Below are 72,089 nucleotides of genomic sequence, written 5' to 3'. Positions count from 1 at the left end.
AGTGTAAAAGATAAGTGTGGAAAAATTGATAGAACACATTTGTTATCCACTTTTATTTTTCAATTAGGAAACTTTTATTAACATTTTATCATCTCAAAGTGCACTCATTACATTAGATTTGAAAAATTGCCTAAGTTTCTAGGTTCAATACATTAGAGGTATTTTAGTCTAAAAAATAAACTTTTGAGAAAATGTACAAGAAAATTTCACAAAGTACATTTTATGTCCATTTGAGGAGTGATGAAATTATATTTTTAAATTTTATTTTAATTTAGGAGTAATTAAATAAAAATTCAACACTTTTTAAAGTGCCTTAGTTTGACCTAGCTTTCAGGTTGTCTTTATGTAAAAATTTTTATATAATTTTGTGTAGCCTAGAATTTGATTAATTTAATAAATTCTACCTTCTAATTATGAATTTAATTCTAGACATTAGTTAGATTTTATTATATCACATGCTATTTAATTGAATTATGTGATTTATGTGACATAGGTGGCATGTGACTTGTACATCAATTGGACAATTGAGGTCAACACTCTTAAGGTTAATGGCTAAGCATTTTCATGTGAATTATGATTATTTTAAGAAATTCAATCAGCTTAAATGAAGTGGATGACATATGAAAAATTAGGTACATATTGGAATCATCTACAAACCAATAGAAGGATGCCACCTTGTAAGTGTGACAAGGCTCCCATTTTCATTTTAATTTATGTTCCTATTTTTTAATTAAGCTTCAGCTAATTCCAAAATAGAATTGAGCATGCCATTTACCCCTTCAAATTAGATCAATCATTATCTCATTCATCTTCTACATTTTCTCTCTTTTTTTCTTAGTGTTCTTCATTTTCTCCTCCTTCTCTCTACACTCCAGCATGTCTAGCCTAAATTCTTCTGCCATTTCTCCATCAAATCCACTCAAATCTTTCACCATTCTCTTCCTCTATCATGGCGAAACTCACCCCAAGCTTCTAGAGGAAGAATTGAAGCTCAATTCATCAAGACTATGGAGCATACCTCTCAGCACGTGGTGTTCATGGAGGAAACAAAATTTTCTTGATGTTTTCTAGCTAGATTCTTCATGGAATCCTAAGGTAGGGTTGATGGAAGAGGAGTCTTGGAGTCTTCACTTGGCTAAGCTTAACTATTTCTTCATCCTATTTCAATTTCATTAGAATATTATGACGATTGTTGATTGTGGTTCAATTTGACTTTAGTTCCATAGTTTTTTGTAATTTGTAATGTTGAAACAAGATTGTTTAGTTGAATTTCATGATCTTATTTCTACTAGAATGTTTGGCCTCCTCATAAATTTCCATCGTAATGTGTGATTCAATTTGAGAATGTCTTGTATTAGCCTAGCATGTAATTATGTGGTGAATACTTGATGAGTTACTTGAGTTTTCATAGTTTTGAGCTTAGGTATAGCTTTGAGCAGTGGCAATTAGAAATGAATTTTAACTAAGCACTTAGTTAATTTTAGAGCTAAGCTAAGGTTACCTAAGGGGCTTGTAATAGTACTCAGGGAATTGAATTAGTGAAGTTAGGATACTTGTGATAGTTGTCTTAAGTAAATATATTTTTCAGCTAAGGAAGGAGAGTTAAGTGAGCTGCCATAATTAATTAAAGGGCAAATAATTTTTTATTAGCAACACCTTAGGGTTCCTACTTAAATTGGGAAGCCACTTCATTTATAGTTAGGTTTAGTTTGCCAGTTTAATTCACTAGATAATTAAGTTAGCAATAATTAATCAACTTTAAAATTTGGGTGATTTATTTCACTAGATAACTTTAAATTAGACTTAAAATCATTCCTCGGGAGATGAACTAGGTTTAGCCCTATATTATATTTGGGTTAGCTTTAGTTTAATTTTGAAGGCAAGTGACAATCCCTATCAAAATTTTGGTGCCATTGCTGGGGAGTGGTTTAAAGTTGTTTAATGCCTAATTTAAATTTTTTGTATTTCTGGAAAATTTTGTGAAAAATCATAAAAATTTATGTTTTGTGTTTTGTTTAGTGTTTTTTTTTAAGTTTTTTGTGTTTTTTATTTTGTTTTAAAAAGAAGAAAAAAAATTTAGTGCAATTTTCGGTTGTTTGGTATAGAGCTGAAAGTACTCTATTTTTAGTATCTTTGTCTGAAATTGAAAAATCGACTAAGAACGAGTTTGAGGGAATTTGAATTTGAAATTTGTTTCATTTTAAAGATCTATATTTTAGCTTCATTTTAAAATTGTTTTGTCAATTTGGGACGTGGGATGTATCCTGTTAAAATTTTACAAGCTAACAATGGTCCAAGGAGCCTTTATAGAGGATTCTCAAAACCCTGTTACAATTTTAAGTTAGCATATCTTCCTCTTTGTGTGTTAAAATTGATTGATTCTAGTCTCATTGTTCTTATTATTTATTTAAATTTGTTTCGTATGTTTTTAATTTTCTTCAATTTTCTATTTTCTTGAGTTTGTTAGAAGCTCTAAAGGTCTTCTAGATAAAATCCTGTTTCTCCAAAACTGTAGACTAACTTGTTAAAAATTTTGGGAATGATTGGAATGGAGTTTTGATCTAAAATTTTTATATACTTTTCCTGTATATCTCTTGTGTCTCCAATAAAAGTTTCATTGGAATTTTTTATGTGGATTGGCTGCTAGAAAATCCATAATTTCACTATCTCTAGAGAGCTTGGTGTGCAAATTCCAAAATTAGCAAAGCTTGTTATTTTTTAGTGTTGTTTTTACTTGTGTTTGATTATTTTCTTGTTATTGAGTCTATTAGCAAAGGAGCAATATTTCAACTACCCTTTTAATATGAAAGTGATAACATAGGCCGAGCTAAGAAGATTCTTTTTGGATAAATTCTTTCCAAATTCCAAGGTCACTAACTTAAGGAAGCAAATTTATGGGGTCTAATAAGGAGAAAATAAGAGTCTCTATGAGTATTGAACTAGATTCCAAGGTCTATTGGCTAAATGCCCACGCCATCAAATTTCTAGTAAGAATTGGGTATAATATTTCTATGAGGGCTTGATTCCAAGAGACAAGGTTAACATTGATGCCGTTAGTGGTAGATGCTTGATTGACCTCACTTCCTTAAAGGCTTAGGAACTAATTGACAAGATGGCCTTAAGTGGTGTTCAACACTTAACAAGAGAGAAGACAAATGTGAATAAGCTGGTTCCTCAATGCTTAATAATTTACATGTGGACTTACTAGCCATCAAGATTGGGAGAATGTTGGCTCCACAAATATCTCAAGTGAGCAATGTAAGTACTTCTCAAGAACTTGTCCCTTATTCTTGTACTTTTTGTGACTCACCTATACATATAGAAAGCAATTGTCCTATTAAGTTTGAGCAAGTGAATGCTCTCTATAATGGAGAGACCCTTGCAACCCTTTATGGAGAGACTAACCTAATTTGTCCTATTCAAACCTAAATGTGGCCTTGCAAGACAATCAACAAAGAGGATCCTATCAAAATACCTTTGGCTATGACCCTCCACCTCATTTGTCTCAAGGTAGCTCTTGTCAAAGCTACAATCTAAGTGTTAATTCTCTTACACCTTCTTCTAATTCTTATTGTGATAGGAGGCTTATTCCTATTAAGAGTTCTTTGAACTCTAACTCTTCTAATAATGTGAATGTGTTGTGCAAACAATTGGTTGAAATGAATTCCTTATATAAGAACATGTATGATGGCTTAGGGAACAAGGGAGAGAGTATGAGTAACAAGTGTGAGATCATGAACTTTAAAATTGATGCCCTTACTTCTCAAATGAATATGCTTGCTAACCAATTACACGCAATCAATGCTCAAGCCTCTACATTACCATCCAATACTATTGCTAGTCTTAAAATTATTCTTAATGTTGTCACATTGAGGAGTAGCAAGGAGTCAGGAGACAGAGTGCAAGAAGATAAAAGATAAGGGAAGGCTAAGAATCTCTCTTTGAATTCTTCAATTGATATTAATGTTTCTAGTTCTTCTTTTGCCCCTAATGATGCATCTTTTTATAGGGATGATGATAAAGAGAATGTTAAGGAGATCATATGTGAGCAACCACCATCTAAGGTGAAAAAGAGGACTATGGCCAAGTTGCTTAGTAAGGAAAAAGAAGGAGAGGCCGAGCAAAGTGAAATAAGAAAGGAAGGTTTAAGGAAGGAAGAAAGAAAGCAAAGTCAAGAGATTGTGAAGAAGCTTCATTTTCCACAAGCACAAGTGGCCCCTAAGCAAGTAAAGGGATAATTTGATTAAGAGGTATATGATTTCTTCCATATGATTCATGTTAATGTACCCTTGATGAACGTAGTTAAGAACTTTCTTAAGTATGCTAAATTTTTGAAAGATTGTTGTACAAACAAAAGAAAATTTAGGCCTAATGCAAGGGTACAAGTACCCTCATCTGTAAGTGCTATTATGAAGCCTCAACTACCTGTAAAGTATGAGTACCTTGGTTCTTTCACAATTCTATGCAAGATTGGCAACACACATTTTTCTCATGCATTGATAGATTTAGATGCAGCCGTTAATGTTATGCCACTTTCAATTTATCATGCCTTGAGTCTTAATTGCATGCATAAGACACCTATGATTTGCTAATTAGCAGATAGAAGTGTTAGAAGACCACATGGAATAGTAGAAGACTTGTTGGTTTGCGTTAAAGGTTATTTCCTGTGGATTTTTATGTTCTTGATATGTCAAAAGAAGGGATTGGGGATGATATTTTAATTTTAAGAATGCCATTTATGAGGACTATTCATACATTCATTGACATGGAAAAGGGTATTTTAATTTTAAAATATAGAGAGGATCATGTTGTTTTTAATATATATGAAGTAATTAAACATCCTTTTAAGGATTATTCTTTGTTGGGTGTGAGTTCAATTGAGATATTGCTTCATAATGCTTGTAAGTCTCACATGCTTGATTCTTTCTCACATGTTGATAATGATTTATTTCTTCTCACTACTACATGCATTGATAGATGTGATTGTCCTATTTGTTTAAAGATTAATGCATGCTTGAATGATGCAACTACTTCTTATCATAATTTGTTAGAAATACCTCTTATGCTTGATCTTGAAATTCTTGAGAAGGGTATATCTTCTTGTGTTATAGGTACTAATGCCATTGAGGCTAAATGTCTGAGTTTTTCTCTACTCAAGCTTGATGTTCTTAGGATTCCTAAGCTATTAGAGAAAAAGTCCACACTTACACATGTTGAGATCGTGGCTCATGTCCAAGCACTTGAAGACAAGTTGCAAGAAAAAGGGGAGGCCATGAAGAAGAAAGAAGAAGCACTTAATGAAATTGAGCTTGAAAAAGAAGAGAAGCAATTAAAAACAAGTAAGGAGCCTAAAAGACAAAAGGATGCCATGGGACATTCCACTAAATTGGACTTGAAGAAGTACTTTTCCTATTGTTTAAAGCCACCTACCTTGGAGTTAAAGTCTCTACCATCCAATCTTAAGTATGCATATCTCATTGAGAATGAGAAGTTTTCGATAATAATTTCTAACTCTATCTTTTGAGGAAGAAAATGCATTGCTTGATGTGTTGAGAAAGAACATACATGCCATTAGTTGAACTTTGGCTGACATTCCTGGTATTGACCTTATTGTGTGCATACATAAAATTTTTCTTGAGGACAATGTTAAGCCCATTAGGCAACCACAAAAGAGACTTAACCCATTGATCCTAGATGTGGTAAAGAAAGAGGTTGTCAAAATACTTAGTGCTAGGATTATTTATCCTATAGCTAACAGTGAGTGGGTGTCTTCAACCTAAGTTATGCCTAAGAAAGGGGAGATTACTGTAATAGAAAATGAAAAAGGAGAGCTTGTCTTGACTAGAGTTCAAAATGCTTGAAGAGTCTATATAGACTATAGGAAGCTCAATGATATGGCTAGGAAGGACCATTTTTCTTTGCCTTTTATTGATCAAATGCTTGAGAGATTGGCTTTTGAGTCCCATTATTTCTTCCTAGATAGGTTCAGTGAGTATTTCTAGATTTCCATAGCTTATAGTGTAACACTTTCCTGAGTACTATTCAAAAATCACATAATTCAAACAAACTAAGTGTGGTTAAGGAGTTGATCCTCTAACCACTTAAGAAATAAATCATTTAAAACCTTAAAAAAATTATAGGTTTTACCTATAGCACATGGAAGAAAGGTAGATGAAAGTGGAATAAAAAGATGCTGTCATGACAGCATTCAATTGTTGTCAAGACAGCCCTCCCGGGCCAAATTCTGGGAGGTGCCATTCTACCATTCGACCTTCGATCGAAATGATTTTAAAGCTCACATGTCACATTTAAAGGGTACTATAAGTGTACTAAATTTTAAAAAGATCCAACGATCAAATTAAAAATTAGACATGTTAAAAGTTTGGTCATTTTTGCTATCATGACAACGTGCACCATTTCATCATCCGACCTCCGATCGGAGCGATTCTAAAGCCCACATGTCACTTTTAAATAGTACTATTAGCATACCAAATTTTGAAAATATCTAATAGATGGATTGAATTTCGTGCATGTTGCAACATCATCACTATTGCTGTCATAACAACTCCTCCAGACCAAATCCAGAGTACACTGTTTCTTTGTCCGATATCTGATCGACGTAATTCCAAAGCCCACACGAATCTTATAAAAAGTTTTACTTGTGACCTAAATTTTAGAGAAATCTAATAGTCAGATTAAGATTCAGACACCCGGATGCAAAAGTGCAGTTTTTTAGTAAAAACCATTTTCAAAATTATCCAAATCTCATCCTAATGGTCACAAACCTATAGGAACACTTTGGACATGTCAAATAGGACTAAAAACACTTGGTAGAATATTTAAATGATAAAAAAAACCCTTTATACCAAAATTTGACCACCCGGATGCCATTTCTCAAAATGGACCCTAAACCCCTAAAATGCACAAATCACACAAGAGTGGCCAAAATCTATTCTAAATATCATATACACAGATGAATACACACGCTAAATATTTTCACTTGGCTCATAGATCTCTGTGGGGCCTACACACCCACTCTCTCTATCCAAGGTGTATGTTTGCTTATAGCATACCATTTGCAATGCAACTACTTTGCATTTGCTTATGGAATCACATATAGACCAAAATAAATATTTGCTTGTAGTGGAAACTTGGTCTACTAAATAAATCCATCAAAACCACATACCATAGCCAAGTTTCCCAGCCACAAGTCTACAAGCAAACAAAAATTCATACACAAGCCATACAATCTACACATACTCACACACATATACATAATCACATCCTACTGGCACCCTAATCCTAAATAAATTGCAATAGATTTGTGCAAAAGAAAGGGGTTGCAGTTCTTTACAATTCACAAACAACCCCTAGCTATGCTCTTTTTTTCGTCCTCCACTGGTTCCTTCGCCTGGACCTGGAAATATTGAAAAAAAAGGGGTGAGACAACCACAGTCTCAATAATAGATAAATCTACATTGATTATTACAAAGTAAGCCATAATCGAATAAATGAATAATAAATTCAACATAGTATATAATTTAGCCATTTAAAATATATGAATGCATGACATAGGCTGGTAAGGCCTTTCATGACTAAAAGAATGCCCCTTGGCATTCTTTAACTCACAAATAAACCTTATACCCACTTGTACCTCCACAGGCACAAAACATAATCTAAGGCATGATCTAATCTACCGAACTGCCTATGCCCCTTCAACGTGAATCTTGAGCAATCAAAGCTAGCTCCCTCCTAGAGCTAGCCCGACTTACTCTTCATGTGAGGGCAACCTTGGCCTAGGCACTCAACCTCATACTTTATATGTCGGATTCCCTCTCCCACTGAGAGGTGTCGAACACTCAACACACTAACCACTTTAGTGCACTGAGCCCACAATACGTAAAGCAACACTGAGTACTGCCAGTGTGCTACAGAATATCAAAAGTCCACACCTTCTAATTAATGAACTCCCACCGAGATCATGCCTTTTATTCGTATCTACATTTCTCGAGTATTGACCACTTCAACACTCTAAGGTAGTATAACATTTATAAACCTCCCTTAAATGGTTCCTTAGCCTATCTAAGGTACCTTACTTAATTACACTTCCTTAAGGGCAACTTTTATTCTTTATGATTACAATACATGCAAACAAATCTCATTTCCATAAAAACATTATTGTTAAACAATTAGAAAAAAAACATATTTTCACTATAATCAAAGTAGTACCCCATAACCCCTTATAAAGTATGTTTAATCTTTTAAAACATGTAATGCATGGTAGCTAATAATATTTATTCAAAAATAACTAAAACAAAGTAATAAGAAATATAAATTCCCCTGTTACCTCAACCCTTTGGTACCAAAAGGGTTCCTCTTGTACAAAATAGGACTTGGCTTGTCCCTTAACTTCTCAATAAGTTTCACCAACAATTCCTACAACATATAAGTTATCCATATCACTTATCATGACAAATAGCATTAATGAAGACAATAACTCATACCACACAATTTGGCTCAATGAGTCATAATCTATCCTAATGGTCTATATATTAAACCAACCATTCACATAGTATCATTAACTACCAAAACCATTTATTAGCTATCATTAGGCTAATTTCTAATTTATATAATTTTTTATCGATTAAAAACCTTCACTTAGTGTCACCAACTTTCACCATTAGCCCTTATAATGAAAACCAAACCTTAATTTAAATCTTATTAGGCTTAAAAATTAAAATTTTAACTAAATCAATAGGCTTAAACCATTGAAGAGAAAAACCCAATCTCTCAAGGTTTAATTTGTGTCCAAAACACCTCTTTTCATCCAATTATCTACTCAAAACAACATATCACTATATAGAAACTCAAAACATCCTCCCTAGGATCCAAAGAAACAAAAGATTACAAGAATAAAGCCTTTGGAATCAAAATTCAAAAATTTTCTATTTCAAAAATCGAAGAAAATCAAGAGGGAAGGAAGAGAATTGAAGTAGGGAGTTTATCTATTATGTAGCTAAGCTCACAATGATCGTAAAGCCTCCTCAATCCAAGCCTAACTCCCCCTCTTTCTTGTCTCTTCTTCTTCTCACTCTCTCTTGCGTTTGTTTCTTTCCTTGTTTTTTTGTTCTACATTTCTGCGTGTTGTTTCTCTTTAAAATTGATGTTAAAACATTTTAGGGTAAATTACAAGAAAGGGCCCAATATTTCTTATTATAACACAAAAGCTCGAGTTAACTTTGGTAATTTTTTCCATCATTAAGAATAAAATAAAACCCAACTTTTGCTTAGTAAAATTCAAACTCTGGACCTCTATCAAATTATTCTAAATTTTAATTTAATTATAGATATTTTTATTTTTTAATAAATCTGAGTCTTAAAATTTCAGGATGTTACACATAGTGACCAAGATAATGCCACCTTTACATGCCCCTTTAGTACTTTTACCTATAGGAAGATGCCTTTTGGTCTTTGCAATGCCCCTGATAATTTTCAAAGATGCATGATGTCCATACTTTGTGATTTTATTAAAAATTGTATGAAATTTTTTATGGATTGTTTTACTATGTATGAGGAGTCATTTGATTCATGCTTACATTCTTTAGATAAAGTGCTTGGTAGGTGCATTGAAAACAAGCTTGTGCTTAACTTTGAGAAATGCCATTTCATAATAGATAACGGCATTTTTTTAGGCCATTTGATTTCTTCTAAGTGCATAAAAGTGGATAAGTCCAAAGTAGATGTGATTGCTTCTTTGCCACATATTGTTTGTTTGAAAGATTCGAGATCATTTTTGAGACATGCGGGCTTTTATAAGAGATCTATCAAGTGTTTTAGTGAAATTTCTTTGCCTATGTCTAAACTCATATAAAAAGATGTTGATATTGTTTTTTATGATGCTTGCAAAAACAGTTTTGACACTTTGAAAAGCATACTCATATCCCCTTCCATTCTTAAGCCCCAAATTAGTCTTTGCTTTTTGAGTTGCCACATAATGCTTGTAATTTTGCTGTGGGAGTTATATTTGGTCAAAGAGAGGGCAAGTTGTCATATAATTGCTTATGCATCTAGGATTTTAGATTCAGCTCAAGTTAATTACACTATGACTGAGAAAGAGTTGTTTGCTATTATTTTTACACTTGATAAGTTTAGATCATATCTTCTTAACTCTAAAATTGTTGTATACACTGATGATACTATTGTGAGGTGCTTGTTTAAGAAGACAGATTCTAAGCCTCGCTTGATTCGATAGGTGATATTAATGCAAGAATTTAATGTGGAGATAAGGGATAACAATGGTTTTACCAACCAAGTAGTGGATCATTTGTCTAAGTTACCTCATTTGGAAGCTACTATAGTAAACTCTAACCCTACTATTCCTTGTGATTCATTTCCTGATGAGACATTATGTTCCATATTATCTAAGCCTCCATGGTATGCTTCTTTTGCTAACTATATTGAGTGTGGTGTCTTGCCTCCTTATGCTTCACAATTGGTTATTAAAAAATTAAAAAGAAAGTGTAGGTTTTATATTCAGGAACTACCTTTGATGTGGAAGATTTATAGTGATAAAGTGATTAAGAGGGGTGTTGATGATGTTGATATGCCTTCTATTCTTGATTTTTTGTCACTCTCATGCATATGGTAGTCATTTTAGCTCAAATAAGATAGCTAGGAAGGTTTTAGATTGTGCATTGTATTGGCTTAGCTTGTTTAAAGACTCTAATGAATTTTATAGATCATGTTTGAAATGTTAAAATGTTGGTAGTTGGGATAAGAGGCATGAAATGCCTCAACAACCCATTTTATTTTATGGGAATTTTTATGTTTAGGGTATTAACTTCATAGGTCCTTTTCCACCTCCTTTGATTTTGAGTACATATTGCTTGGTGTTGATTATGTTTCAAAGTGGATTAAAGCCATTCCTACTAGAACTTGGGACGCTAAGATTGTTTTGAAGTTTCTCAAATATAATATTTTTTATAGGTATGGAGTTCCTAAGACCTTCGTAAGTAACCAAAGGTCCCAGTTTTGCAACAAGATGATGAAGATTCTCTTGGCTAAATATAGGGTGTATCACAAGATCTCTATACCATATCATCCCTAAACCAATGGCCAAGCCGAAGTATCAAATAGATAAGTCAAGAAGATCTTAATAAAGGTAGTGAACACAAATAAGAAGGATTGGTCTTTACACTTGGAGGATGCTTTGTGGGCTTACCGGACTACTTATAAACTCTCATTGACATGTCTCCTTTATGATTGGTGTATGGAAAGGCTTGCCACCTTCCTGTGGAGATAGAGCACAAGGCTTATTTGGCTATCAAGAAACTTAACTTAGATTTTCATATTTCAGTAAGGAGAGATTCCTTCAAATGCAAGAACTAGAGGAGCTTAGGTTGGATGCTTATAAGTCATCTAAGATTTACAAGGAGAAAATAAAGTTTCTTCATGACAAAATGAGCTTGAGAAAGAATTCCAAAGTTAGAGACTTATGTAAATGCCCCAAGAGGGGAGTGAATTGGGCTAATTGAAAATTTAAATGAGATGCGATAATAATAAGTGAGATGAAAGAATGAAATCACCAATCATAAGGTTGGAAGAATAGAGCTTGACACAAATAATTTATCCTAGTTTAACTCCTACCACATGAGTCTACATTTAGTGTCTAAGGATCTCCTGATATTTCCAACTATATTACTAAGATTAATCTAGGCTCTTGGTTGCCACAGTACATAAACAAACTTTTCAATAAGTCTAAAACCCTCCCCCTTATAAAGGTAATAATAAATCCCCTTAAGCTCCCCGAGCTTAAGTTTCTCTAGTTTGAAGATGTAAAATAGGGACGAATAGAGTAAGTTCAGGAATGGACCTACTACTGCTTTTTAACTCTCTTCTAGAGTAGGTGTATAATAAATGAAGCTCTCTATTAATAAATGATACACAAAAGATAGGTAAACTTTAGTACTCAAAATAAATGCAGAATATACTTATTGTTCTCGTTGTTTTTTCTTCTTCTTTAGGTTTCATAAATGAGTTTATTTATAGTTGAGAATCATAAATGATCTGTTAGACTCATAAATTTTTTTATTGGAGGTTGCTTGTGATCTGGCTTTGAGTTTCCTTAGATATCCGAGCTTCTTTGAAATTCTCTGATGGACTAGCCAATAGAATAGTGCTTTATGGTAGAGACTTCCTTTTTGGTATATTAATGGCTAAAAACATTAAATGCTTTTGACAAAAGTGGTTGAAGCTTATATGTTTTGATATAATAGAAAGCAAGCCTAATGATCAAAACCAATATTAGAAACTAGAAGAACTTCAAGGAAATAATTGTATTTAAATGTCATTTAGTAAGGATACAGAGTGAACACAATAAATTTTAGATGAAAAGAAGGATTATGAGTTTTAATGACCATCGAAAGAGATATGAAAAGCATAGTACAAAGATTCATAGTAGTATCAATGTTACTATAATCTAGCACTAATTTTACAGTCATGAGCAGATACAGAAAGAAAGTTATAGTACAGGTATTATCCTTATAGTATCGGTGTAATCCAATATGTAAAAGCCAAAGATTCTTAATATTTTTGAAAGAATTAGAATATTTCAAAAAGATTATTTTGTATTAGTATTAAAAGGAAATAACACTGAATTAACATATTAATCAAATCTCTTCATAGGATATAAGAAAGGATGATATCGGTGTTAAGATATCGACACAGTTGTTGCACAAACTTGAGCAAAACTTAGTACAAGTGATGACATAACCAAGGATAAATGAAGAATAAGACCAATGTTGAAAAGATAGTATCAATGCAATGAAAAAGATTCGAGTAAGAGAGACTCAATTGCATTACTTTTAAAAAGGTAACATCGGTGTTAGAATGAATAGGACAAGTGTTATTTGAACCTTGAATCAATAGAATAGTGAAGATATAGAGGTAACATTGGTGTTAAGGCATCCAGTACTATTGTTATCAACACTTAGAAATATTTTTGAACAAGACAACTTCAAGTATAAAGGATTATAGTTAAGTCAAATACTTAACTAACAAAATAGCATACCTTTTGTTAGTATAAGCTCTTAATTAGTTTTAATTTAAGCCAATTATTTTAGTTAAGAAAGCCAAAAACACATAAAACTTCTCTTATTTTGTAATCATCAAAAGCAAGGTTCAACATTTCTCCCCCCTTTTTACGATGACAAAACTCAGTTACAAAGAGTTAATTCTCAAAGAAACTTTAGTCTCTGCTTCTTAAAAGAGATAAACACAAATTAAAAATAGAATAAATGCACATTATATATATATATATATATATATTCAAAAGAAGGTACAAATTATCAAAGAAAATTTAAACATATGAGCAAGAAAACATTCAAACAACCACTTAATTCACTTCTTAAAGATAGTACCAAAGAAATCCATTAACTCATGGAATTTCTTGATAGTGGGAGATGAATGTTTGGGTGTTTCAAAGGGTTTAGATGAGGATTAAGGCTTAAAAGTCTCTAAAGGCTTTGCTCTAAACCTACTGAGTCGAGGCAAGGCACTTCCTAGTCTTCTCACAACAGCTTGACCCTTATGCTTACCACCTCTCGAATCTTCAACCATATACTTGTCTAACCCACTATCTTGAACCTTATTGTCTGCCTTGTTTTCTAACTTTACATTACTTTTCTCCCCCTTTTTATCATCAACAGAAGGCTTAGATGGATCAATAGGAATAGAAAGGTTAGAAGAAGGCATATAATATGAAGAAGTATCACTTTCAGTCTAGACTAATCTATTCTTAAACCTTAGTAGGGGCTTGAACAATGCACCAATTCCAAAATGGTAGTAAATAGTATGGGAGACAATACCAAATCAAGATTTCTCCTAATTAAGTCTTGAAAGGCTTCCGTATAATTGATCCTAGAGAAGAATAGAGTAAAAAGTAAAGATGACTGTGTAGAATCTAATTCTTTTTCATCATCAGATGTCTCAATATACTATCTAGCATTCTTGGCCACAACTAGTGCAAGCTTGTTGCTATTTGAAGCATGTGACTTAACTCCTTTTAAACTATTTTCAAACATAACTCTTAGTTCAGAATCAATAGAGGAAACTAGTCCAACCTATAGATTTCTAATCTTGGAGGGCATTTGTAAGTCACTGTCAATGGCTGCCTTAGTCTCCTTCTTTGAAGTAGAGGTACTAGATGTATGTGCAGACACAAAATCCTTATGTAAAGAGACACCAGCATTCTCATGTAAAGAGATACTGGTAGAAATACCCAACCTAAAGGGAGAATCGTGCTCAGATGAGTCCCTTGGTCTAGCTAGTATACCTCCTAAACTTAGAACTTGGGCTCATAGCAAGCCAATTTCTTCCTTAAATTCCTATATGATTTCTTCAAAGGCTTTCTTTATTCTTTAATTGAAGTCCTTAGCTTATCTCTCAAGACACAAAGTGAAAAGTTTAGCTTAAATCTTGAATATCCTATCCAATTGCTTCACAGCATTTGAATCAAGATATACTCCTTGTGATGGTGGTGGGATAGGTGAGTCATTCTAAGTTGATTGAGAATTTTGTCTACCTTGAGCACTATGAGTTTCTACTGAGTGAGCTTCAATCTAGGCACCACCTCCTCCTTCTTTAATAATTTCCAACTTTTTTAGAGTCACAGAATTGATCTCCTTATGTCCCAGTACTTCATTGTCTTCCAAATACATAATCTTCTAATCTTCCAACATTTTGGAAATTACATTTCTATAGATGAGATATTTCCTATCTCTTTTTCTGCTCAACTAGACTAAGTTCTTGGTCTTTTCAAAGATGATGGAGGCAACATCTAATTTGAATCCTTTAAGTAAGGTAGTCAAAAAACCTCAAGTCTTTAGAGATAATCTTATTTATCCCAACTCTTTTGTAAGTAATCAACCTTGACATAATGTGGTAATTACTCTGTGAAGTGTTGGCAGAGACTTAGGCTTTTATACTATACCAAAACTCTCTTCCCAGGTTGGCACCAATGTTGTGAACATAACTGGCTTCTTATAGGATAGGTCTGATAGCCTCATCAAGCTCTCCTTGGTTGGAAAATTCAAAAGGGTGTTAAGACAATCTTCTATAATGTCAAAAGACTTTCCTCTCACTATTGCTCTTAATACTTCACCATTATGTAGAACTTATACAAAACTATAGAAAGCTCTCACAACTTCAGAACTTACTACATGTTAAGCTCTAACAGTGTCATGTAAGGCTTTATCATTTTAGTAACATCATATCCCTTCTCTTGAGCTTTGTTAGGTTGATAATTCAAGATTTACTAATTTCTTTTTTGGCCATTTTCAAGGCTAGGCTTGGAATATGTCTAGTTTGGAGTGAGTTAAAGCAAAAACTAACAAAATCATTACTCTCATTTGATTCCTTAGTGATAGAAGCTTTCCCTTTCCTCTTCCTCTATTCTTCATGATTTCTAAAATTGTACCCTTGAGTGTCCTCTTAAAGGAGACTAATTCATGTTCAAAGGTTTGTGAAGCCTTAGCTTTCTTCGATGCTCTTTGTCCTTTTAAAGTAGTCTTAAGCTTCTTAAGAGTAGGTTGAGATGGAATTGTACTAGTAGTTTCTACTTGTTCTTTATCAGGAGATTTTGTCTTCATTCTTTCCTTTCTCTTTCTGACCTTTACAACTTTCTTTGCTTTATTCATCACTTCATTGTAGCTGCTAAGACTTGGATTTCATCATTTAGACCCAACTCGCTTAACCGCAATGTCTTTGGCTTGGAAGAAATCAGACACAAAGAGTCCTCAAGCTTTTAGAGCCTCTTTAGTCATTTTTGTTCGTACAAGCTTCATCACGGATTGGTCAGTGTATATCATAGATTTGAATGGAGATAATAGTGTAAATTTGATAGAGGAATAGTTAGGTTTACAAGAGAAATGGTTATGAAAGAGTAGAATAAAGAGGGAGTTTATGTGAGAGAAAAGTAGCATCAATAGTTTTAGGGCACAAGAGTGAACTGAGTGAGAAAGCACATTCACATACACACACAGAGAGAGATATAGCACTAGTGTTACTTACCATAGCACCAATGTTAAACTTAAAAAATTGAAATTCAACAATTACCTCATTTAAAGTTGTAAATCAATTTGATCTTATCCATGCTAAGTCATTTTGAGATGTCATACTCATCTCTTAGCAAAGTTAATGACTTTAAAGTGGCTTTCATAGCATTAGTGTTGAACAACATAACACTGATGTTACTATCAAAGTTAGCTTTCTGCAATATCTCAGAATAACCAGTAATACTAGTGTTGTACTTCTAACATTAGTGTTATATATTTTTATAACATTAATAGAAAATTTCTTTAGATAGAGACCTCCACTTTCAAATAGCCACTCTGATGCCTAAGTTAGAACACATAATTAAATAGATTAAAAATAATGAGTAAGAAGAAAGAATTCCTTACAAATCATTCGGATTTAATAGATCCAACTCTCTTCTTATGAATATGAATTGTTCTGCTCCCAGAGGTCTAGTGAAGATATTAGCAAGTTGTAGTTTAGTAAAGATGAATTCCGCTGTGACATCTTTCTTTTGAATATGATCTCAATGAAGTGATGATAAATGTCAATATGCTTAGTTCGAGAATGATGAACTGGATTTTTAGTCAATCATATTGTACTGGTATTATCACATTTGATTGAAATATTCTTGAGCTTGATTCCAAAGTCTTCAAGTTACTACTTCATCCATAAGATTTGAGAACAACATAATCCAGCAGCTATATATTCTGATTCAGTTGATGACAACGAGATAACATTTTGTTTCTTGCTTGCCTAAGACATAAGTGATCCACAAAAAAGTGGCATGTTCCACTCTTGCTTTTTCTCTCTATCTTGCATCCATCGGAACCAACATCAGAGTATCTAATTAAGAACTTACTTCCTCCTTTAAGATACCATAGGCCTAGTGAATCAATATCTTTTAAATATCTAAAGATCCTTTTCACTATAGTTACATGGGATTCTTTTGGTGTTGATTGAAATCTTACATAGAGACCAGTACTAAAAGATATATCTGGATGACTTGTTATTAAATATAGAAGAGATCTAATCATCCCTCTATATGATTTTCAATCATATTCTATTCTAATAATATCTTCATCCATTTTGATGGTTGAGCTCATTAGAGTATCAATTCCATTAGCTTGATCCATCCTAAACTTTTTGAGTATCTCTCTAAGATATTTAGTTTGACAAACAAATATGCCATCCTTCCTTTTCTTAATTTATAGTTCTAGAAAGAGTGTCAGTTCTCCCATCATAGACATTTCAAATTCTCCTTGCATTAACTCAAAAAATTCCTTACACAAAGATTCATCAGTTACACTAAATATAATATCATCTACATAAATTTCAACAATTAATAATTAACCCCTTTTTTTTTATAAAGAGAGTAGTATCAACTTTACCTCGATTGAATTCTTTTTCTAAAAGAAAGGAACTCAATCGATCATACTAGGCTCTAGGTACTTGTTTGAGTCTATAGAGAACTTTCTTCAATTTGAAGACAGTATCGGATTTCTAATGATCTTTAAAACCAAGTAGCTGTTCAACATATAGTTCTTTAAAGATGTAACCATTGAGAAAAGAACTTTTTACATCCATCTAGTATAGCTTGATATCTTTTACAGATGCATATGCTTGAAGTAGATGAATTGCTTCCAATTTATCAACTGGAGAAAAGGTTTCTTTATAGTCTATACCTTCTTCCTAATTGTATCATTTTGCCACTAGTTGACCTTTTTCTGATAATGATGCCTCCTTTATCAAGTTTTTTCTTGAAGACCCACTTAGTTCTAATTACTGGATGATTTTTGGGCCTTAGTACCAAGTCCTACAGTTGGCTTCTTTCAAACTAATTAAGCTCTTCTTGTATTGCATCTATCCAATGCAAATCAAATTGGGCTTCTTCCACTATTTTTGACTCTATTTATAAAATGAAGGCTGAATGACTAGCAATGTTTTAGAATTTACTTATGATCTATATAAGTTCATTGACATTTCTAATGACTTGATCCAAAGGGTGATTTTTGTTATTTCTCTATGTGGTTGGTTGTTGAACTTCTTTAATTTCATTATCTTTAAGGGGAGTCTCAAATTTCTCTCTTAGATCTTCTATTGAATTTTTTTTCTTTGGTTAAAGATCACACAGGTCTTCAGTGATATCATCAACATCAAAAATCTTCTTCTTTTCCATGAGAAATTCATCAAACATTACATGTATTGATTCTTCCATGATCTTATATATGAGGTTGAATGCTTTACTTGGATATGAGGTTGAATACACAAAAATCTTTACTCCTATTAGAGTATCCAAGAAAAATTTCCATGTCTGATTTGGGATCAAATTTTTCTAGATTCTCCTTGTTATTGTTTTGGATAAACCTTGCTACCAAATATATGGAAATGAGATATGTTTGTCCTTCTTCCCTTATAGAGTTCATATAGTGTCATGATGAGCTTAGCCCTATGTAAGCTCTATTGATGATGTAACGAGCAGTATTCATGACATTAGCTCAAAATATTTATTACATGCCATTGTCACTAAGAATAACTCTAGCTATTTCTATGAGTATTCTGTTCTTCCTTTCTACTATTCCATTTTGTTGAGGAGTTCTTGGTGTAGAAAAGTTGTGTTTGATTTCATTTTCATCGCAATAATTCATGAAGTCACCATTTTCAAATTCTCTTCCATAGTTAGACCTGATTGACACTATATAAATACCCTTCTCATTTTGGACCTTTCTGGCAAATACACTAAAGGCATAAAAAGTTTCATCTTCAGATTTAAGAAAGTAAGTCTAGGTAAATCTAGAGTAGTCATCAATAATAACCAAAGTATAAAGATTTTCAACAAAACTTTTTGTTCTTGCAAGACCTACTAAATACATATGCAAGAGCTAAAGAGGTTTTTTTAATAAAATAAAATCTTTAGACTTAAATGAAGTTTTAGTTTATTTTCCAAATTGACAGGCTTAGCAAACTTTTTCTTTGTCAAAGTTTAAGGGTGGTAAACCAATTACTAAATCATTTTGTAAAAGTTTTTCAATCTGTCTTTTATTCACATGAGCCAATCGTCTATGCCATAAATAGCTTTCTTCAAATTTACTTAGAAAACAGGTTTGAGAAAGAGGTTCATAGTCTAAATCAATAGTATAAAAATTACCATCTTTGTTAGCACGAATAAGTATCTTCCCATCTGCTTTTCGTTGAATAATGCATTCTTTTAAGTCAAAGATGACTTTGTTTCCTCTATCATAGCTTTGAATTACACTTATTAGATTGTGGAAAAGACCTTTCACATATAGTACTCCCTCAATGCTTACTTATTTTCCTCTTCCCATATTTCCAAAACTAGTAATGTGACCTTTTTTATCACCTCCAAAATTAACATGATGATAAAACACATTTGCTACCCACTTTTATTTGTCAATTAGGATCCTTTTATTAATGATTTATCACCTTCAAGTACACACATTACATTATATTTGAAATTTTTCCTAAGTTTCTAGGTTTAGTGCACTAAAGGCATTTTGGGCCAAAAAATAAACTTTTGAGAAAATGTACAAGAAAAATTAAAAAAAAATGAATTTTATGTCCAGTTGATGAGTGATGAAATTATATTTTTAAAATTCATTTTAGTTTGGAAGTAATCAAATAAAAAGTCAACACTTTCGTAGGTGTCTGAGTTTGACTTAGTTTTTAAGTTGTCTTTGTGTGAAAATTTTTATATAATTTTGTGTAACCTAAAACTTGGTTATTTAATAAATTCTCTCTTTTAATTATGAATTTAATTCTGAACATTAATTTAATTTTATTATGTCACGTGCTATTTAATTGAATTATGTGATTTATGTGACATAGGTGACATATAACTTGTGCATCAATTGGACAATTAAGATCAATACTTTTAAGATCAATAGTTAAGCATTCACACGTGATTTATGATATTTTTGGGAGATTAAGTCAGCTAAAATGTGGATGACACATGAAAAATTAGGTACACATTGGAATTATCTACAAACTAATAGGAGGATGTGTCACCTTGCAACTGTGACAAGGCTCCCATTTTCTTTTTATTTTCTTTTCCCATTGTTTAATTGAGTATTCAGCTGAAGGGAGACACTAGATGCACATCCATTCAGCCTCAATTTGAGATCCAACACCCATTCACTCATCTCCTACATTTTCTCTCACTTGGTCATAGTGTTCTTCATTTTCTCTCTTTTGTTCTTTATTTTTCAACGCCCTAACTAACATTTTCAGCCACCAAGCCTCTACAAAACTCACACCATTCTTCTCCTCTCCTCAATTTTATCCTAACCCTCCCAGTTTCACAATAATTAAAGCTTATTTCCATCATTCAAGAGCTATGGAGTTTGGTCTTCACAAGCAATTACTAGGGTTCTTGAATATGATGAAGATTAGCTAATTTCTTTGGTGGAATCCTGAGAGATAAAGATGGAGGATGAGTCTTGAGCTTCAAATTGGCTAAGTTCTTTTATTTCCTATCCTCTTCTCTTTTTACTAGATGGTTATTAGATTTCTTAATCTAGCTAGGGTTTATTCATCTTAACTTGTAAATTCTAATTTGAATTTGATGTCGATCGATGTAAAGAAATAGGATTGTTTCATTTGATTTCTTCCTTGGATAGCCATGACTGAATTTTTCCTCTCTTTATTTAACACATAATCTTGTATTTTTCAATTAGTGAATTACATGTGTTAATATTGCATAATCTTGTGATGTTAATGCTTGAGTTATTCAGTAGCTTGACATAATCTTGTGGTTACTTGATTCCTTGTCTTGGCCATGGTATTTGAGGGAGAGGTTTGAATGAATCACTTGACTAATTTCTTCACCAATTAGTTAATTGAACTAGAAACTTTAATCTAAGACCTAGGAAAGTTAGCTAATTAGGTTAATTGGCTTAAGATAATTTTAAATCCAAATTGTGCTTTAGTGGAGAAAATTGTGATACATAATCTTTACCCCAAATCTAATGTATGAAATCAAGTTTAATTCTTAATTCTAATTTAATTGTGCAATGTGTATATATTATTTATAATTTAAATATTTTTAATAAAAATTATTTAGTTATTAAATTCATTCAATAGGATGTTACATGGAGGTTTTTAAATAATTATTATATTTAGTCCATCATTACAAATTAAAAAATACCAATTACGTTAATTTAAAATTTATTCTTTACAATAATGTAATTTCATAATTTAACTTATATCTTAATATTTATTTAAGTTACTACTTATCATTTCACACCCGTGCATCGCAAGGGACACAAATTAATTACATTAAATTAAGAGACCAAAAGCATAATTTGACCATTGATTCTTAATATTTTTTATGGCAATACATTTACGCACTCTTTCGATCACAACCTTTTCGTTGTCATGCACACAATATACAACAGGCCGCTTCTATTTTTACTGTTCACAAAAATTTTCACAAAACTAAGCCTTTGATTTTCCCCCCTTTTAAAAAGATACGTGATTTTATTATATCAAACACAATGGGAAACAAAATAGGAAAAACATGTGCTTCAAAGCTAATGAAACAAGTGTATCTTATTTTCACCCTTCAATGAGCTCATAAAGCCACAGATTAAATTACAACTAACCATAAAAATATAGCAGAACAAGCAATGCAACATTAATTACAAGCATTACAAGAAAGAAGAATTAATGTTTCAGTAAATCTTTTATGTTTTTATAGAAGGCAACAAAACCAAAAATAATAAAAACAACAATGCCAACAACTGTGCCAATGCTTCTCCAAAGATTTCGAAAGTATACCAACCTTAATGCCGCACAGTTATTGTTAAAGGGGTTGTGGTAGTATTCATCTATTTCCTTTGAGAGAGAGGCATAGCAAGAGGAGTTTATAACAATATTTTTGCAAAGAGTAGTGATCAAGCTTGCCAATTTTTCATCACTTCCCATTTCATGTTCAATCACTTCATCCTCAACCAATACATTCACATCTTGTTCATTGTGAATGAGATAGGCAATCAGGGCAACATAGTTGCAAACATAATGGTGATTTGGATAGTAGCATTGCTCAAAGGCCATGAGATTGCGTATAATAGATTCCGTCGAGCCATCTACAACAAGTTTTGGAATTTGCATCCGAGCCCTAAGACATCTTGAGCAACAAAGAAACCAACTTAGGCAATTTGTAACTGCATTTTTTTTTTCAAACCTAATATCAAGTAAGCACCTCTCTGAAACTGATTCAAAAGTTATCCCTGCCTTTCTTAATCTTGTTGCAGTCTTTATAATAGGAGCAAGATCATCGTCACGACACAAATCTTGAGGAACAAAAAGATGTCTAATCAAATCTGTGAAATGATTTGGTTTTTCCCATCCTTGCTTCAACATATTGCCTTTGTTAATTTCAGTTATAGACTTCTAAGGAAATGGATCATATCTCTTAAAGTAGTTGCGTGAAAGCTCCATAAAACTTGAATGTCCTTTACTTGTATTCCCAGGTATAAGATGGTACAAGTTATCCAAGACAAAATATGGAATCTGGTTTTCAATTAGTAGCAAATCTCGCTCAATGCTCTTTTTAATCCTAGTTCTGGTAAACAAGGGATCATCATGGAATTCATGTCCTTTCTGTTTTCGCAGAAAGAGCTCTATGATAAAGATGGCATCAAACAATATCATCCGCACAAACTCTGCCTTGTCTATAGGGAATGTGTCTGAATAATAACTTCATATTTCATCTTCCTTTAAATAAATCATGGCCAAATAGATCTCTAAGTAATGTTGCACTTGACTCTCTGATGATCGACGTTGAAGGAAATATTTAAGATAGTTGGATTTTTCCTCTTCCATTGGCTTCAATTTTTCTTTATCATGATGGATTGGGCCAATTGAAATCAAAGAAGGAGTATAGGCATCCTCATATCCAGTTCTAAGATCTTCGGGAACTTTGAAGATGGAAGCCTGCTTTGGAGATGGCTCAACATCAACTCTTACGTTGTTGATGTTTTGCATTATGTCATTGGCAATTTTATTGACATCCAATGCCATTGAATCCTTTTGGGAAAAAGAAAAAAGAACCATTGAATGCTTTTGCAATATTGTAATATCTTCATAGTTACATATGTCATTGATTTTCTTGTAAAACACTTGTTATACTGGTTGTTAATTAAGACCAACCAATATGGAAGGCATACTTTTCACATTCGTTATTAAAGAAACAGGTGTAAAAAGATAATTAATTTCATTAGAAAAATAATTTTGAATTACTTTTAATTTCTACACCAATTATAAATGCAGCTGATATAGATAGTAATTGTATATTTTAAAAATAAATTCCAATTACCTTTCTACATAAACACCAGTTTCATATATAACCAGCGTTGAAAATAATAAACAAATTTTTCTTTTTTAAAAAACATATATAAGTCTAACTGATGTAAATTATAAAAATGCTACTAGCCATACTTTCTAACCATTTTTTTTATAACCGATATAAAAAGGAATTTTTTGTATTATGACATCTTTGATATGGAAACAATTCAAAACTTGGATAGATACGCATCAGATTGGTCTAATAGAAGTATGAGTACCAAGGTACCATTAAGTTCATTAATTTCATATTGACTAGTTTTCTATCAGCAAAAATAAGCAAGCAAAACTAACTCATGATAGAAATCAAAGGGGATACCTTTGCTAAACATGATATTCAATGGCTAGTAGAGCAAAAAGCACAACCTTAGAAGCAAAATTATATTAGGATTGAATGCAATGTTTGTGACTTAGTGGGATTTTCAACAATGAATCCCCCATCAGGCAGAACTCTACTTCTGTATGTACGTGAATGTGGTAATAAATGTTAAAACTGAAGAAACGACAAGGATACTAAAGATCTATATTTGCGGAATTGAAAATTGACAAATTATTTGTTTAAACAGGTGTGAATTCAATAAAATTTAGATTTAAAATCTCTCTTTATATAACACTTCAAATTTAAAATCCATGTATTTAAAATATTTAGTTTGAGTTTTTTATCTATACCAATAAGAATGAGTTGTCTTACTTGTATGACTTGTCTACATGTTTAGATACTAGTGAACATGATGATTGGGATTTGAAATAACTAGAGTCGATTTATATTTGAAATTTTAAAGGAATTATAATAAAATTTTGATTGATCCAAATCCATGTAATTTTATGCATCCAAATTAAATAACAGATTTTGTTTAAGTCCAAATCCCCGTACTAATCCAAACATTATAATGTATCGTTGCTTCGGAGAAGATATAAAAATAAAATCGTCAAAAGAATACTCATGCATTGCAAGACGAACATGTAAGTCTCATTTTCTGAGCAAGGATAAAATAATGCATTATTCCTTTTATCTTTTCCACTATCTGGACGAAGATGTAAGTCTCATTTTCTGAGCAAGGATAAAATCATGCATTATTCCTTTCTTCTGTTCCACTATCTGGTTTATCTATACCTCTTTCCATTGGTTTGACTTAAAAATGCAAAGTGCTATTCCTTGTTCTGTCAACTGCATTCACCACGTACCGTTTTAGTTGCTGATGCTTGTTATAATTAAACTACTGCTTCAAATGTCTAAGTTTCTAAAGTTACGGCCCTATAATCTATCCTTACTATGTCATTAAAATAATTAAAATTTATCCTTTTGGACGAAAAAGCCAGCTTTTTCAATAATCAGAAGCTACCCAAAACGCCTATCTCGATTCTTTTAGTAAAAATACAACTTGTCAGCATTTCTGAACAATAAAAACGTCATTGAGATCAACAGCATCAACATCTTCCAAGCATAAAGTCAAGCACATTCAGTATTTGATTAGAGTGAAATAAAGAACATTGAACAGAAACAAGAGAAACTTACGGAGACTGCAAGTTGCTTTGATCCCTGAAATCTGCAAATGTCCAAACAAATGTGCTCGTGTTGGTTCGGTAGATTTCGACTGCACGACCACCTTCATCTCCTCACTTCTCTTCCCCTTCAAGACTATTATAAATTGAGTTCCATCATGAATTTTTTAAATTAATTATTGCAGTTCCCAAGACCCCCGATGACTTTCAAATATTTTATTCCAGACTAGGTTGCATATGAAAAATCGCCAATCCAGATCGGCTGTTTTTGAGACCTGTTGCCAATATATATCTAGGATGAAACAAATGACTTGTCGATTTGAGGGTATCATAAATATTATCTTATTCTCTTCATTGCACAATGATTTGTCTTTCTCAATGTAATTATTAGCTCACAAGTCCTGTTTTGAGTTGTAGGGAAAATTAAAAATTAAAGACCATTATAGTCAATTAATTATATTTGTTTGGCCAAAAAAAAAATTAATTATATTTAGGAATGGTTAATTGTTAAAATTACAAAAAGGGACAAACGGTTTTTCTATATAAATAATTGGACGAAAATGCCCTTGCACGGAAGCTTGGATATAAATATTGAAAACTCAGTTGCAAATCTTGGAAGCTTAATTATAAATTAATTTTAAATTACTGTAAATTTTGAAAGATCAAATGTAAATCCTGAAAGTTTGGCTGTATACATTGAAGTTGAAACATTAGGGAATATGTTGTAGATTATACCACGAAACAAAAAGAAATTGTCATTAATGAAATGGAATAAAGTGGAGTGAAAGAGAATGAAACATTTCATTGTTTGTGAGTTTTATTAGATGAATAAATAATTTTATTTAATCATTATTTAAGAATAATTATAAAATTAATTGATTTAAATTTGATATAATTATGTTTTTAAGTTTAGGGTGAGGGGGAGTGAAAGAGTGAGAGGGGGTGAGAAAGATGAGGTTGATTTTGTAATAATATTATTTATATCATTCCATTCCTAACCTTCCAAATTGGGGGTTCAAAAACAAAAATTGATTTTAGGATGATTAAGGATATATAGCTTGAAAAGTTTCAAGCCACTCAAGCCATTCCACTGCCGCCTCTAAAAAAATATTTTCCCAAATGATGGCATAGAACTTCTAACCATCCCACTCCATTTCATCTCATAAAACTTCTAACCACCTCAAGCTATTCCACACCCTTGTAAAATACAAAATTAATCTACCACTAATGTTTCATAAATTACAACTAATTTGTAACTAGTTTTTCAATATTTACAATCAAGTTTCTAAGATTAACTTGCCTTGTATATGATTTATAAAACTTTAATAATTTTCAACTGATCATTTGTAGATGAGCTATAGGGTGTAAGCCCAGATTTGCAATTGTGCTACTTTGCCAAGTAGCAAGAGCAATTTGGTCCATTTATTTTCTTTAAAAAAATAATTCTACCAAGTTGCATCAATGTTTCCTACCTAAAGATCAATGTTTCAGTCACTTTTAGACCACCCCACCTTCCCCCCTCCTTTTTCTAGGGTTAAGACCTGAAATTTGGGAACAATGTGATTGTCACGCCCTCAAAATAAAGCATGACTAGCACGAAATATAGGAACAAAACTCATATTCCAAAAGCCTTAAGTTAAGAAATCGTAAGTTTTGAATCATAAATATATCTAACAACAAATCAAACTATTTTCAATATGAATAATAAAAACAAAAGATTTTATTTTTTATTTTATTTTATTTTTTAAAATTTAAACAAGACCTTTCTCAAAATAAAACTTCAAAATTTCTACAAAAGTATTTTCTTTTAGTAACAAATAGCATTCAACAAGGAGCTTTGCTCCTTCTAACAAACAAACCAAGCATAATACATATATAAGGGCTTTAACTGTTACGTGGAGCTCCTAGAATAAGATTTACAAAACAAAAATTCATATTTAAATTTTTACATCAAAAGGAGGGTTGCCATTAACTTCTTCACTTCAAGTCAAAGGATGGACCTCTATGATCAACTGGAAGTCTAAAGCCATCCATATTATCTAAGACAAAAATAGTTTTTTAGCGAACAACATCCCAATAATAGAATTTAAATGAATAAAATAAACTCAGGCAATTATGTAAAATAATTGTAAAGAGAATAAATCAATAAAATCTACTAATTTAATCTTGAAAATAATAAGTCACAACTATAAAGTGAGAATGAACTAACATTACTTTGTTCTTTCATGATTAAGGAAAGAAGTAATTTACATTTAAATATAAGTGGTACATTCTATTAACTAAAATCATTGAAATTTCATATAATCATTTAAAATTCAAAATTTTGAGGACTTAACAGAATAGGTAACAAATGTGGACACACAGTTCATGAGGATAAAATAACCAAATGTAACTTATGCCATGAAGATAAATGTGGACATATAGTCCACGAGGGTAAGTAATCAAATGCATCTTGAGTTACAAAACAAATATGGACATAGTCTACGAGGATAATACTGTAACCTCCTTCTATATTCACTCTATACAAAAGATTATAGGAGTTACCATATCACGCATCAATCACAAATCAAAATCTGTATTTAAAAATCTTCAGCCCAAGACTCATTTTACAAAATTATTCAAATCATAACACAATTAAGAAAACTACACAACAGAAGCAATTCTCACATTACTCTAATACATTGTGAACATAACCCACCAGCATTACCATCTTAATTGCATGCACTTTCATTGCAAAGTAAGTTGGGATTAGGTCCATGCGCTGCGGTGTGCAGTACATCACCGCAGCATGCGGCACAGAGCCACATACTTAACCTATTTTGTGTCATGTGTCATGGCATGTGTCACAATGTACCGCGGCACACCTATCCAATTTTCTACTATCAGTTTAATAACAAAAATGATGAACTTTTGACATACGCCATTTTCATATACGGTATTCGATTGGAGTGATTCAAGCATCCACATGAAGTAATCTAGCTAATAAGACAGGTTTGGATACGATCTAATGGTTCGATCAAAATTTAAATATTAGGGTGCAAAAAGTCACTCTTTCTAAAAATTTGCATATCCAAGCGCTCAAATCGATTCCTTTCTCTCATTAAATCACACAAGGCCTTGAATTAAGTCTAAAAGGACCTAACACACTTAATTGATGACAATTTATCTCAATCATACACATATATCAAAATTTGACCCCTCTACGACTAATGCCATTTCTTGGCATAACTTAGCCCACTTGACTATTTCTAGGTACATTCATATGCATTTATGTTCACAATACAATCTTAGCCCTAAATTACTCATTTCATCACAATTTCTCATTTGGGCTTAATATTCACCAGCATAAACAACCAATTCATCACAAACATTCAAATCATAGCCCCTTATTTCAAGTCAATGCATATATACACAATTGGGCTAGATTTCACAGAATCTCTATTCAATTCATGCATACAACACTATGGCAACTTATTTACACATATACACAAGAATTCTTAATTGATTACACAAACTCCAAAGTCACATGGCTTTTACAACTCAAGCTAATCCAAACTCTCTTCCCTTGCCCTACTTACTGCTTGGTCTTGTAAACATGTAACCACGAGAATGAGATAAAAATCTCAGTAATAGAATAACTCACTCCTGTTGAATATCATATGCAACAATATGAAAGTAAAGCATATTAAACCATTCAAATCTCATTAAAATAACATTTATATCACATATCTCATTTCCATTCCTTTTCACATAACACATATCATCCCATCACATCTCTAGCATCATATAACATGATATAGCATGATGACTACCGATTAAACCTCCAAATCACCCCAACATGAAACTATAGGCTCACTTACACTAATGTACAATCTCATTGGTTTTGAACTCACCTACAGTGGTAGAATCATCCTAATACACACAATGGGACGTCGTTGACTCCAACACCATATATTATAAAGACACTAAGGAGTCCCTCATCTCCAACACTGCCCCTTAATAAGAACTAAGGAGATCTTGTCCAACACCACATCTTATAAGGCATTAAGGAGAATTAATTCCAACATCGCACCCTATCAGGTACTAAGGGAACCTTACCATATGGTCTTTATCATCTCCTCCACTTAGGTGAACTCCCACCCCTATGATCATGCTTTTTAAACTATTTAATTTTTTATTTATCATTTTGCTCATTTCTCAAACATAGCATATATATATATATATAATACATTCTATTTGAAATCAAACATTTCAATGCTTTATTTCAACCAAAAACCATTTCACACAACAATCACACAATGATATAAAGCATGTTCAGTTTAAAACCATTTCATGTACTACATAGCATACTAACATACAGTTATAATAAATAGTCAAATAAAGGAAGTTATTTTATTACCTTAATCCTTCTATCACTAGAAAGGTTATCCATGAATTTTAACAATCACAGTAGCTTATCTCAAGCTCCCTTTCTCTACTCACATTTCTAATATGCCAATTTAAACACATTTGGCACATTTTAGTCATTTGGTCCATTTTGACCAAAAACTCATTTTTACTACTTAAGGTTATATTCATCTATAAACTCATTTTAGTCATTTATCCATTTTACATCACTTCAACTAGTCTCATTTCACAAAAATTAGATTTTTACCCTAGCTTCTCTCTTTATAGATCTAAAATTGAGCCTACAGTTTGAAATTCTACTGTTCAGCTTTAAACCGATCATAAAACTCTAATTTAACTTCTAAAAACTTTTTTATTACTATTAGGAAAGAATCAAAACCCTCAAATTCCACCAATTCAATTTTCATATAACTCATTTTCAAAGAAATTTGTGTAGAATGGAAGATAAGAGTTATACGTAGCTTACCTGACAAGTTATTGATCACAAGCACCTTCCACCACTCCAAAATAGCTTGCCCTAGCACACTCTTTTCTTTCTCTCCTCTCCTATCGTGTGTTTTAGATTTTATCTCTCTTAAATTTCTAAAATTCTACGACTTATGAAGGCAATTTTTAGTCCATAAGCCATGGTTCATGTAGCACAAGCCATAATGCTTGGCACAGTGAGATTTATTCTTACCACACATACTTGTTTCGACCCAAAATGCACTTCTCTCGCCTGTATTTGTTCATATAACACACCAATAAGTCAATTCACCAAGTAATCATCTGAAGCTCTAATCACACTAATTACCATTTTCCCTTAATTAACCATTAATCATGGGATTAAAAAGTTCAAGATATTACAAATATTAACCAAACGTAGCTCCAAAGCCATGAAAACAAATGTGAGTATGTGACCACAAATAACAAACATGAGAACAGAGCTCATGAAAATCAAACTAGCTAGTTATTTACCATGGTATACCAAAGGCTAACAGAACTACCATTAACAAATAGTGTTCTATTTATAGTCCTCTGACAAATTACATTTTCAAACATGCAAGGAAATAGTCATTTCTAAAATAAAATTTCCATTTTCAATACTAAAATTGCATAAATTATCCCAAGCATCAATTCAATACTTATCAAAATAAAATTTTATAAATAATGTCCTTTCTTGCATTTATTTAGTAACCAAAATTTTCAAAACTAATCAAAGTAATTTCATCAATCTTAAGAATATAATTCATAAGGAAAATACATGTCCTTGTCATAATTCTAAGAGCTACAGTAATTTAATTAATAAAAGTAATCAATGTTAGAAAATATATTAATAACTATAAATTGTTGCAAGTAATATTTAAAATAAATTTGCAAATATATAAATCGATTAGGACCTTATCTACTTACCTGTAGAGCTTCCAACTGTATAACTTAGTTCCAAACAAATCTTCTAGGAACAATGCTTTGTCCTTAAATTCCTATTATTCAAGTAATACCATTGTCACTTTCTCAAACATGCTTTATTGTCCAAACTCTTTAATCCAAAACAACTTAGATAAATAAAAGAAAGAAAATCACTTTTATCTTTCTCAGCATGGCATCAGACATCCTAAAATATTCCAAATATTCCAAATAGCAATTTGGTTGTTGAATTACCAACTTAAATATTTCCCCCAAAAACCTTTAAATTCTACCTCAACTTTCATTGCAAAGAACAAATGTCTTTCAAGATTATTTAATCAATATAATATAATTATCATATATATTTCGCCACTTTAATACAAAATTCCTCTTTTCAAACATTTTATCAAACACCCTTCATTTTAACAATATTTAGACCATAAGACCAAGTGTTTTTTTTTAATTCCCTTACTAGAAGTTGTCCTAAATCAGTATTTGAAATGATCAAGCTTCCAATTATCAAAGAAAAGTGCCTTACAAAAATTTTCTAAACAACAACAATTAAATTATTACACATATTCAGTCATCATAGGCCAATTCTTCTTAACAGCCATTTCATTGAATATCTCACAAACATCTAGTCTTAACTAATACCAAGCTTCAACTCTTCCATTCATCCCAATAATTGTTCTCAAAATTCTCCAATATCCATATTTGAATTAATCTAGTTTCCCTAATTTCATTCTTATAAAAATTCAAATTAAACTCAAATAAAATTCAAGTTCACACTTCTTAATCTTACTCAAATGACTAATATGTCAACTTGCTTAAACTTCTCTCTCCCCATTCGAACATACAAAGTAGCAAGGCTAGGAAAAAAAAACCACAATCTTCGTCATTAAACACACACACACAAAAATAGAACATACAAGGAAAAAGGAAGAGGGTCAGACACACCTGAAGAAAGTTAAGATGATGAATAAGAGACCTAATGGCAGAGGTAAGGGAAGAACAGTGATGGTGCAGGGGAAGAGAGACAGTCTCAATCTGAACCTCTTACAACAATAAACTAGCTTCCATAGTAAAACATTGAAGAACCCAGAGCAAGCTAGTGATAGAAGAGGGAGAACAATGAGTTAAGGAAAGAAAAGAGGAAATCGACAACATAAAGGCAAGAAGAACTCACAATTCAAGTAATGGACGGAGCTCCCATATTTACCTACAGCAGCGGTGAGCTACAAAGAGGAAGAAGAGGGCAACAGATTTTCTCTTACTCTCCCCCAGTTCAGACATGAGCCAGCTTGAGAAAGGAAGGAGGTTGCCAGTATCAATCGCAAAGGGGGATAAAGAGGAAGACTCTGGCACTCATAGTCACCAACGACAAGATGGAAAGGAAGGTGGAGGGTGAATAAAGAATGAAGAGAAAATTTCTCTCCCTCCCTGTCTTGGATAAGTCGAGAAAATGGAGATGAGGAGCAGATAAAAAAAATTTGTTATTATATTTATTTATTTATGTATTTATTTATTTAGAGGGCATTATAGTAATTTTAACCAAAGCTGAAGAAAAATAAAATCTCTTTGTTTAGACCAAGATGATTCAAACTAAAGATATGATAGTAACTTACAGGCACACATACCACCATTAGAGCACTGTTTTCTCTCTCTCCTATGATATTTATACCAAAATTAATAAAATACAATCCAATATTTTAGGATAAATTTATTTTACATTAATTTTTTAAGTTATTACTTTGATATGATCATGGTATGCAAACTTAGACTAGACCAACTGATAAACCGGCAAACTAATCAAATGGCTAATCCGATTATGGAAGAGAAGCGGGATTCAAGCAACCCAGTGTAACTCAGCTAACCTGGGATTAACTCAAAAAAACTCGGCTAACCCATTAGGTTAACTGGGTCACTAGGTTGCTAAGAAAAATTTAAAAAAAAATAGCCAACCAGAAGGAATCAAGAAAAGAAAGGGAAGAGATCATGACAACATATAAGAAAAAAAATGCTGAAGAGGGAAAGAAGAGGAAACAATTAAGCAAATTTCATATCTTTTTTATCGGCTAAAAGTTGCTTGGGTCCCTAGTAGCTTGTTAGTGTGGAGAAATTTTTTCAGCCTTACTTGTTCGACATAGCACTAGACAAAGACAAAGCAAGAGATCAAAAGGAGCTCAAAATGCCTCTCTTATGAAAGGGGAACATGAAGTTTCTCAAATATGAGAAACGGGTGATAGAAAAAATAAAGATGAGGAAGATTCAAATTCTGATTTTTTTTTTTTTGAAAATACTCCACAAACATGAATAGTAATCAACTACTCCCTCGTATGCACTAACTCATAGCTTTTGCATTTTTACTGGAACCTGTTGCCCACTTTTTGACTTTTCAGTTTCAATTATAATAACAATTAAAAAGTGTCTAAAGTTTTTCAAATATAACATTTAAAATATATTATTATTAATGCCCACTATCTTAATTTGGTGAGCATGGTAATTAAAATTAAAATATTTTTCTGTTTTCAATTTTCAATCATTTTTTAATCTTATAGGTCTCTTTTTTTTATTAGTAGTTCTTTTTTCAAAAAATGAAACTTATCTTTATTTCATCTTGTATATTTTATACATTTCATCATATAAAACGTTATATTTACAAAATAGCATTTTTTATATAATATTTAGAAGATTAGTATTTTTATTTAAATATTTTTTATAGTCAAATAAAAATATTTTTGCATATTTTAATTAAATTTTGTTATTTTAATGATGACCGATCTGAACTTTAGTTGAACCACTAACACTTAAACCACCACTTTAGCCAGTTCAATGATCGGCCCGATTTTCAATGCCTTGGATATTATGAGCTTATAGAGTAGTTCCTATTAATTAATCTTTGATTTAATGGTATTGTTGAGTTGTTTTGAGGTTTTTAAGGTTTTTAATTAGTTTATTTTATTGATGGGAGGATTTGATATGGTTTAGAGAAAACCCAAGCTAAGCCCTGCCTTAAATTTAAATGCATCTCCAAGTCTTCCTAATTTAAATGCATCACATACTTAAATCCTAGTACTTTTAGATTATAACCTAAGACTTCTAATCCTCTTTTCCAACTCTCCTTCAAGTCTAGAGGTGATGCAACTAGGTTGACCAATCTACTACAAGTTTGGTGGGATATAAGGTAGTTCAATAGGCTAAGACACCTGTGTGGCATCTTGAACAAAAGTGATTTCCCTTAAACCTTGTGAAGCATTTGAACTTGTACCTCCAATTCTCATACTTCTCCTCAATTGTTTCGCATTTGGTATTAGATACCTGGTCTCACGATCAACATGATACTTCATGTATTTTTAGGAAGTCCCCTTCTCAATGACAACTTGTGAAAGCAACCATAGCTATAAATGAAAGACAATAATGATTACAACTCTTACATTTTATAATAACAATTGTTATAATTAGTATTAAAAATATTAAAAGTAACTGACATTTAAACAATTCTTCTAGTGTCCTGGTCAACCCTGATGTCATCGCCTTGATTAATCCTATGTTTGTAATAAGGCTTCTTATGTAGAGATTGAGGAGTTTGAGAGGGACTTTCTTGAGTGGCACTAGATTAAACAAGTAGAATTATTTGGGACTACTACATGGGCTAATCCTCTTTTCCATCTCTCCTTCATGTCTAGAGGTGATACAGCTACGTTGACCAATCCATTACAAGCTTGGTGGGATGTAAGGTAGTTCAGTAAGCTAAGACACCTGTGTGGCATCTTGAATAAAGGTGATTTTCCTTGAACCTTGTGAAGCATTTGAACTTGTAACTCCAATTCTCACACTTCTCCTCAATTGTGTCTCATTTAGTATTGGATACCTACTCTCAGGGTCAACATGATGCTTCATGTATTTTTAGGAAGTCCCCTTCTCAATGAAAACTTGTAAAAGCAACCGTGGCTATAAATGAAAGACAATAATGATTACAACTCCTACATTTCATGACAATAATAGTTATAATTAGTATTAAAAATATTAAAAGTAACTGACACTTAAACAATTCTGCTAGTGTCCTGGTCAACCCTGATGTCATCGCCTTGATCACTGTTATATTTACAATAAGGCTTCTTATATAGAGATTGACAAGTTTGAGAGGGACCTTCTTGAGTGGCACTAGATTAAACAAGTGGACTTTATTTAGGACTACTACATGGGATTTTCTTGTTCATGCTCAAGTAAAGTTGGTTCTTTAGTTATTAGGGTTGGTTCTTCATGCTCAACTAAAGTTAGGTTCTTGCACTTCTTACTCTTAGGTATGGCTCATGAAAAGCTTGATGAAAGTCTTTGCAACAAATGCAAACTAAGTCAGGGATCTATACATACATAAATTTAGAATTAGTGACACATACATACATATTTATAATTGTGCTTATTATGACCAGTCTCTTTACACACACTTTATCTCGTTTAGGATCCAAGCTTAATGACCTTCTCAATTGTTACTAGAGACAAGTCACTTGTGCTTGTCTGACTCAAGTTCTGTTGAGTGTTTCCTTCCTTTAACCCTTTCTTCTTTCATCTGCTAGCCTTCCTTATCCTTATCTTGTGGTTCTTTGGTCTCCATAGTAGCTTGATAATACGTGGTGGCTCCATACTATAGAAGTTTGATGTGTTCCAAAATCTCTTACCTTTAATAGGTTCAATTTCCCCTTATAACTAGCCAAGTACAAGATCATATGATACATGGTCAAGATCTATATGGCAGAGTTTACCTTGGCATGATAAAGTACACATATTATATGTTGGCAAGGAATAATTATCAAGTCATATGCCTAGCACGAGAAAACCTTCCTATCTAAAATTATAGTGTGCTTATCTAGACCCTTGATTACCTCATAGCCATTATCTCTATTGAAAAGTACTCAACAACTCATAACCAAGAACATGTTGCTCTTATACAATTATGCACATTTTGGACTATAATTTCCTTTCAACCTCTCTACATTTTTTTTTCAGTCTCTGCCCACTTACTCATCATCTTTACTTGAATCCCATCGAACATTCTTATTGTTGGCAAATATCTAAAGTCATCACTCCATGCATTCAAAGATTCACTAACGTTGTTATCAACAATCTGCATTAAACTCTTTATATTGAAATATGCTTTTAACCATGTTTAAGGGGGTATGACATCATTTCCTCAACTGTTTACTTGCTTAGTCTATGAAGAACCTTTAAATTGTCCTTGAACTGTTCTTCAAAAGTTCTTCAAGAACATGCAAAGAATTTGTTTTTTCCTCAACTCTTCTCGCTTCTATCTCCTCTCCAATTTACATATATATGATGTGTACAAAGTCTTTGTTCAACATTTAGAAGCACTTTATATACAGTAAAGGTCAATTCTGTAAATTAGCAATAGGCATATGCACCATATCAAACAAACCATAAGGAAAAAAAAAAGTAGCATTCATTTATACCTCTTGCATATTAGACATGAGCGTAATGTAAAGTCTTTACTCAATCCAAACTTTATCATTCTAAAACACATAATCATCAAACAATAATCATAGAATATTAAAGTAATAGCTCTCAATTTGTTTTCAAAATGTGGGATCCTAACTTCATATAATATATGTTCAAATAAGATGGCTGACAAAAGTGCAATACAATTCAAAGAGACACAACATTTTTCTCTTAGAAAAAGTGTCATGCACAGCGGCATATAGTATAAAGCCATGACTCTATTCTTCTCTATACCATGTGTTGTGGCATGGCACACAATGCATCATGGTACATATGACAACAAAATTTCTGCCGCATACCATTTTCACATCTGATGTCCGATCAAAGTGATTCAAGTGCCTACATTAAACTTACAATGTAATATATTTAATGAGATAAGTTTGGACTCAATCCAATGGTCTGATCTAAAATTAGACACCTGGGTATATCCTAAGTACTCAATTCTCATTTCTTATCCTATTAAACCATTATAGGCCTTAAACCAAGTCCAAAAAGACTATATACACCTGATTAACACTTCTAATCACATATATCACATCAAATGCCCATTTTGACCTCTCAATACCATATTACACAATTGTGTGGTAGATAGGGAGGCATAATGAAAGATTAAAATTTTAAAGTCCTTATCCTGATATGGACTGAATGAACTCATTTAAGTTAAGGTAGATAGAAGAGTTACCATTTAATTCTTCAAACTTGGTGCATGTTCTCTTTAAGAGATCTTAAGAGCTGACAATGTAGATTTGCTCCTTCTACTGGTATCTAGATGAACAGCTCTCTAACTCGAACAATGTGCTAGCACTCCCAGCATCCCTTCTTCTTCAAATACTAGTTTTTTTTTCTCTAGGGTGTTTCATGGCTTTTAAAGTGTTTTTACTATTAAAAAATTTCTAACTATATTTTCATCAAGCATGTCCCTATCTATATAGTATATAAATTAAGGTGTTTATCTTCACTTAAAGAGCCCACAAAAATTTAATTAAATTTATCTCATAAATTTAATCCATAATATCATATCTAATATATAATATAATATAAATAATAATATATCACATATACATATTATATATATACATGAATATATATATACATATATATATTTCAAATATATATATAACATCATATTTTAAATTTCATATTTCATATAAATATATATATATATATTTATCAAATAAATATCATATATATATATATATATGTATAATTCATTCATTCTATATTACATTCATCAAATCCAGACATATTTCAGATTCAATAAACTTAGATATTATAGCTCGAGTTGGGCTGTTCTTGTGTGCAACTCTGTAGGTTGATATGAAGTTGGCAGTAGGCTAATTACGCTATTAGCTCACAAGTCATAAGTGGCTTCTAGTAAGACATTTTAACTACCCAATTCACATGGGGATTAATGATTCAATATAACCTATCATGCAATTATATCACATCTCTTTTGTCACGCAATATTTCGATCAAGTGTGAGATATGAAATCGTCATTCTTCTTTACCTGATCGTTACTTTCTTGATCTTTGAGTAGACTGATAATAGCAATGGAAAAATCCGTTCCATTGCAGTACGGCTATACATTTTCTTAGTCTTACTCGTTAAGGGGCCCAATAATATCTCTCACTTAATGTAAGAGACAAATTCCATCTAGACCACTCATATTCCTCTACATGAACATCACTAAACTCAATCATAGCCTTTATGATCACATAGTCAAAAGTAACTTTTGACTAGGTCAAGTTCAGCGATCATCATGTAGGAATCTATAATGATCTCAGGTCAAAGGGCTTAGTGATATAGTTACATATGAGATAAGCTCATAATTTGTATCATGCGACTTTCTCATGGCAAGTCGGCCCAACACCTTGTACTCTTTCAAGTTCCTATGACTTTGATTTATACATCTATAATTAATCAAAGTCATACTAGTCTTTTTCATCTATGATCCCTCATAGATGACCGACTAGGGATATTTAGGACAATCACTATAGTTTGTCCAAGGATACAATTATCATAGTGAACATGCAATTGATATAATAAAAAAAGAGAAATTCATTAAATAACAATGTGTATAGTAAGTGATTAGCCCTCGGGCCAATTTCCAACATTGTTGACATATATAGTACAATCATATTTAAACATAGACTTGTTCCACTTTCAACCATCCAATTCTTACATATAGGGCTCCGCTTGACTATATGGTCGAGTATCACAATATATTTGACTCTTTTAAATAGGGTTTTACCTTACTATTTATGTCAAGTTCTCATATATATATACACAAATCATCATATCAATTCACATATATTGACAGATCCCATGGCATGGATGACATGGTGTTAATGATAACGAAGCTTAAGGATGGTAATCATGAGCATGGTGGCATGAAAGGAGCCCAAGGAAAGGAGCAAGGATCCTAACACTTCCAATCTAATGTGTCTAAAGACCCTTTACAACCTATTAGAGGTTTAATGATAAGAGCTTGAACTAAAGCCATAAAGCAAGCCTTGTTTAGTCTTGTGCAAGAAGTCCAAGAGCTTAGAAAGCATTGGGGTAGTCCTTTCAAGCCTAAAGGAGAGCCTTTAAGTGTGTATAATTGTGTTTAAGATCTAAATCCATGAAGAGTCAAGCCTAAGAAACGTAAACCCTAGCCCAATGTAAGCAGGACTATAAGTTGAGCCTCTTGTAAGCAAGGAGGTATGAAACCCTAGTGAAGAAGTCAAGAGTGGTGTGATTTTAAATCATTTATGATCCCTTGATTGTCTCTTAAATTGTTTTCTATTTTAATGGTCCTTTGACTTGACTTCCCTTTTTAAGAAGCAAGACTAGTCTTAGTTTTCTATTTTGAGTCTAGTCAAAGATTAGGATTAATTATATTATTAATTTCTAAGTTTTGTAATCTTATAATTTTATGATCACATCTTCTAAATTATGTAACTGAATATTTTCTTATTATTTTATATTATTTTCTTTCTCCTTTTAGTATTGGGAAATTAGGGTTTTAATTTTAGAAAATAGTCTTCTCTATGAGCCTATCTATATTAGGCATACTCCCTCTTGTAACGAAAGAGAAGTTGAATGAAATTATTCATTTTAGAGTTTACAAATCTTGTGAGCCTTAGTGTTTTATGGTGGCATTTCGTGTGAGAAACAGATATGATCAAGAGCATGATCAACTCTTGTAATATCTTCAAAGGTTGAGGTTCCTAAAGACAGGTGCTCTAGAGGATCTTATCCTTGATCATTATCCCATTATTTATTTCGTATCTTTCTTTATTTTCATCATAAATTTCGTCCCTTTCTTTTTGTTCTTATGTTTTTGTTGTGTTTTAGAGTTTGTCCCTAAACTAGCACGATTTTGCTTCCGCGTTCCCTATCATATATACTAGTGCAACAAGTTACATAATAATATACACTTTCTTAATTAGCATCTAAACCTACCCACGTACCCAGTATTGTAATACCCTCAACGAGATACAAAATCATATATACAAGCAAGTTTTCAACCATAATTTACATACACATTCATATATTCATTTCACCTATACTCATGCATCCTAGTTGGCAACTCAACCATAATAACTTATTATACATTCATTTACATAAATGGTAGTTATACCACTACCAATCAAAGCTACTCTTTTCTCGCTTCCCTTCTCGGCCTCCCTTTCACGTCAATTTCCTACATAACTCACATACCCGCATGTATATTCTTTCACAATACTACTACTCTATCAATTTATAACACAATGCACATAGTTATACAAAATATTTGTAAATAATTTCACAAATGAACAAGTAAAAGGGTTACTTCAATTACCTTTTTACCCTTGCTATCAAAGGGTTACTGATCACAATAAACTCCCAAAGTGTAGATTCTCATGAAAAAATTCTCAAATGCTCAATCTACATAATGCCATGTCCCTCAATCAGTTCTCAACACTTAACATAGGCATTAATTCAGCTAAAACGAATCACTTAAAATACAAAATAATTCAATTAACACCTTTTGAATTCATAAGTCTACTATCTATAGGCATTAGTCATATAGGCTATTTAAATGATCATAACAATCTCCTAATTCATTTATTTATCCAATTTTGCCATTTTAACCTAACTTTCTAGGCTAGTTGAGCCTAAATCCTCAAATGTTAACCACTTAACTCTAGACTAGTCATAAACTTTATTTTCATATTTGGAAGCCCTTTTTAAAACCTTTTTTTAGATTCCAACACTTTAAATCTCCCTTATTCAATTTCTCAATCAATCAAATTCAATAAAAATAGGGTAGAAATGAAGCTTAAGGCTATATGATACTTACCCGACAAGTCACTAGCTGAAGCAAACTCTCGATAGCCAGATAATGCTTGCCCTAGTAGAGATGAACTCCTCCTCCCCTTAGATATGTTTTCCATCACTTTTCTCTTCTAACTTCATGAGCTAATCACATCAATTTTAAGTGAAATATATGTAGTACACCGCAGCGCACGTAGCTTTTGCCACTGTGCGTGGTATCGTGAGGCCAATCTCACTTGTGCTCGCTCATTTCACCCCAACTTGCCATTCTATCCTTCAATCCTATTAACATAACAACCAATCAACACTAAACATCAAATTAACATCTATACCACAATCAATCCACTAATTATTAATTTACCCCTGATTAGCACCTAGTTTTCTTGAATTGAATTTCAGAATGGTACAGGTGACATTATCTCCATCTTCTAAATGCAAAAAATTTTACAGCAATTACAAAAGCCATTTCCAATTAACTCTATTCTCTTTTTGGGTAAGAGCGAATGCTAATAGAAACAAAGAGTCATCAGAATCAACACCTATTATTATCTACAGAATGGCTTTTGCATGCCCCTTCAAGAAGGTCACATCAAGACTAATAAACCTCCTTTAATCACTTTTCTAACTAACCTGCAAGAAAAAAAAGGAATAAATTTTAAGTGTAATGGTACTACAGATAAGAAAATAACTCAAATGGGAAAAAAAATTACACTAAATACCTTAAAAGCAATGAAGCATATATACCTCTTGCTAAACACGTGTTGCCATGCTCCATTGTATCCTTGCTCAACTCCATACTCATGTCAAATCTAGAATTGGATGTCCTCAACTCACATCAATAAGCTTATAAGTTGGCAAATTCATCCTTATAGCTCCTTCCATTTCTTCCAATCAATCTCTTTGCTTTTTACACCTTTGAATACTTACATGTACCTTAAAATCATTCGCTACATCCTTCTTCATGTCACTAATGTTGTATTACAGCCTCTCTTACACCTTAGTTCTGAAGTACCTAGTCAACCATTGCAAATGCCCTACTATTCTTGAAAACTCTAAGACACTTGTGCTCAGAATATAAGGTTTTAACTTTTAGCTCTAGGTTAAGTCCATCCTTGGATATGTATAACACAAAGAGGGAGGTTTTCTCGCACTTAGAATTTACTCTATGAGGTTTACTCTTAATACAAGTAAGTTTAATTCCTGGTTTATATATACCTATTTATTGCACTAAATACCTTTTTCTTATTGGAAAATGTAAAGTTCTAGCTCAAATTGGGCTTTACCATCCCCAATCACATAATCAATAATTACCAACGCAGAAATATCATATTAATAGCCCTTTATTTGTTTTCAAATCGTAAGATCTCAACTATTTAAAATATATATATATATATAATATTTTTTCAAATAGAAGGCTAGCGAAAGCACAAATGCAATTAAACGACTCTATAAGATATGACTTCTCAATCCTGAAAAAGGGCCATACACTGTGGCGTGTACCACATGTGTCGTGGTATGTGTTACAGAGTAACATGCTCAGTTTCTATCTATGCCATGCACCAAGTACGCACATCATGCACCATGGCACATATGAGACTAATTCTGCTATCATATGATAGTTAAAAGATGAAACTTTCACCTCGCTCCATTTCCATGTCCGATGTCTAATTAGAGTGATTCAAATATCACACACAAAGCTTACACCATATACTAGCTAATGAAATAAGTTGGAACTCGATCTAATAGTCCGATCTAAAATTGGACACCTAAGTGCAAAAAGTCACTTTTCTTTTAAAAGTTGCACCTAAGCGCTCAATTCTCATTCCTTGTCCTATTAGACCACGTCAGGCCTTGAACTTAGTCCAAAAGGATCACATACACCTGATTGACACTACTAATCACATATAGCCCATCAATTGCCCATTTTGTCCTTTGAATGCCACATTACACAATTGTGGACTTATATAAGGAATACACATACAACACATATTCACATATATTAGACTTGTTCCACTTTCAACCCTCTAACTCTTATATATAGGGCTTCGCCTTATTATATGGTCAGGAATCACAACATAATCGATTCTTCCAAATAGGGCTTTGCCTCACCATTTATGTCAAGTTCTTATATAACAACACAATTCATAATTAATACATAATCATCACATCAATTCAAATATATACAAGCGAAACAAGTTACATAACAACACAAACTTGCTTGAATATTATCTAGGCCTACCTATGTACCCTTCACTAAGGCACCCTCAGCGAGATGCAATATCATATACATATATACAAGTAAGTTTCACATCACAATTCAATACACATCATCTATGCATCCTAGATGGCGACTCTACTATCATAACTTATTATACATTATTCATTTATATAAATAATAGTCATACCACTATCAAGTGAGGCTACCCTTTCCTCAATTCCTTTCCTGACCTTCTCATGCTCTCATTACCTGTGTTCAAAAGTAATAGAGTGAGACATACATCCTAGTAACTCAAAGATAACCCCAATTACCAATTAGTAAGCAAAATCATAAACAAGCAAAAAAGTAGTATGTGTATCAGTAAAAGCAATATCATATGCATATACAAGAATTCATTCTCATCAATCTCGTTATGCTTATGCTACACATTCCTGATTCCACTTAATAGAGTAATCTCTACACTTAAACTAAGACTTCCATTCATATGAAATAGGGCATACCATGCCACTACTCAGACCAGGTAATCCTCTTCACGTATGAATAGTCTCCTAGGTCCGTCACAGTGGAGTTAAACTCTACACTCTAGATTATCAGGACTTCCTAACCTCATATAAAGTAGGACCATGACCCCTTACCTTAGTTTAGGGTAACCTTATGAATCATTCTATATCCTAGGTATAACATCCTAAATTTCTTAATCCTAAGTTAGAGGTTAATCAAGGGTGAAGTGAAAATTAAAGTAGAATTAGAGATTCAAATGGTTAATTGATATTTTGACTAGTTTATGTGCTGTATGAACAAATATGGGTGCTAGAAGTACGTTTCATGTTGAAGAAAGTGTGTATCATGAGAATAAATCTCATTGTGCCATGCGCCGCGATGCATAGACTAGAAATTTACTTTATAAGTTGTGAATTTTAAAAAATTTTAGAAGAGAGAAATTGAAAAACACACAAGACAGAGAGAGGAGAAGGGCTGAGGAGCTAGGTTAAGTAATTTTGGAATAGTGGAAGGTGATTCAAATCGGTAACTTTTCAGGTAAGCTACGTATAACTCTTACCTTCCATTCTACATAAATTTCTCTGAAAATGAATTATAGGAAAATTGAATCGGTGAAATTTAAGGGGTTTATTTCTTGCCCAATAGTAATAAAAAGGTTCTCATAAGTTAAATTAGAGCTTTGTGACTGGTTTAGAGCTGAATGGTAGAGCTTTGAACCCAAAGGCTCAATTTTAGCCTTTAGAGAGAGAAAGTTAGGGCAAAAATTTAATCTGAGTAAAATAAGACTGGTTGAGGTGATGTAATATAGTCATTGGGTAGTTATGGACTTAAAATGGATAAATGGAAAGAGTTTGCGGATGAATATAGCCTTAAGTGTTAAAATAAGTTTTTAGTCATAATAGACCAATTGACTAAAATGTGCCAAATGTGTTCAGATTGGCATATTGGACTCGTGAATAGAGAAAGAAAGCTTGAGAAAAGCTTGAGTGATAATTGAAATTTACGGGTAACATTTCTAGTGATAGAAAGGTTAAGGTAACCGAATAACTTCTTTTGTTTGACTATTCATTGTAACTGTATGTTAGTATACTATGTAGTATATGAAATGGTTTTGAACTCATTATGTTTTATAGCATTAAGTGATTGTTGTATGTGAAAAGGCTTTTAGTTGAAATGAGCATTGAAATATGCGTTTTAAAATGAAAAGTATGATTTATATATAATGTGCAAGAAAAATGCAATATGGTAAATGGGAATGTTAAGTGGTTCAAGAAAGCATGATTTGAGTGGTGGGAGTTAAGCCGAGAGTAATCAAAGATGATAAAGACCATATGGCAGGGTTTCTTTAGTACCTTGTTAGGGTGCAGTGTTGGAAAAAATTCTCCTTAGTGCCTTGAAAGGAGCTACATTGGACAAGATCTCCTTAATACCTATTAAGGTATGGTGTTGGAGATGAGAGACTCCTTAGTATCTTTAGAATATAGTGTTAGAGTCAACGATGCCCCATTATGTGTATTGGGGGAAATCATAGTCCGTATTGTGCGTTAGAACATCTTTGGCCGGATGATTCTACTACTACAGGTGAGCTCAAGACTAATGAGAGTGTACATTGGTCTGAGATAAGCCTATAGTTTCATGTCAGGGTGATTTGAAGGTTTAGTTGGTTGAGATCATGTTAGTATTTTATGTGATATGATGAAATATCTTAAGATAACACGGAATCCTTTAGTATTGATGAAAAGTTAGAAATGAAATGAGATATATGATGTAAATACTATTTTATAAGGTTTTAATGATATACTATGCTTACTTTCATATTTTTGCATGTGATAGTCAATAGGAGTCAGTTATTTTATTATTGAAATTTTTATCTTACCCCTGTAGTTACATGTTTATAGGACCGGGAAGTGATCAGGCAAAAGGAAGAGAGTCTGGACCAGCTTGAGTTGAGAAGTCGTGTACTCTGAGGTTGTGTAATTAACTGAACTAAAAGATTGTATATAATAGTACATATGAGTTGTCATAGGGTTGTATGCATTTATTGAACTAAGATTTGTGAAATCAAGCTCGATTATGTGTATATGTGTTGTTTAAGACAAAGGGGTTTTGATTTGAGTGTGTTTGTGTTGAATTGATTGTATGTGTTGGTAAATCTTAAGCCAAAAACTAAAGTTATGATGAAATGAGTAATTTGGGGGCTAAGATTGTATAGTGGATATGATTGCATATGTATGAGTTGAGAAATAGCCAAGTGGGCTAAGTTATGCTAAGAAATAACATAGTATGTGAAATTAGTAAATTGTGAAAATTGGCCGTAGAGGGGTCAAATTCCAATATATGAGTATGATTGTGATTAATTTTGATCAATCAGGTGTATTAGATCCTTTTGGACTTGGTTTGAGGCCTAGTATGGTCTAATGAGAGAAAGGGATTGAATTGAGCGCTTGGGTGCGTAAAATTTTTAGAAAAAGGACTTTTTGCACTTGGGTGTCTAAATTTTGATTAGACTATTAGATCATATCTAAACCTATCTTATTAGTTAGTATACAATCTAAGCTTCATGTGGGCGCTTGAATCACTTCGATCGGATTCTGTATGCTAAAATGGTACACACTGAAAGTTCATCATTTTTGCTGTCAAAATGATAACAGAAATCTAGACAGGCGTGCCACGATGCATGGAGACACATGTCACGGCACATGACACAAACAAGGTGAGCGTGTGGCTCTGTGCCACATGCCGCGACGCACTAACCATCTGCCGCGGTGCATGGACCAAAACTTTAGTTTATTTATACTGAATTGCATGCAATTGAGATAGAAATTATGCAGGTTTATGTCCACTATGTATTTGAGGTGTGTATTATTTACTTCCACTATGTTTTCTTTGATTGTATTGTAATTTAATGGATTTTATGAAGTAAGTCTTCGACCGAAACTTTTGAAATGAATTTGATTATTGTAAATGATATGAGTTAATGGTAACATCGAAGTCTTCTTATATTAAGTGGATATATGAGAGGAGGTTACATTTTTTGATTAATGTGCATGATGTGAGTTAATGGTAACATCATAGTCTTCTCTTATATTAAGTGGATATATGAGAGGAGGTTACACTAGGTCTATCATGGCAGAGACAAGCTCTACACTTTATATCATCAAGACTTCTTGGACCTCCTTTCAGTAGGGCTACGTTCCCCCACCATAATCCAGGGTATTCTCGCAAATGTAATGCATGGCAATGCACATGCCACCCCAAATTCATTTCAATCAATACTTACACACCTACATGCATATTCTTTCATAATGCTGCTACTCTACCTATTCACAATACAATACATGTAGTTATATAAAAATACTTTTAAATAATTTCACAAACAAACAAGGAAAAGAGTTACTCCAGTTATCTTTAATCATTGCTACTATGGGTTACCAATCACATTAAGATCTTAGAGGCATAAATTGTCATGAGTAACGTCATAAGTGGTCAATCTACATAACACATTATCCCTCAGTCAATTCTCAACACTTAATATAGGCATTGATTCGGCTAAATTGAATCACTTAACATATGAAATGATTCAATTAGAACCCCTTTGAATCCATTTATCTATTATCTATTATCTATAGTTTTTGGCCCTATAGGTTATTCAAATAACCATAACAACCTCCTAACTCATTTATTCACCCAATTTTTCAATTTTAACCTAACTTTTAGGCTATTTTGAGCCTAAATCCTTAAAGTTTAATCATTCAACTTTATACTAGTCAAAAAATCTTAGTTTTGTATTCAATAGCCCATTTTTAATACTTCTTTTATATTATAACACTTCAAAACTTCATGATTTGATTTCTCAACCAATGAAATTCAATGAAAATAGGGTAGAAATGAAGTATAGGGTTGCGCATTGCTTACCCAGTAAGTTACTAGTTAAAGCAAACTCTTGAGCTCCAGATATTACTTACCCTAATAGATGAGAACCTCTTCTCCTCTCTAGCTATATTTTCCATACTTCTCACTTCTATTTTCGTTAGCTCATCACGTTAACTTTAAGAACTTCTTGCATAATGCGTTGTAGCGCACCCAGCTATCATCGTAATGCATGGCATAGTGAAGTCGATCTCACTTGTGTTCACATACTATGCTCTAGACTGCCTTTCTACCCTTCAATCCTATCAATACAACATCCAAACAACACAGAATACTATCTCAACATCTAAACCACATTCAATTCACTAATTACTAATTTATTTCTGATTAACAACTAATTTTTCTAGATTGAAATTCAAGATGTTACACCCTATCATTGAATTGCATCATGAAGTTGTATATTTGTATGCATATCTATATAAGTTGCCATAAAAATGCATAAACATTTTTATTGCATTTGTATCATTATATAATGGGTGTATCTTAGCCTTGAGATGTGAATATATGGTAAACATGATAGAAGGATTGAGATACTAGTGCAAGTATATGCTTGGTTATTTTGAATTGATGTGATATGTAAAATTTGGCTAAAATAGATTATTTGTTGCAAAGGTACAAAATGGCCCCATTTTAAGGTGAATCAGGGCATTTAGATGGCCTAATTGATGCATGCATGCAAGATTGTAGTTATAACTATTGTAGGCGTATATTGAACCATTGGACGTGATTGAGGCCTTTACTGAGGCTCTTGACATAAATATGTAGTTTGAGATGCTCAGATGTGGTGAAATGATATAAAGTGATCATTTTGCATCTAAGTGTTTCAATTTTCAAATGAAATATCAAATTGAAATGAAATATATATCATTAGTTAGATTATGAAATAAACTATGTGGAAACGCTTGAATCACTCAAATTGAACCTTGTTTGTGAAAATGACACATGTCAAAAGTTCATCCCTAGTATATTGTCATAATCGCATTTGCTGTCATTTAGATACTGTAACGTATGGCACAGAATGACATATGGCATACATGTCATGGCATATGTGTCCTTTTGGATGAAAATGACCATTTTGCCCTTAATTTATCATGTAATATAGTTTTGCATTACTATTCACTTCCATTGTGTATAAATACTTATATTTTGGGGTTTGAACATATTTTCTTAAGGTTTTTGGGATCCCAACAATTTTCAAAGGTATATTTCCTATAATTTGTAACTCTTATTGGATAAGGTAAACTTAGGAGTTTTATATCTCCTAACTACCTAATTGTGTTTATTGGTGGTGCCTAATTGATAATGTCAAAGTGGATATTATACTTTTCTATCTAGATTCCTCTAGTCCAATTTTAACCAACATGAGATCCCCCCCCCCCAAAAAAAATCATTCTTCACTCACTCTCGACCACAATATGCACTTATTCACCTACCGCTAAATCGAATCACTATGTCTTGTATCATCAAGGGAAGATGACTTCTGAAAATAAAATGAGTTAGGCTAGAGGCTTCTAGTTGTTTACCACATGCAATGTCACAACCTAAACAAGGAAGCCAATCCCATGACTTTCAGATTTCCTCTGAAGTTTGAAAACAAAGAACGAAGCAATGTATCATGGAAGATTCAAATAGATTCTTAAAATCAAATTATTCAAATTAGGGTTATTGCTTGGATATTATCACCAAGATTATAACTATTTTTTATACAATATAACTACTTAAATTTTATAAGGGTATCAGTTTAATAGTTTTCATCTATGATCTATTGCAGTTGCAAACAAAATTTTAGTGGGAATTTTCACCAATCAAAATAAATCCTCTTCTACTTTTTTTCAATACACAATAGGTGAGTTGAGCCTTGGAAAATCATTAGGACTAAGACATACCATTTAATTCAAAGAGAATTTATAGAAGTAATGTTTACAAATCGCCTACTAATAAGGTTCTCATATTGATAACAAGATTTGATCACATGGCTTTATAAATATATAAAGTGCAAATACAATTGTTTCTTTCCAAATGCTCTAGCAAGTCATGAATTTTGTACTTATTGAGCATATTATTTTACAAATACCAAGTAGGAACAAAGTATAAGAAAAATAAGTCAGTGGACATAAAGTATCAATTAGGAGTCCGAGTTGTAAAAGAATTTCCCTTGAATCACAGGGTATACAAAGAAAAATCATATTTACTTGGGAAAAAAAAAATCTAATGTAACTTCTAGACATTTTATAATAGGGTAAATAAAATACATGACCTTCCCATTTTATTAAAATTATGAAAACTTCCTCTCTATTTTCAAAACTCATTTTAATCCCATCTTTAATAGTGTTAGGAATATTTCATTAAAGATTCTAAAATACTTAAATTTTCTATTTGCAGTTATGTTAAAAATTTTAAAATTGTTAATTTGGCCCCATGATCTAATTGTCTAGTCCCTCTCACAATTAAAATAAATAAATAAATAAGAATGTCAATATTTAAATAAATAATTTAAAAATTTTGAGCTAAAATTGATAAAATTTAAAGAAATATAAACATAATTATGTCAACTAATTTATTATATTAAATTATTATTTCATAAATTTTAAACTACGTGGTTGAATATTATTTAAGCCTATTTAATTAAAAATTTTAAAATATAAATAAAAAATTTTCAAAATATATGCATTGATTTTTTTTTTTTTGGATAATTTAAACGGTTTTTAGACAGTGTGTGTGTATATATATATTTAAAGAGGGATATTTTGATTAAACATATATAACTTAATAATCAAGTAATGACTAGGCAAATGAAAATAAAAGTTTAAATATAGAAAGGATGTTTGTGCTTTGTAATTTTTCATACTAAAAAAGGTTTGCATGAGTTTTAAAAATATATGAGAGGTATCTATGATTAAGGTTAAAAAAAAAAAAGAGGGGAGACAATATTTTACCCTTTATAAAAAATAACGAGTATTTAATTAAAAACATTGATATTCTTACGTACAGGCTCTTGAACGTATTTTGTAAAATGTTTTTCTACATATTTTTAATTTTTTTGGAGACTCTTTTAAAATCGATTTTCATCTTCAAATTTTTTTCATTTTTTCCTCTTTTTCCCGTTCACACGTTATTTATGTCATTAAAATTTACAATCACATTTCAATAAAATACATACACATTATTTAATCAAAACCCTAAAGTTTCAATAATTAGGGTCATTAATCAGGGCTGAGCCTATCGAGCCAGCCTTTTGAGGCTAGAGCTCGCCCTTTTAAGCTCTTTTTATATTTTTTTAATATTTTTAATATCAAAAAATTAAATACTATGCTAATTCTAAGATTGAAGAAGAAATATATAAAAAACTTAATATCTTTGTCACTAATGAGGTTTTACAAGGAGAAGAATAAAATTTTATTGATTTTGATGATAATAAAAATTATCAAGATTTAACAGATAATGCTAGCAAGGTCTGATTGTTATCATTGTTAATTTTGGAGTGTTGTTTTTTATTAGACTTAAAATTGTTGTTGTGTACATTGACTCAAATTTGCTTTTTTAGATTTAAGGTTATGTGTGATAATTTTTTTCATATTTTAAATATGTGTTTTCAAAAAAGTTTAATTTAAAAAATGAAAAAAAATATAATGCTAACACCCTAAGAGCTAGGGTTGAGTTGACTAAAATGAAACCCTATAATATAATTAGGTTTAACAAAGTTAGTCCATTTATACCCTAACCCTAACCCTAGTCCATGCATCCCACAAGGTAGATAAGTAGTTAGGGAAAAAAAAGTGTCATGACTCCTTAAATTTTGAGAATCATATTAATAACCCGTTTATTAAAAATTAAAAAAAAAGTTATTTTTAAATAATTAGAGATTTTATAAAAAAATTTATTTTATAAAAATTTTATAAAAAATTAATATTATTTTATATTCAATTAAAATAATAAAAAGTGATTTTTCATTAATTCTTTTTTATTTCTACTTTATAAAATAATTTTGTTATTTAATTATTTTAAAAGTTCATCATATTTTCATGTATCTCATCTTTTTAAAATATTCTCTCTTATCTAAGTATTAAATTATTCTTAGAAGTTATTCAAAATAACTTTTTAAAATAACAAAAAATATTTTTTATTCTAATTATTTTTAAAAATGTAAGCAAATCTCATAAAACCTCAAAAAAAAAAAATTTCCCAAAAATAGTAAATGATTTTTTTCATAAAATAAACTCGAACAAATGAGCGCTTAATTTTTTAATATCAAAATTTGGATATCAATCAATATATAATATAAAATATAAAGCAGTAAACAAACATCTTGTGACTTGCATTACCAAAGATAAGCCATTAAACCTTTTTCAAAAACAAACTGAGTACAGTAACACATAAAAAGAACAAGAAAAAATCAGCACTATTTTTCTCTCCCTCACTGCAAGTAGTATTGCTTCCACTGTAACACCCCATTTTTTGCTTGATCCCTGCACCACGATTTTCAAGAACAAACGTGGAATTTGTGAAACCATTGCTGAACAAAATGCACCAAAAGAATGATCCTTTATGAACTCCAACCATGCCTACTCCAACCTCAGCATGTGACTTATTTCTCAGCAGAGACAGAGATTTCTTGTCTTTAACAAGAACATTGGAGAAAGCTAATAGTGGCTCTACGTACTTCCTTTGGCAGCCTACGATTTGCCCCGTTATGGTGCCGAGAGTTGGGAGCTCTACACCACAATTCGGAGCGAATACTTCGGTGAAGTCATCTTCTGATGGCCTGCAATTCACCACATTGTTCTCTGCGCAGTTCCCTTTGCATAGTTCTACATACTGTAAGGCCATGCAGCCGAGACCGGCACTCTCATTTAGGCGTGGTAGCTTGTAAGCTGTTCGGTTCTCGTTGATGATGCTGACAAGATCGTTTGCTGAGTTTCCTACAGGACAGAGATCATATGTAACAAGGCCGTTTCAGCTTTCACATATGGCATGAATCATATACATACTTGAGGGGATATTTGGTTTCTCAGAATCTTTCATTCCTGGGAAGTTATTTCCTAGAATACGAAATTTTCAGGGTTGGTCTATCACAATATTCTTGAGAATATTTTCCTACATTCAATATTCTAAAGGGAAAAATGATATTTAAAGACCTTTTAACAACATTAATTATTTTTAAGGACCCTAAAATTGCGAAAGTTTGTAAAAAGACCATGGCCCTTGGCTGGGATCAAACTTTTTCCGATTGAATTTTTTCAATAGTCATCTTCTATATTTTCAGTACACATCTTCCACATTTTCAATAGTCATTTTTCTGTATTCAGTCTTTATTTTTTCAGAAGCCACCTTAGATGATTTCAAAACTCATCTTGTATGGTTTCAACATTGAAAAGAATTAAAGATGTGTTTTTCAGTACTAAAAACATGGAAGATGAGTATTAAAAACATCTTAGATAACTACTAAAAAATAGAAAAATTGAGTACTGAAAAAGTTAAAGATGAGTATTGAAAATGTAGAAGATGAACACTGAAAATACGGAATATGAGTACTAAAGAAATTACTCCAACTAAGGACTATAGTCCTTTTTAGATTCAAAACTTCAGGATTTTTAAAGGTAAATAATATTTCTCAGATCTTCCTTAAATGTCATTCTCCCAATTCTAAAATTGGCTCTACCTGTTTAGTAAGGCAAAAATGAGTGTGTTCGAAATTTGCACAAGTCTTTATGATTTAAATGTAGAGATGTACAATCCTATATGCTTTCCTTTTAATTTCCTCAATCTGAAAATTCAACCTCCATAGCCTAGTCATTATTAGTTTGATGAAGTAACATCCAGATTCATTCTAATTAACAACATATAATGTATTAAAACAATATTAAACCTAAAAGAAGCATAATAAACGCTGAAAACACAAAAAATTGAAGAGCAATGAAATATAATCCTTCAACACTAAGAAGAGACCTTACCGGGCTGCCTTCTTATTAATACTCTTTTAGAAAAAGTCAAATCTTCCATAGCATGATGTTTCTGAGACTAACAGGAAAATAGCAACATATGGACTAGCAGATTTACCAAAAGTGATGGATATTTTCGGCATCGATGTGATGGTTCAAAACAGTTCACATCATTGATTCACAATTACAATAAGATCATAGGTGGTAAATGGATGCTTACACAAATTGTAATTATGACTTCAATTGTTTTATTTTCCACTTCATCATGACCATCTTGGGAATCAACTATTATAATAGAAAATAATCTATTTTCCTGGTATACTTTATGAAAGACACGGTCCTAAGATACTGTAAGATCTAAAAGTAGTTGCCCTAACCCTTACAACAGAGAGTATTTATCAAGTTTCATTCCCATATTGATACTTGTTATGTCCTCTGATGTATATTCAAATACATAATTTTCTCATTATTACAGTATGACCAATCCTCTAATTACAATACATTACCAAGCCAGCCCCTTAAGATTTCAGACAATTAGTAAAATATATTAATAGCATTACTTAAACTTGGGAGCCATCAAACAAGTCCAATCAATTGTGAACACTACAGTAACATACTTATATGACAGATGTCAAAACTACTTTTGCCACAAAGCATCACTTCAGCAATTCATTTCTCCAACTTCATGGTGATATAGCAACTATCTTTAATTATACATAGAAGATTTCAAATCTCAGTTCTAGAGTACAGAGTTCTACTTTTAGTGTTTGACAAGAGTAATCCTCCTCTGTTCAACATCTCTGCTCTTCAAAAGAAAAACCAAGCCATAGGCCCCCTTTCTGAGGTTGCTCATCCCTAAAAACTTTTCTGTAATCACATTTTCAGTGAAATTCATTGCTCAGAAAAGAAAATGATTTTCTTGAATTAATTTTTTAATGGATTCTCAGTCAGATTTAGTCAATCTTTTCAGCAAAGCTTGTTATAAAAGAAACTATGGTGCTTCACGTCAGAAGGAGGTTCTAATTACTATACAAATGATGGTGTAAACTTCCAATTGATTTGATGCATGTGATTTTTATTCTTTTTACTGCACTAACTACACTGACCAACCGATTTTTGCTGAGCTTTTTTGTGAAGACAAACCTTCTCCAGAACTTCTTAAAGATAAGGCAGGAAGCCTAGAGATTGCATGGTTAGTATCAAGGAGAGCATCACACACCGGAGAGATTTACTAGGCCTTATTTCTTTATTGGACATTGAGAGAAAATATATAAATAGATTATTGATGTTATTAATAACTATTGCACATATAGATTCTAAAAATCAAATTATTTAATTAGGGTTAATGTTTGGATATTATCATTAGACTATAACCATTTTTTGGATACAATATAACTAATTAAATTTTAGAAGGGTAACAATTTTCAACTATGATCTATTCTAGTTTTAAATAAAAGTTTAGTTAGAATTTTCGCAAATCAAAATAAATTCTCTTCTTTTTATGCAAAGTGCAACTACTGCTGTTTCTCTCCAAATGCTCCAGCAAATCATGAATTGGTCAATTGTAACAAATGTCGCACAGTCAAGGAAACCAATTTTGTACTTAAGGAGCATATTAGTTTACAACGACCAAGTAGCAACGGACTATAAGAAAAACAACTGCAAATCCTTCCAAACTTCACAAACAATGATTTAGGAGTCCAAGTTGCAAAATAGTTCCCCATTAATCATCGGGAAGACAAAGAAAAATCATATTTACTCGGGGGGGGGGGGAAAGTCAGATATAGCTTCTAGACCTTTTAAAAGTAGGTAAAATAGCTGGTACCTAATTAGAGGCATTGAATTTCAGAATTCCCAGCTTGTTACAAGAAACTCAATCCACCTTTTAAAACAGGATATGACAAGCATTAAAACTAAATTTATTAATGTTGAAAGTAACGGAACACCATTTTGTCTGAGCATCCTCTAGGTGTTAGCACGCTCTAAGCGTTTTGAGTGAGCCAATGGCTAACAGCCCTAATAGTACAAGGTATGTTATCCCTTCCTATAACTAGCTTCAAAGCAAAATATGTGCCCTTCTGTGTCAAGATGGATATGGTCTTGTCCTTCACAAAGCAATGAAAATGGAATATAAAGTTATGCTTTCTAAAAATCAAAGCTGCAAGGCTTTGGCGTTTGGGTATTAGAATGCTTTTGACAAAAACAGAAAGTGAGTGGATCTTGGTGATCCATATAAATAAATATCACCATATGAGTGGGAGAAACAAGGAAGAATGGGCAAATGTAAAATGCTCTGACATAATAAGGTATGGCACTGTGGCTTCCAAATGTCAAAGGTTATCTTTCTGAGCAGTCCAGGGCTTTCATTTGTCAAAGAGTATTATTCCTAGTAACTGATATTTTTGCTAATTTGGAAACTGCAGTATCTTAGTGCATGCTTTAAAGTTATCATTCTATCATGACCATTTCTTTGAAACCTAAAGGTGAAACATTTGCAAGCAGTTCGCAAAAACAGGTTCCTTTGACCAATAGGAATAAGCACAGATGAAAATGTTGCTACATCGTCAGCTGCTTATATATCTAACTCAAACGATTGAAAAGAAAAACAGGAACCTTACTAAAGTTTCCAAGCTTCTCCAACAGCAATAAAACAAGCTAAGAGTCTATAGTGAACTTCATTAATTATGCAACCATCCTTAAAATCTAAGAGGGGACAATGATCGAAGCTTTCTAGAAAGAAAAAGTCTCAAGAAGCAAATATATACTCATCATTCATAACATGCATAAGTCACCCTATTGTCAGGATCTGAAAATGTCACTTTTAATTCCAAGGCGACAACAACAACCACAATGCGCAAATACAGTGTAGTAACAGCACTACAGTGTTCTATAATGCACACATTGTGTACTAACTAGTCTAATTAACTCCAGAAATCATCAGAACAAGCTAGCAGAAATAATGGAATTTTGACAAGCACAGATAGGGACAGTTCAAAATGTTCAAAAATTGAAGGAAAAAGAAAAGACAGTACAAGTACCATGATGCTTTGAGTAAACAAGAGCAGCCCACAACAGATAACAGAAAATGCAAAGCTCATAGCAGCAGAGCTTCTTCATCGTCATCACTTCAACAGGTGAAACAACGGGGTTTAAACTTTGAAGATCTATCAGGAAAATGAGACAAAAGGCAAAATGGGAAAGCGAAAGCAGCAACCTAGTTTGCGAGAAAGGGATTCTACGAGCTTTCAAATGCGATAAGAAAGAAAGAAATGGGAAATGGAAACAAGATTGAACACTGATGAAAAGGGACTAAAGGAAGGGAGGAATTAGGAAAGTGGTTTGATTGGGGATAGTGCTGCAGAAAATAGGGACAAAAGGTCCATACTTGCGGTCCCCAGTAGCCGCTGTGTCCTCACGAAAACAAATTAAAATCACTAACTTTATAGTCCCAACATTAGGGAAATATATTCCAGACAAGCTTGGGCTTGCATACTGCAAAAATAAATGAAACCCAGCTTATATAATTGTGTTATGAACTTAATTCTTTTTAATCACAATGACAGTATATGATACAATGTAGACAGAATTGACCTGAGTACCAAATTTTTTTTTAAAAAAAAAAAGCTTTACATATTATCTTATTCTTTCATTAAAAAGAAGGAAAATATCTTCCCTTCATGTTAATTATTTGATTGTAGAGAGGAATTTTATGGAAGAATTACATTCAAATACTTAAAAAGATACTTATTTATAAATGAGGATCAATAAAGGATGGATTGTGATTAAAATAAAAAATGAACTTTTTTTTACTTAAATGAAACTTATTATTAATCTTTTCATGTAAATAATTATTATTTTTTTAAGTTTCTGGACGTGATTCTCGCAATTTTCTTCTTATATGCTGAAAAGTCGGAGAAAAGCTTGAAGAATTCCTTTTTCTTTCTCAATCAGTGAGTGTGAGGACCCCAAATTCTCGATTATATTGTTGTGTCCAACTGTGCAGAAAGTAGGTATTACGTGGGACCGTATGATGTGCGAGAGAGAGAGATTTCTCTTCACACCTGAACCACAGTGTGTTTTAAAAAAAAAAAAACAAAAGTCAAACAATAAATTATACTTCCTTCATTTAAAAATATAAAATATTTTTAATTAAATTTTATTCTCTCAATTGAGTAATTATTTACTTTCAAACTAACCATATCTTTTTATATTTATTTTTATTAAATACCATACAATAAATATAAAGTCATTCATCAATAAGAATATTTTTGAAAAAAAATAATAATTACACTTCGAAAGACTAAAAATACATTACATTTTTAAACATCCAACTCCTCAAAAAATATTTTATATTTTTTAACAGAAAAAATAATTAATAAAAGTTACAATTCATAGGTTAACAAAGGTAAAGGAAAAAAAATAAAAGAATACTAGAATGTGTTGATTAATATGTTTCATTGACATTAAGGTAAAATAACAGAGTATATGTTGAATGTCATGCATGATGACACTTTCTCCTAGGGCAGACTATGGGAGCAAGAAATTTTCATTGTACATGATAATCTTCAAACCTCAAACCTCACAACTTCAAATGTCTTTTAACAGATAGATTGACGGTATCTATCATCCAGTGCAAGACGTTGCGAAAAACAAACATACAATGTTTTTTTGATCCAACATTTAAGATAAAATAGTTTGCAAGGAAAAAAATATTCAAGATAAAATGTACCTTATTTGAAGAGCTTTCAAGCTCTCTCCAACATGAATATTATATACAACATATAACAAACTACAATCCAATTTTCCTTGCAAATTCATTATATTATCCTATCCCTCTCTTTTAAACTTTATGATTCTTGTTACAATATTAGAAACCAAGGTACTAAATATTGAACCAATCATTGAATTGATTAAGAAAATGTTTAAGAGTCAGTGATCCAACTAAAAGTCAACCTAAAATTAAATTAGTAATTATTAAAATAATATATTTTAATTTAAATATACAAAAATATTAATGCATAATAAACTAAGAAAAATAGTAATATTCAAATAAAAAATTGCTATCCATAAAATCTTAGATATGTCTTATATCATTTTTAACAATAATAAGATGTAACATCATTAATATTAAAAATATTAATTAAGGGATTTAGATTTGATTTCAGGTTTAATATTTAGAAGAAAAAATGGAGAAGAGGAAAGTAAAAAATAATAAAAGTAACCTGCCTTAATCCATTAACTCACTGGGTTGACCAGATTATCTTGGGTTTACAACCTCCCTGGTCCAACTCATCAACTAGATCAACCTAGTGGCTGGTCCAATTGATCGATTCAGTCTAATTTTTGTACCATGTCTAAAATTAAAATATGATCCCCCACATGTTAACCAAACACTGATCATGAAATTTAGTAGCAAATGTTGGACTAGGACCCCACTTGCATCTAATGAAGATGTGGATTATTGATAACATTGTGGTTCAAAATGGACATCAGATCATTTCTTAATTCTTCCAATGTAGCTCTAAGTCTACCTATGGTGATGGAGTAATGTACCATTATTGGTTCTTAAAAATGTTGACCTTGGAATCTGATAATTACTTTACAAAGGAATATCTTTTGCAAATGGGCTCAAACGGACCCAGAGGTAACATATGCTAGTGGGCCAGGTATTCACAAACGAAAAGTTAAGTGTGAATGAAGGTGAAGTAAAGGAGCTGGTAAATACGAGTGTGAAGATTTTTTTAAAGGGTCTTTCTAACGTTTTATTTCCCTCTAGCTATTGTCCTTGTGAAGGTGGAGTTTCTCCTTCTTTCTATGATTATGTACTGTCATTCCCTTATTTCAATTTCAATATTCATGTAACTTTGTTGTCTCCTTTAATTTGTTCTTGAAACTATCATTTGGATTGGAATTATCATTAAGATATATAGTTTAGCTGTGCATTATCATTTTAGTAAATTTTTGAGTTCATAACATTCTTATCCTCCAAATTTATGCAATAAAATAATCTATCCAATAATTATTGTGGAGGTTGTAAATTCATAGGTCTACCAACACTCTTTTTAGCTTTATCTCCAACTTCCTTAATTCAACAACATTGCTGAAAACCCTATTCTGAGATTGTAAGGGATACTTGTATATATATAAACAAAAAATAATTGTCATCCCCAGCTACCCAAAAAATAAGTTGAGAATACTTCCATATACATCATAAGTGTAGTTGTATATGTATATAAAAAAAATAGAATGCTAGTATCTTTCAAGTTAGATTAGGGTTCTTGCACGCTTACTCTTGCAGATTATATGTAGGTGCAGCTTATCTGCTGATATACACAAGACTGGTTTTACCATTCTATTCAAACAATTATTGTACTCCAACATCATCTACAAGATCTATCAATGTGGTGAATCAATCTCAACAGTGAATTTTTTTGTCACTGTCATTACCTTTATGACAAACTTCTAATGATATAAATGATCTAAGCTTTGCATATATCATTCCTTCTATTATGGTTCTTGCAATTGTATTTCCACTCTCATACTTCATACTACTCTCAACAGTGCTCAAAAATTGACCCCATAATGTATGAAAGAAAATAATTTCTATGTTAGAATTACTTGCCATCTCTCTTGTACTAATTTGCAATGAACAAATTAATCTAAGAAAATGTTCACATATAGAAACCCAACTTTTATTTTATACAAATGAACATTCAATATAAACAAGTGGTGTTTGTTACTTATGAAGATTTTAAGAACAATTGAACTGACAAAACCTCTAAGAACATGAAGTGAAAAAAGACTTCGGATAATAGGCTTATTTATTTTCTTCTTTTATATTCAATGTAAAAACTATGAGAGCTTAATCACATGTATTTAAAATGGTAAGAATGCATTATTTTAGAACTAACCTTGGGCTCACAAATCCTTTGATCTTAAGTGTCAATTATTAGAATGCACCTAAACTCATTATTCCAATTCATACTTGATTTGGCATGATCCACATGTGTTTTGGTTATCCTTAGTGTATGATAGGACTTAGTAGATCCAATTTAAGCATGGACTAGAATGAATCTTGCTTAAATTAGACCATAGAAGTTAGAAACTATACTATAATTCATTCTATGCTTGAGTCATAGTGATCCATGCATGTTTTGGCAACTAAGTATGGGAATTGTCTTGGAGATGCTTTTATGTTCTAATTCATGCTTGAGTGTACTTTATACTCACACTTGAATTGTCCAAGTATGTCAGCTTGAGTTTGCATAAGACATTCCACACCTAGATCAAGTTGATCTATGCTTGAAATGTGACCTACTTGTCTTGGGTTCAAGTTTGACCTTAGTAAGCCTTAGAAACAAGCAAGCCAAAATTAGGAGTATTCACGGGATAGGATAGGATTGGGACACCCTTGTCTTGTGTCCCATCCTAAAAAATTATTGGGATTAAATTGTTTTCCCTTGTCTCGTCTTATCTTGAAATTCATCATTTCCTATTAAGAATTGGGACAAGATCGGGTTAACGTCCCATCGTCTTGTTAAAGTGGACAATGTGGGAGAAAAGCCTAGATAATAACTTTCATTAATTAAAATTTTAAATCAGATAACTTATTAAGTTTAAAACTAAAACAATACAAGTACATAAATCACAACAATTATTGAATGACATCAATCACAACTACAAATGTACAAGTTAAAGTCAAGTATACATAAAACATAACACATTATGATAGAAATTACAAGTGATCTCTAGACTATAAAAGCAACAACAACAGACAAACTCAACACAACATCAAGTCATTGTTCTTTTTCTTTAGTTATAAGCCAGTAACTTTTCCTAAAATAAAGCAAGAAATACGATATAAACAAAAGTTATTAAATAGGTAGATATAAGAATAAATTATATTAATATAATTAATATATTATAAAGAAAGATATTAAGATGTATTTCTTACTCTACATCATTAAAATTATCAATATAAAAAAAATTTTAGTTTTAAATAAGAATAGCAAGTATTGAAATTATAATTAATATAGGTATAAATTATATTAATATAATTAATATATTTAATGTATATTTTTTAAAAAAATAATATATATCTATATAATATTTTGGGATAAGATGGGACATTTTGAGGGTAATCCTGTGTCCCATCCCGTCCCGAACTCCTTTCCTGTCCTATCCTGTAAAGTCTCGTCCCGATTATCTTTGGGCTGAGATGAGACCTGTCTGGATATGTTTGGGACGAAACTGAGCAAATTAAGATAGGTACAAGTTGAACACTTCTAGCTAAAATCAAGCATGTTTTATTGTTTTCCAAGCGTGTTTTATATAGAGAAGCCTGGTGCTTTTGTCATCCATTCTACACTTAAAAATCATGAGTACATATGCGTGATTTGTCACATAGAGAAGCTAGGTGCTTCTATCATCTAAATCACGCTTGAGAGAATTATAGCCCCACACTTGAAATGTCATTATGAAATATACCATATTGGACAAGCTTATTCCACAAGCGGAGAGGACCAATTCATGCTTGAATTGGACTCTAACACTACATTAAATGCTTCATGGGATAAATGGCTTTTTCTGATGTTCTTCACTTCTACACGTCTCTAATGGCTATAATTACCTTTTTAAGTGTCCCTAACAATCTAAACTATCTTAAACTATATACAGGACCTTACTTAAGTTGGTAGGTAACCTTCTTTAACCATTCTTATTCTGTATTAAGTATCAAAGTGCTAAACTTCTACCATTATACATTTAGTTTATGTGAAATAACATCTCAACAGGTTTATAGGCCATAAATGTATTATCTAGCATTTTGAGAGTTATATTTGTGAGTGCCTAAATTGTTCCTATCATCTCATTGTGTGAGAATTGTCCAGGAAATACTTTCTACTTATTTATAAGTGAATTAAGGGCTGTTTATCTCTTAAGTTATTACAAAGAAGAAAATTTCTCTGTGAAGGTAATTGTTGTTAAGAGGAGAGTTCTGTTGTGATTAAGAGACTCACAGGTGTTGTGAGAGGCTTGTAAATGGCTAACAAGTACCAAGTAAATTTATAGATTGTATTGTGATGGAAAGTACCCATTAAATCTTGTGCATTTAGTGAAAAATCTCATGAGTGATTTTGAGGATTGAATGTAAGCCAAGTGGTTAGGCAGAACCAAAATAAATTCTTGTGCAATCTCTACCCTTAACTTTTTATATTTACATTTTAAAATTTTACTCTCTCTCTCTCTCTCTCTCTCTCTCTCGGCTCTTTAACTTGAAGTTGTGAAAACTGTGCATGTGCTTTTATTGCTTTTATTTTCACTACTCCAAACTTGATTGTGAAAATATTTATTGTGCTTATTTGTTAAAGAAGTTTAGGAAACGTTCTTAAAATAGAAGTATTTGAGTTTTGTACTCACTTATTTTAATTCCAAACTTCTTGGTGTACCTTCTAACTATGTTAAAGCTTGTGAAAATCTTTGTTTAGTTAAAAATTTTCCAGACATCCAATTCACCCCACTCTTAGGTGTTTTTGTCTAATCTTATAAAGTCAACTTTCATGTTTTCAAAACTTATAATCTAGTATTTCTGATAGGCATCTTCATGATAATGGATAAGTCATGAATTCCTTAATTCACATGTGAACATTTAAGGAGTTAAGTTAATTATGTGCATGAGTAAGGAGAAATTAATATTAATATTAATATGCACATAAAATAATGAAACATTTTATGAGGTAGCCAAATGTTTCAATAGGGACTTACACAAGTGAAGTATTTTTAGCATGTTATGAGGAGAGGTCTATCCTAAGTGAAATGTCCCAAAATATTATTCAGATCAAAATTTTGTAGAAGTACATGCAAAAACTTGGATCTGCTAAGCACGATTCTTAAGGAATTTAGTAAAAGATGATAGTCGACCCCATACTTAAAAAAGTATGCCAAGAAGTCAAAGGAGGAATGACCATGCCACTTGTCATTAAAGGAGAAAAGATTGTTCAAAATTCATCTTTTAATTAAATAAAAGAAAGTGGGAATAAGGATAAAAAGAAGATACCATGCAAGCCACAAATTACAAACATGTCATTAATGAGTCTTCTCAAGGAAGTTATTTACTTTAAGAGAAGACCACTTCATCCACCTAATGTCCACTTCGTCTAGCCACTTTAGAGAGAGAGGAAGAGAGAATTTTCAAAGTAGAGAGAGAGAAGAGGAAGAAGGAGATCTTGAAGTTCCAAGCCAAACCATCAAGGTAGACCATGATTTCTTCAAGTTCTCTTCTACTTCCCTTACTCCCCATGCTTGCATGTGAGTTTTGCGAGGTTAATCCTCTTCTTCCTCATATGAATGTAGGCATTGAGTGCTAGGAATGGTAGAGAAGTGTCACTACCATAGAACCAAGTAATCAAAAAAGCTCCCATAGATATATTTTAAAAAAAAAAATTAAAAAGCAAGTACTGTCTCGTAGATACAAATTTTTAAAAAAAGTAGATTAGCAACATTTTTAATTAAAAAATAATACTTTTTTAAAAATATTAACTTATACCTTCTAAAGTCTTACTAAATAGAAAACCTCTTGTAGAATCGTACATACTAGAGCCTTTTTTGTTAGAAATGTTTTAGTAAGGTATTTATATTTTTTATTTTTTTTAATTGAATCCTTTTTATTAGAAACCTATCCCTATCTTACAGCTCGAAACCTCACATTGTTGTCTCCAAAATAAGGTCTGTTGTTTGAGGTTGTGCTCCGCTCATCCGACAAGTTCATAATCTACCTTCCATCTGAGTCCTTGATTTACTACTATGCTTGTTCAACTAGCTTCTACATCCAGCATCTATGCATTCAATCTATTATAGATCATGAGTTCCTCTAGTCATCTTCTAATCAAGCTTGTAGCCATTATTCTTGATCCCTTATTCAAGATCTAGTGTTGCTCTCATCTTCTCATGTCTAGATCTACCATGGCATCCTTGCATTTAGATTTGTTGAAGGTCAGGTGATGTCATTGCATTTTAGTCCATTAAAGCCACTAATGTCATCACATTAAGGTTCATTAAAGCTTTATAGCATCCTTATGTTAAGGATATTGTGATTTGGTCTTTTTTTTAGCAAGATTCTCCTCCTCTTTGCTCTTGTTTCAACCTCCCTTCTCATATTTTCCTGATCATCTTTACTTTTCTTTTGCCTCCATTCTTGTGTTCTTTGGTCCTTGCTTCAGGTTTCAAGTTTTAGTAATTTTTAGATTAAACTTTTTGTTTAGGTATAGGTTATATGACATTACCATTAATTTTTTTGCCCTGTAGTTGTGTAAGTATGCACAAAAACCCATTATCATTCTAGTGTCCATTATGTTCAATTATTACATGCATGGCTAGTCTGTGTAACTAGATGATTGTAATTTCCTATCAAGATATGTGTTATGATTGAATCACATCAAACCATTTATCTTTACAGTTTAAGACATGATAGGCCTTTCACAATATCAATGGAAAATGTGCACCTAAATACAAACAATTCTCAGTTCTTTATCACCCTATGGCCACTTCTTGGTCGGACAACAAGCACACTTTATTTAGGAGAGTTGTGAAGGGATGGATGTCTTACAAGTAGGTTAGGTGTTTAGCTTGCTATCACCACTATTAGCAACATCTCAAGACACATTTTGTGGCTTATTGGCATTGCCTTTATAGTTCCACCTTTAATTAAAAATATGTTTCAACTATTCTTTCATTTATTCTTCACCTTTGATTTACATCTAGGAAATTTAGTTTTCATGATAGGCTATAAAAAAGTAAAGATAGACGAGACAGACAAGCCATACCAAAATGTTAAAAATCTTGAATGTCACTGTGCCAAAGTCTTGAAGGTCCTTGGCTTGTTTGATCAGTCCTTATTTATGAGGATGGATGCCAACTTTAAACTAGTAAATAATTAAATATTTTTCTTCTTTCCTTAACTAAGGTCATATCTATTCTATCTCATGATCGTTATTAATTAGCTTGAGGACAAATGCATGAGATTATTATATGCATAGGCAAAGAAATTGACATTTACTCAATTGATTGAGTAAAAGTTTTATACTATATGATTACTGGCTTATTTTAAAATACTAGTAATATTTATTTTCAATGCCTTGGTTAATTGATGCCTAGAATCTAATGACTTATTTATGATTTAACTAAATTATTTTTCTTTATTTTTTGCACATAAAATGTGAATAAGTACTCTACAATCAAATAAGAGTGGTGTTAAATTATTTTTTTATTATGTAAGAATAGGAGTTGTAACATCTTAAATTTTTGATTTCTACATTAACGTTTATAAAAAAATGAATTAGTAATTTAATGTGAGGCTAGGATTGTGGATGGTGGAATAATATTTTGACCTTTTTTGGGATGTTATATGAAATAGATATGAGTGAAAGAAAGACATCGCAAAGTAGAGTGCGTGAGCATGGTAAGGAATTCCCTCATTGTGCCATACACCGCGGATGAAGCTAGATGCGTCGTGGCACATAGCATAGAAATTTGGTAAATAAGGACCTAGAACTCATGGAAAATAAAAAGAAAAGTAATAGAAAGGGGATTAGGCATGGAAAAGAGGTGGAGGTCTATTAGGGTAAGCGATATCAAGAGCAAGGATGATGTTTCCAACCTGTTACTTATTGAATAAGTCTCATACTGCTTTAACCTCTAATTCTACCCTACTTTTTCTTAGTTTGAACTATTGAGAAATTAAATTCAAAAGTTTTAAGGGATTGATTTCTTACCCTATAGTAATAAAAAGGTCTTCTAAAACTAAATTAGACCTTTATGACTAGTTTGAGTTTGAACGATAAAGCTCTAAACTTATAACCTTAATTTAACCTAATTTAGAGAGATAATAATGGGAGAAATCTATTACTGAGCAGGATAGTGCTTGAAATGAGTGGTAATTGGTCCTAATACGCGTGAATGAACATGAATAAGGGAAAAAGGGCAACAATTAGGTACTTAATTGTTGTAATTGGCACTTTTAATCAATAAGACAATTGACTTAGAGTGCCTCAATTATATAGATTCTCGTGTGTGATGTGTTAAAATCACGAGAAGGAGTTTGAATGAGGTTTTAGGATATGAGTAAACCTTGCTTGTGAATAGAGGGTTGAGATAATCATATAGTTTGTTATGTTTATTAACTATTATAAATATGTAGAAGTAAATGTATAATTATGCATTCACTGTTTTGTGTTTTTATGCATGATTTTGCCACAAAAACAAGTTTATCATGAAAATGATTTATGAGATGAAAGGCTGACAATTTTTAGCTTTCAATTAATGTATATATATGTTAATGTATATATATGTGTGTGAAGTATGTAAGCATGGAAAAGTCATAAATTATGAGTGGAAACATGATTGTAAGGGGTAGAAGTTCACCCAGGGCTAGTATAGATGTGTGTGTATGGAGATGGGTGTAAATAAATCTATATGGTTAGGCTAGTAACATGAGACATCTAGTACATAGATATTGAGACTATTACTATATGACATTCGGGAAATTTGGCAACTCCCTAGTGCTTGTTAAGGTGTGATTAGGAGTCAATGACATCTCTATCACAAGCGTGTGAGATGTAGGAAACCATAGTCTATATCTGGGATAAATTACCTTTGGCTGAGTGTTTTTACCACTGAAAGTGTGCTCTAGTCAATATGTGATTGATCCATTAGAGCCTATAGTTTTGTGTCGGGGAGCTTTAGAGGCTTAATAGATAGATGATCCTGCTATTGTTAGTAATTGTATGGAATTGCTTTGAAAAGAGGAAATTCTATATATTTTTTATATTTATATGTCATTACTTTTATATTGTTACTTTGGCATAGTTATTTATGTTAATAGACATTAAATGACCTATATTAGTTACCCGAGATTTTGATCTCACTTGTAGTTATTTATATTTTTTAAGTTTTAATACTAGTAGTGCAAAGGGAAAGGAAATGTGTTAAGTAAAGATTTCTCTGAAAAACTCATTATAAGATGGTGTAATGAATTTGAGTATAAAGAGTAGTGGTTATATATATAAGTTGCCATATGAATCAATACTTGTGCATAAACTTGTGAATGTGTATATATGAGTGTGATTTTGAGTTCTAGCCTAATGAAATTATGCATATATGTGTGCATGATGAAGTAGCAATGTGGGCTAGTGAATGAATGGGAGTACATGTGGATATGATAGATACTTGATGTGTATGTGAAATTTGGCCTTGGATATGAATGAGATTGAGAAGTATGAAATGCGCCTAGAGTGTGTGTTGGGCAATTTACAAGCTAAATGCGTGTACATGTATTATATTGTGTATATAATTATTCAATCAGGTGTTTTTTGTCCATATAAATGTGGTCAATGCCCTAGAAGTAACTAATGACATATGGTTTTGATTGAAGATGCTTAAGTGGCAAGTTTTAACTTAAAACAGTCAAAATTCACTTGGGTATTTAATTTTTGAATGAAGCATCAGATGGGAGTAAAACTAGTGTCATTACTTAAATTTTGAAATAAGTTCTATGTAGACACTTAAAACATCCCAATCGGACATTGAATGTGAAAATGGCACATGTCCAAAGTTCTTATCAAAATCTAAAATTTGATAGCATATTTTGGTATATGAGCCATGGTGCATGTGTCAACATATAACCACCTCCGTACCACATGTCGCGATGCATGTAACAAAAGCTATGGCATATGGCTCACTTTTTATGTAAATTTAAGTGGTTTGAGTTGCTCTTTAATGTGCTTATGCTAATATTTCTACTATGTAGTGTTTACAACTCAAATATTTTATGCAATTGTTTTAGAAATGCTTTATTTAGGATCCTAAAATTTTAAGTAAATGATTTTGAGTTGATTAGTGGATTACATGAAAGGTTGAATGGTAATGTCAATTACGACATTATAGGAGTTTTGTAAATGTTTTTAAATTCTATGTTATAATCATGTATATTGTAGTTGTAGTATTAAAAATTAGTTTGTTGAACTTTTATGTATAGTGAAATTGTTGTATACTTTCATTAATTATATAAATATTTTTTTATATTGGTCATGATGTACAATGCATGCAAAGAATAAAAAAAATGAATTAATTTTTTTAAATAAACCTACAAGAGCTTTTCTTCTAAAAATGCCCTTCTAGGTCCTTTCTTCTACAAGAGCGTTTTTCAAATGCTCCCGTGCCTATGAGAGTGCTTGCTTCATGAGCATTTACAAACGCTCCTAAAGCATAAGAAGAAACACTTTGAAATGTATTTTTTTTGTAGTGCGTGCACTTAAGATGCATATGCCATTGCACATAAAGAATCATGATGGAAACCATGAAATTAGAAGCTTGCATTTGGTTTTTTTCTCTTATGTGGTATGTCGTTCAAATTTTCTAGCTTTTCTTTTAGACTTAAAGGCTAATAAGTGTTTTATCCATTCAAGCATGGACTTGACAAAATCCAAGCATGGATTGCTTCTTAGACACACTTCAAGCTAACACTTTTCTCCATACTTAAGAGTGGATAAAAATAACATCCATGCATGAGTCAAATCATAAAAGCTTATCCAAGATATTTCTCCATATTGACCTGCCAATCAAGTGTGGATACAAAGATGTCTAAGTGTGAATCTACATGTAGTGTTATTTCTTCACTTTTTATGTTCTGATTCATGAATCAATTAGAACTCAAGCTTAAATGATGTTCTAATTCAAGCGTGAACCAATTGGAGCTAAAGCTTGAATGAGATTCAGTAAGTCCCATATGCACATATAATGATCAAATATAAGTGGGACACTTGCATTCTAAACGTAGATGGAATAATATTAATAAAGAGTACATGCAAATGTGTCAAACATGCATGGGCATATTTTGTTCTTGTGTGGATAAGATTTTTAACCTTAAAGGACTTATAAGCCTATGACTTTTTGTATGATATACTCTTACTTTAAATCATGTTTTTTCTCTTAATTAGTTTTCACAAATTTATCTAGAAGAATAAAATAACCTATGTAAGTTATATTTCATCTCTTGATTCTTCCTTCTTTCTCTTGAGTGTAATATGCATGATATGCTTTTAGTCTTCTTCTTCTTTATGCTCACTTTCATTCTTTGTGTGCAATATGCTTGAGGTAATTTCATTGAAGGTTCTTCGTGCACACTCTTTCTTCTTGAGATTTTGTCACTTGATTCATGATATTCATTCTGCATAAGTAATAAATACATTTCTCTAGGTTTTGTTATCATCAAAACACTTAGTTTAACATTCTCCTCCTTATTGATGATGATAAAACCTTAATCCAAAATTTAGTTCAATTTAAAATATAATAGCTCCCCCTTAATTAGGAATGGAAGTTCAAAAGAAATATGAACCAAAATTTTAAAGTAGTGAATGAAGCAAATATGACAATAGAGACACAAATTTACTGAATATTCACATCCATTGATGATTGAAAGTAAGGCAACCTTAATCATGCCTTTGTGTTAAAAATTTGTGTTTGTTCTAATCAATTTTACACTAAGATACCCTCTCCCCCTCTTTGTGGTAGTCTTAACTTTCTCTCCCCCTTTCACGTCATAAAAAGGATGGGGGAGGATGTAAAGCAGATGAGATGTGTCTTAGATGAAAGATCCTAAACATATACTTAAATTTATCATTGTGAATTAAAAGAAATATAAGGATACAAGTGCTCGTGATAGTTGCTAGATTTGAGCGTTTTCTTGAAATAGGATTTTGCTCAATCTTATCTGCTATCGAGTTCAAGCTCCTTTTCTCAATTTATCTTTGGTAAGCCACTCATGCTTGGTTTAGATTTTGTCCAAGCTTCTTTCATCTACCAAAGAAGCATCAGTTATTTAGAATCATTCAATCACTCATGGTTCTCCTCATGTCCATGCCTGAACAAACTACTTGTATCAAACTTCACCTTAATAATTAAAAACACTTAGGATCAAGGGTGAGATCTTGTATAAACATCATTAGACACTTTGATGCTTAAGTTAGTACTATGAATTAAATAATAGTCTAAAATTTAAACATAAGTATAAGGATTAAGAAAGAATTACAATTCATGGGATTTATCATTCCTAATTCTCTTCTTTAGATAGTGAATTATTCTTCAACTAAGGGCTTAGTGAATATATCTACTATTTGCTCAATTATTGGCACAAAATCCATCACAAAATCCTTCTTTTATACATGATCTCTGAGCAAATAATGACTCACATCGATGTGCTTTGATATTAAATGATTTATTAGATTCTTTGCTAGGTTGATGGTGCTAGTATTGTCACATTTGATTAGGACTTCCTTGAGATTTACACCTAAATCCACTAATTGTTGCTTCAACTAAAGCACTTATGCAAAGCAACTTCCAGCTACCAAGTACTCTACTTTACATAAAGAAAGTAAGATTGTTTTTTTCTTGTTGAACCATGAAACTAGTGATCCCTAAAGAACTAATATATCTAGTATCATCATCATCTGAATATGTTATCAGTTTTGCCTCTCTTCCTTTAGGATACCAAAGTCCTAGCATGGTTGGCCTATTGAGATATTTGAAATTCTCTTAACAGCCTTAAGATGGGATTTCCTTAGATTAGATTGAAATCTTGTACACATATAGACATTAAATATGATGCCTAGTCTGCTTACTGTTAAGTACAGCGAAGAACCAATCATTTGCATGTACTTGCTTTGATCCAATTTGGTTCTTTTTATCTTTATCCATCTTGATTGATGAACTTATAGAAGTGTTCATTTAGATTTCAATTCTGAAATCCAAATTTCTTCAACAGCTCTTTAGTGTACTTAGTTTGCCTAATGAAGATTCCATCCTTCATTAGCTTGATTTGTAGCCTAAGGAAGTAGTTTAATTCTCTTATCATTGACATCTCAAATTCTCTTCGTAAATTTTGGCAAATCTTTTACAAAGATCCTCATTAGTAGCTTCAAAATAATGTCATCAACATGTATTTGAACTACCAAAATATCATTACCTTTATGCTGGAAAAATAAAATCTTATTTGCTAAGCCTCTTTTAAAATTTTTACCTAGCAAGAAGGTGTTTAGTCTATTATACCAAGCTCTAGGGGCTTGCTTAAGACCATATAAAGCCTTTCATACATGACTTGGCATAGATGGATCCTTAAAACTTAGAGGTTGTTTCACATATACCTCTTCATTAATTGGTTCATTTAAGAAAACATTCTTAACATCCATTTGAAATGATTTAAAATTCTTAATACAAGTAAAGGAAAATAATAGTCTAATTACCTCAAGTCATGCAATAAGTGAAAAGGTTTCATTATAATAAATGCCTTCATCTTCATTGTAACCTTATATAACCAATCTCGCCTTATTTCTAACCACAATTTTTATAACATCTTAAACTTCAATCTAGGAAACTAGTTGATAATTAGATGTAAATTAGTGATTAGTAGATTGATTATGGTTTCATATAGTGGATTGATGCTTGGTGTGGTTTAATTGGTATGTTAGTAAGGTCGATTGGTGAGAAGATGATTTTGGACATAACGCGTGAGCAATGTAACATCTTAATTTTTTAAATTAGGAATTATTAGTGTTTCTAAGGGTTTTTTGGTCAATGTGGGTAAATTATTGATTAATAAAGTTTATGGGAGACTAATCTAGTTTTTGGATCCTTAGATAGCCTTAGAAGAAGGCTAGGTTGAAGTTCAAGCAGGCTATGGCATAGATGAAGGTTTTAAATTGATAAAGGACTCTTTGTCCCATGCATTGTAGCAGATGCGTCAATGTACTCCAGCACACACACAAAATCAACATTTATCATATTCACAAAAATAGATTGAAACTAGAGGAAAGAACAAAGGGAAAATGAGAGAGTAATTGAGAGAGCTCATGGTCTACTAGGGCTTGATATTAGGAGAGATTTGGAGGCATTTAGAACTTCAATCATC

The 72,089-nt window shown here is 31.9% G+C and overlaps 2 protein-coding genes across 2 annotated transcripts; both read right to left on the bottom strand.

Annotated features, from left to right (window-relative positions):
* Positions 1-22,354: 22,354 nt before the first annotated feature.
* Positions 22,355-25,014, bottom strand: LOC129289961 (UPF0481 protein At3g47200-like). Its single transcript, XM_054926700.1, has 3 exons — positions 24,950-25,014; positions 22,809-23,118; positions 22,355-22,763 (listed from the first exon to the last, which is right to left on the bottom strand). The coding sequence occupies exons 2-3, from the start codon at positions 23,110-23,112 to the stop codon at positions 22,483-22,485; spliced, it is 585 nt and encodes a 194-aa protein (XP_054782675.1). The 5' UTR covers positions 23,113-23,118; positions 24,950-25,014; the 3' UTR covers positions 22,355-22,482.
* Positions 25,015-51,488: 26,474 nt separating this feature from the next.
* On the bottom strand, positions 51,489-56,568 carry LOC129290617 (uncharacterized). Its single transcript, XM_054927445.1, has 2 exons — positions 56,173-56,568; positions 51,489-52,114 (listed from the first exon to the last, which is right to left on the bottom strand). The coding sequence occupies exons 1-2, from the start codon at positions 56,255-56,257 to the stop codon at positions 51,531-51,533; spliced, it is 669 nt and encodes a 222-aa protein (XP_054783420.1). The 5' UTR covers positions 56,258-56,568; the 3' UTR covers positions 51,489-51,530.
* Between the last annotated feature and the right edge of the window lie 15,521 nt (positions 56,569-72,089).

Source organism: Prosopis cineraria, unplaced genomic scaffold (assembly GCF_029017545.1).
Source record: "Prosopis cineraria cultivar Desert tree isolate PC_DT_omini unplaced genomic scaffold, ASM2901754v1 PC13, whole genome shotgun sequence".
Lineage (NCBI taxonomy): Eukaryota > Viridiplantae > Streptophyta > Magnoliopsida > Fabales > Fabaceae > Prosopis > Prosopis cineraria.
The sequence above is the reverse complement of the archived record's forward strand: the minus strand, read 5'-3'. Positions and strand labels throughout refer to the sequence as shown.

Coding starts and splice junctions, on each gene's coding strand:
- LOC129289961 (XM_054926700.1), bottom strand. CDS start 23,112: ATGGCATTGGATGTCAATAAAATTGCCAATGACATAATGCAAAACATC. Junction 22,764..22,808: donor TTTGGCCATGATTTATTTAA/AGGAAGATGAAA, acceptor CATTCCCTATAG/ACAAGGCAGAGTTTGTGCGG.
- LOC129290617 (XM_054927445.1), bottom strand. CDS start 56,257: ATGACGATGAAGAAGCTCTGCTGCTATGAGCTTTGCATTTTCTGTTAT. Junction 52,115..56,172: donor TGTTTACTCAAAGCATCATG/GTACTTGTACTG, acceptor TCTGTCCTGTAG/GAAACTCAGCAAACGATCTT.